The sequence below is a fragment of the Aegilops tauschii genome, chromosome 3, assembly GCF_002575655.3.
Source record: "Aegilops tauschii subsp. strangulata cultivar AL8/78 chromosome 3, Aet v6.0, whole genome shotgun sequence".
In the NCBI taxonomy this organism is placed as follows: domain Eukaryota; kingdom Viridiplantae; phylum Streptophyta; class Magnoliopsida; order Poales; family Poaceae; genus Aegilops; species Aegilops tauschii.
The window spans coordinates 103,347,581-103,418,915 of record NC_053037.3 but is presented as its reverse complement, the minus strand read 5'-3'; the positions used below and the strand labels follow the sequence as shown (position 1 = coordinate 103,418,915).

General features: G+C 46.4%; 3 protein-coding genes and 1 pseudogene across 4 annotated transcripts; 2 read left to right on the top strand and 2 right to left on the bottom strand.

The window, feature by feature from the left end:
• The first annotated feature begins 24,050 nt into the window (after positions 1–24,050).
• Positions 24,051–30,454, top strand: LOC109774140 (serine/threonine-protein phosphatase 5). 2 transcript variants are annotated; one of them, XM_020332864.4, is made up of 13 exons: positions 24,051–24,302; positions 25,131–25,256; positions 26,402–26,571; positions 26,650–26,721; positions 26,893–27,043; positions 27,520–27,628; positions 27,730–27,847; positions 28,085–28,232; positions 28,385–28,633; positions 29,100–29,225; positions 29,378–29,478; positions 29,612–29,686; positions 29,947–30,454. In XM_020332864.4, the coding sequence occupies exons 2-13, from the start codon at positions 25,184–25,186 to the stop codon at positions 30,004–30,006; spliced, it is 1,452 nt and encodes a 483-aa protein (XP_020188453.1). In that variant the 5' UTR covers positions 24,051–24,302; positions 25,131–25,183; the 3' UTR covers positions 30,007–30,454. The 2 variants fall into 2 exon arrangements, with proteins under 2 accessions (XP_020188453.1, XP_020188446.1); XM_020332857.3 differs by having other exon boundaries at positions 24,066–24,302; positions 25,134–25,256.
• Positions 30,455–32,813: 2,359 nt separating this feature from the next.
• LOC109774165 (aquaporin NIP1-2) lies at positions 32,814–34,130 on the bottom strand. The gene is made up of 4 exons (XM_020332883.4): positions 33,687–34,130; positions 33,398–33,595; positions 33,255–33,316; positions 32,814–33,159 (listed from the first exon to the last, which is right to left on the bottom strand). Exons 1-4 carry the CDS (start codon positions 33,969–33,971, stop codon positions 32,958–32,960), a joined length of 747 nt encoding a protein of 248 aa, XP_020188472.2. The 5' UTR covers positions 33,972–34,130; the 3' UTR covers positions 32,814–32,957.
• Positions 34,131–37,215: 3,085 nt separating this feature from the next.
• On the top strand, positions 37,216–41,878 carry LOC141042748 (uncharacterized; annotated as a pseudogene).
• A 714-nt stretch (positions 41,879–42,592) lies between these two features.
• Positions 42,593–45,229, bottom strand: LOC109774156 (protein BZR1 homolog 2). Its single transcript, XM_020332873.4, has 2 exons — positions 44,732–45,229; positions 42,593–43,700 (listed from the first exon to the last, which is right to left on the bottom strand). Exons 1-2 carry the CDS (start codon positions 45,002–45,004, stop codon positions 42,897–42,899), a joined length of 1,077 nt encoding a protein of 358 aa, XP_020188462.1. The 5' UTR covers positions 45,005–45,229; the 3' UTR covers positions 42,593–42,896.
• Positions 45,230–71,335: the final 26,106 nt, after the last annotated feature.

The following is a 71,335-nucleotide window of genomic DNA, read 5'->3' as shown; positions in this document are numbered from 1 at the left end:
CCGCAGACGGTACGCTCCACCGGTCAGAACTTTGTCAATAATGAAGGGGCCTTCCCATTTGGGCTTGAGCTTGTTCTTTTTCTTCTCTGGTAGGTGTAGAACTAGTTCGCCAACGTTATAAGTTTTGGCCCGTACTTCTCTGCTTTGATACCGTTGAGCCTGTTGCTGATAGAATGCGGAGCGGGCTTTTGCCACGTCACGTTCCTCCTCCAGGGCGTCCAAACTGTCCTGCCGATCAAGCTCGGCTTCTTTCTCTTCGTACATGCGCACTCTAGGTGAGTCATGAATGATGTCGCAGGGCAGTACCGCCTCTGCGTCGTACACCATAAAAAAGGTGTGTATCCGGTAGCGCGATTCGGCGTGGTCCGCAGCCCCCATAGTACGGAGTCGAGCTCCTCAACCCAGTGCGTATCTGATTCCTTCAAGGATCGCACTAATCTTGGTTTAATGCCGCTCATAATGAGACCATTTGCTCGCTCGACCTGACCGTTTGTTTGGGGGTGATAGACGGAGGCATAATCGAGCTTAATGCCCATGTTGCCGCACCAAATTTTTAACTCGTCGGCTGTAAAGTTCGAGCCGTTATCGGTGATGATGCTATGGGGGACGCCGTAACGGTGTACAACCCCGGATATGAAGTCTATCACTGGTCCGGACTCAGCCGTTTTAACTGGTTTGGCTTCTATCCATTTGGTGAATTTATCCACCATGACCAATAGGTATTTTTTCTTATGGCTTCCCCCTTTAAGGGGTCCGACCATATCAAGCCGCCAGACCGCAAAGCGCCAAGTAATGGGGATTGTTTGGAGAGCGGTAGGTGGCATATGGCTTTGGTTTGCAAAAAGCTGGCAACCGACGCAACGTTGGACGAGGTCCTGTGCGTTTGCTCGGGCCGTCGGCCAGTAAAAACCTGTACGGAAGGCCTTGCTTACAAGGGCCCGAGCTGCGGCGTGGTGGCCGCCAAGTCCAACGTGAATTTCTGCCAAAAGTTTCCGTCCTTCCTCTTCGGAGATGCACCTTTGAAGTATTCTGGTAATGCTTTTCTTATAAAGCTCTCCCTCGTGGACCTTGTAGTCTTTAGACCGCCGCACAATGCAACGTGCCTCGCTTGGGTCCTCAGGGAGTTCTTCCCTAGTTAGGTAGGCCAAGAAGGGTTCTGTCCATGGGGCGATGACAGCCATAATCACGTGGGCGGAAGGTGTTATTTCGGTGGCAGAGCCTCCGATTACGTCAGAGTGTTCGGTATCTGGCGTTGTGGCCGGGTCCGGACTGTTGTTGCCGGTCTCTCCTTACCATACCACGGATGGCTTAAACAGCCTTTCCAAGAAGATATTAGGTGGGACAGGGTCGCGCTTAGCGCCGATGCGGGCGAGGATATCCGCCGCTTGATTGTTTTCTCGGACCACATGGTGGAATTCGAGCCCCTCGAACCGAGCTGACATTTTGAGGATGGCGTTGCGGTAAGCCGCCATTTTCGGATCCTTGGCATTGAAGTCTCCATTTATTTGAGATATTGCGAGGTTCGAATCCCCACGCACCTCTAGGCGTTGAATCCCCATGGAGACTACCATCCGGAGACCATGTAATAGGGCCTCATATTCTGCTGCGTTGTTGGAGTTTGTGTATAATATTTGGAGTACGTATTGGACTGTATCTCCGGTGGGGGATGTCAGAACGACGCCTGCCCCCAGACCAGCCAGCATTTTAGAGCCGTCAAAGTGCATGATCCAATTGGAATACGTGCCGTACTCTTTAGGGAGTTCGGCTTCTGTCCATTCGGCGACGAAATCAGCCAGTACTTGTGACTTAATGGCTCGCCGTGGTTTGTATGTTATGTCGAACGGGAGGAGCTCAATAGCCCATTTAGCAATCTAGCCCGTGGCATCGCGGTTATTTATTATTTCGTTGAGTGGTACTTCAGAGGCCACCGTAATCGAACACTCTTGAAAGTAGTGTCGTAGTTTCCGGGATGCCATGAAGACCGCGTATGCTATCTTTTGATAATGTGGGTACCGTGATTTGCATGGAGTGAGGACAGTGGATACGTAGTATACCGGCTTTTGAAGCGGGAACTTATGTCCGTTCGTCTCTCGTTCGACGACGAGCACAGCGCTTACAACTTGGTGTGTTGCCGCTATATATAACAGCATTGGTTCGCCAATATTTGGTGCGGCCAAGATTGGGTTGCTAGCCAAGACGGCCTTTATTTCTTCCAACCTGGCCGTGGCCGCATCCGTCCACTCAAAGTGTTCGGTGCGTCGAAGAAGGCGATAAAGAGGTAGTGCCTTTTCTCCTAATCGGGAGATAAAGCGGCTTAAGGCAGCCACACATCCAGTTAATTTCTGGATTTGCTTGAGGTCTGTTGGGATAGCCAACTGTGACAGAGCTCGGATTTTAGCCGGATTTGCTTCAATTCCTCTATTGGAAACGATGAAGCCCAAGAGCTTTCCGGCGGGCACGCCGAAAACGCATTTTTCCGGGTTGAGCTTGATGTCATATGTTCGGAGATTGTCGAACGTGAGCCTCAAGTCGTCTATTAAGGATTCGACGTGTCTAGTTTTAATGACCACATCGTCTACATATGCCTCCACTGTTTTGCCAATTTGTGTTTCCAGGCATGTCTGAATCATGCGTTGATAGGTTGCACCGGCGTTTTTGAGCCCGAAAGGCATGGTGTTAAAACAAAAGGGGCCGTATGGAGTGATAAATGCCGTTGCGGCTTGATCGGACTCCGCCATCTTAATTTGATGGTATCCGGAGTATGTGTCGAAGAAACACAATGAGTCGTGTCCTGCGGTAGCGTCGATAATTTGATCGATGCGGGGGAGGGGGAAGGGATCCTTGGGGCAAGCCTTGTTAAGGTCCTTGAAATCGACACACAGGCGCCAGGATTTGTCCTTCTTTGGTACCATCACCAGGTTTGCTAGCCAGTCCGGATGTTTTATCTCTCTAATGAATCCGGCCTCAAGTAACTTGGCTAGCTCTTCTCCCATGGCTTGTCGCTTAGGCTCAGAGAAACGCCGGAGAGTCTGCTTGACCGGCTTGAACCCCTTTAGGATATTAAGGTTGTGCTCGGCCAGCCTGCGTCTGGCATGTCTGAAGGATGCCAGGCGAATATGTCCCAATTCTCGCGCAAGAACTCCCGCAGTGCGGCATCTGTTGTGGGGTTCAACTGTGCCCCGATGGATGTTGTTTTTGTAGGGTCCGTTGGGTGGACCTGGAATTTGACTATTTCGTCCGCTGGTTTAAAAGAGGTGGACTTGGGTCTTTTGTCGAGTATCACGTCATCCCTGTCCACTGTGGAGCGTAGCGCAGTTAGTTCTTCGGCTGCAAGGGCTTCGGATAACGCCTCGAGGGCTAGTGCGGCGGTTTTATTTTCGGCACGGAGTGCTATGTCCGGATCACTAGCTAGAGTGATGATTCCATTGGGCCCAGGCATTTTGAGCTTCATGTACCCGTAATGGGGTATAGCTTGGAAGATCGTGAATGCCTCCCGCCCTAGAAGGGCGTCGTATCCGCTACTGAACGGGGCCACTTGGAATGTGATTTCTTCTGACCTATAATTCTCCGGCGTGCCGAATACCACATCTAGTGTGATTTTTCCCGCGCAGCGTGCCTCCCGACTAGGGATGATTCCTCTGAAGGTCGTGCTGCTTTGCTCAATGTGTCTTCTGTCTATTTCCATTTTGCTAAGAGTTTCTTCGTAGATGAGGTTTAATCCGCTGCCGCCGTCCATGAGCACTTTAGTAAGCCGGAAGCCGTCCACGATTGGACTAAGGACCAAAGCGGCTGGTGCTCGGGCTGTTCAGAATTGAGGTTCGTCACTGGCATTGAAGGTTATGGCCGTGTCGTTCCATGGATTTATTGCTGCAACGTGGCATACTTCGGCAAGGCTGCGGAGTGCTCGCTTGCGCCTATTATTTGAGGCGAAGGTCTCGAAGACTGTCAATACTGTATTGTTATTTTCCATGGGATGGTGCTCTGTGATATTGTTGATGAGGAGATCCTCACCGCTCTTGGCCACCTGCCGGAGTATCCAACATGCTCTAAGGCTGTGTGTTGGCATGGTATCCGGTGTACTTTGAATTTTGCATGGCCCATTAAGCCATCCCTCCAATATAGTTCCACGCCCTGTGTTGGGCTTTGGTTTCTTTGTAATTGGATCGGGTGACTTACGAGAGTACACCCTTTAAGTTCGGACGGGGGGTCTAGTGAGAGCCGGGGGATCCCAGAATTTTGTTTGGGTTTTCCAGGCGCTTTCCATCGCACAGTACTTCTGTACTATGGCCGCCAAGTCAGCAAAGTGTGCTATGTTACGGCGACTTATGGCGTTGAGGATTCCCTTGTCCATGCAATTTTTGCAAAAGAATGAAATTGCATCTTCCTCGCGACAGTCCCTGACCTTGTTCATTACAAGGAGGAATCTGGCCCAATAGTGATGTACTGTCTCTTCGAGCTCTTGTCTAATGTGGGAAAGATCACTTATGTCTGGGCGGGTGGGTAGATTTAGGTCCAAACCCTGACCCGATCTGAGACCCAGGGGCGGGGGAGTTTCCGAGTTTGGCAGTTCGGACTCCGAGATGTTGCCCAATAGTTCTGGCCCATTGTCTGATTCTAGGTTCGAAGCTTGGGCCATGTCCTCCCGTAGGCGGGTATCCGGCTCGGAGAGCTCGGGAATCCGGACATAGTTTGTCCTCAAAATAGAGGAAGAATCGCTACATCGCTCCTCCACCACCGCTATCTGATGGGTGACCGGCGGAGAGTTAATCTCCCTTTGGTCGGGTTTAAGCCCGATCCGATCATAGTCCGTAGCGACTCCCAGGGTGGCGATGCGATCCAAGAGCTCGTTCAAGGAAGAGAGCTCCATTGGATCCATCTGCTCGGCGAATCCCGAGCCGACGTGGAGGTTGTTTTTGATGACCCTAGAAGTCATCGTCGGCATGACGGCCGAACGGGCGGTCATGACGAAGCCGCCTAGTCAGAGAGTTTGGCCTACAGCCAGGGCTCCCCTAGAGGTAATGCTGTTCTTGACAACAAGAGGAGCCATCAAGCCTTATCGTGGCGGCACAACGGAACTCTCAATGAAAGCACCAATGCCGGTGTCAAAACTGGCGGATCTCGGGTAGGGGGTCCCGAACTGTGCGTCTAAGGCAGATGGTAACAGGAGGCGGGGGACACAATGTTTACCCAGGTTCAGGCCCTCTCGATGGAGGTAATACCCTACTTCCTGCTTGATTGATCTTGATGATATGAGTATTACAAGAATTGATCTACCACGAGATCGTAGAGGCTAAACCCTAGAAGCTAGCCTATGATTATGATTGTTCTTGTCCTACGGACTAAACCCTCCGGTTTATATAGACACCAGAGGGGGCTAGGGTTACACATAGTCGGTTACAAGGGAGGAGATCTACATACCCGAACTGCCAAGCTTGCCTTCCATGCAAAGGAGAGTCCCACCCGGACACGGGACGAAGTCTTCAATCTTGTATCTTCATAGTCCAACAGTCCGGCCAAAGTACATAGTTCGGCTGTCCGAGGACCCCCTAATCCAGGACTCCCTCAGGGACGGCGGCTCCGTTGGTACTAGGCATCAGGGAAGGAGCCGGGAAGGTGCGGCGCATCGAGGGGGCCCGAATGGTGGTGGCGGAGGTCCTAGGGGCTCGCGACGGTGCTCCGGTGCTCCGGCAAAGCTCAGCGCTGATCGTGCGACCGTTCCGACGATTCCTAGCAGTCAAGAACATGTCAAGGAGATGTGCATGGGCATGGGGATCTATTTGACGAAGAATGGAGGGCTCGGGTTGCTCACCGGCGACGAATTTCTCCAGCGGACTCGACTCGGCCGGCGAGATTCAAAACGAGTGACTACGAGCAGCGTGGGGTGAAGCGAGATGGCGAGGTTGAGAGAAGAGGCTCTAGGGCTCTTATAGGCGAGCACTACTAGGGAAAACCCTAGCAGTAGCGCGGGTATTTTGCCTATCAGTAGCGCGGGATGCCACGCTACTGATAAGGCGCTACAGCTAACATGTAGCAGTAGCGCGTGTCATCCAACGCTACTGCTATACATGGATAGCAATAGGGTGCTTTAGTTCAAAGTGTTGCTGCTAATATCTGCAGCGCTTTTTAGCAGGAAGCGCTACTGGTAAGGGAGCGCTACTGCTAACTTTATTCCCCTCGCTACTGCTAGTTTTATTAGTTTATGTTTTTTTTCTGCATATTTGTTTTGTATTTAAACAGGCTTTACAATAATCTTTATCATATCATACACATACAAATGTAATCTTGGCATGTACATACAAATAGTCTCATCAAATCATGTCATCATCATAATCATCATCCAACGCAAAGTGGTCTCTGGTCATCATCTCGAAAATAGCGATACAAGTCTCGATTACTTGCACTACATCGTCATCCATCTAAACAATGATATACGCGAGAAGAGCTATCACTATGAGTGAGAGCGGAACTATGCAGTACATGAGTTCATATCCCTCTCTCGCATTAGCGTGAACCTAAACTAACTACTGGCTGTCGCTCGGAAACCGGTACACCTGGGCCTGACACTCCGGCCACTCGTCGTATACTCCTAGCGTAGCACTTCTTCGCCATCGATGATCTATGCACCTGCATCGTCACATGAGTCGATGATATGGAACATATATAGTTGAGCAACAGAAAAGAGACAGACTTGCAAAAATAGAAGCAACATATCATAAGCATAAACAACGAAGTTCATCGTACCCAAAATGCCCTAACTAGAGTGATCTTCGCTAGTCGAGGAGGACGGTTTAATTACATCACAAATAAAGTTTCGTCGTGCATAACTCAAAGTTTCGTCATACAGAAAGTATGGACTAAATGGACACATTGTCATATATCGACAATCACTCCAACATGTCGTGCCATCCATCCAAGTCAGGGAGATAGTCCCCGAGCCTAGTGAAAGGCTTCAGATCGAGATGCCGAACGGCTACGCGTGTTCGGACGTCTTCCCGCGACATTTGTCCTTCTTCGTAGAACATCCCTGTTTTTTCGACAACCTCCTTCATGATGATTTGGGCAAGTTCGCGCCGAATGTGATAGAACTCAGCTCGAAGTTGATGATCCTCGATATCTCCTAAGTTCTTTGCCCATTGCAGAATATGGGCATCGCCGGATGTAGGTGACATGGGAAGGTTCTGGTGATCCTGTCTGTACTCCAGCATGTGGTGTAGGACATAGAATCCATCATTAAGAGAATCACTCAGTTGCTGGATGCAGCAGAAGTCGGTCTTATGGCCGAAGGCGGGCCTGCCGTCCCTTTTCTTCTTGTCCTTGACCTCTCCACCCTGTGCGCCGTAGTAAAACATAGCACTGTCGAGAACAGACTTGATGTGGGTGTAATCCTTTTTGTTAATGTTCTTCGACGAGTCCAAGTAAAGAGCGTGGGAGTATCGGGGGTAGAGGATGATGAGGACGGCGCGCCCGCCGCTGCGCAAAATAAGTACACCTCAAATTAATTAGCCTCCATCGTGCAAATGAATGATTGAAATCGAAGGAAGGATATCTGTGCGGATGACTTACATGGGATGATAAGGCACGAAAATCGCCTCCTTGTCCTTATTGGCGAGCATGAAATTGACGATGTATTCCCTCGCGTATTCATGGTGCTTTGCGCAGACTCCCAAGAAGCCCTCGTGCATGAAGTACGGGTCAGCGACACAGATATGAGGTATCTGCTCAACCCTGATGAGGTAGTTCATGTGCACGGCATAAAGGCGGACAAACGTAAAATCCAGCTTCTTCAAGTGAAACATGCTACCTCTTGAGCATGTGTTGGTTTTCCCTTGAAGAGGAAAGGGTGATGCAGCAAAGTAGCGTAAGTATTTCCCTCAGTTTTTGAGAACCCAGGTATCAATCCAGTAGGAGGCCACACGCAAGTCCCTCGTACCTCCACAAACAAATAAGAACCTTGCAACCAACGCGATAAAGGGGTTGTCAATCCCTTCATGGCCATTTGCAAAAGTGAGATCTGATAGAGATGATGAGATAAGTTTTTGGTATTTTTATGATAAAGATTGAAAGTAAATAATGCAAAATAAACGGCGCCAGAAATAGCTAGTTGACGGGAGATTAATATGATGGAAAATAGAACCGGGGGCCATAGGTTTCACTAGTGGCTTCTCTCAAGATAGCATAAGTATTACGGTGGGTGAACAAATTACTGTCGAGCAATTGATAGAAAAGTGCATAGTTATGAGAATATCTAGGCATGATCATGTATATAGGCATCACGTCTGCGACAAGTAGACCGACTCCAGCCTGCATCTACTACTATTACTCCACACATCGACCGCTATCCAGCATGCATCTAGAGTATTAAGTTCATAAGAATAGAGTAACGCATAAGGCAAGATGACATGATGTAGAGGGATAAACTCAAGCAATATGATATAAACCCCATCTTTTTATCCTCGATGGCAACAATACAATACGTGTCGTTTCCCTTTCTGTCACTGGGATCGAGCAACACAATATTGAACCCAAAGCTAAGCACTTCTCCCATTGCAAGAAAGATCAATCTGGTAGGCCAAACCAAACTGATAATTCGAAGAGACTTGCAAAGATAACCAATCATACATAAAAGAATTCAGAGAAGTTTCAAATATTGTTCATAGATAATCTTGATCATAAACCCACAATTCATCGGATCTCGACAAACACACCGCAAAAAGAGTTACATCGAATAGATCTCCAAGAAGATCAAGGAGAACTTTGTATTGAGATCCAAAGAGAGAGAAGAAGCCATCTAGCTAATAACTATGGACGCGGAGGTCTGTGGTAAACTACTCACACATCATCGGAGAGGCTATGGTGTTGATGTAGAAGCCTCCGTGATCGATGCCCCCTCCGACGGAGCGCCGGAAAAGGCCCCAAGATGGGATCTCACGGGTACAGAAGGTTGCGGCAGTGGAAATAGGGTTTCGTCGTGCTCCTAGTTGGTTTCGGGGTACGTAGGTATATATAGGAGGAAGAAGTAGGTCTGTGGAGCCACGAGGGGCCCACGAGGGTGGGGGTGCGCCCAGGGGGCAGGCGCGCCTCCATGCCTCGTGGCCTCCTCGTTCGTTTCTTGACGTCCACTCCAAGTCCTCTGGATCACGTTTGTTCCAAAAATAACTCTCCCGAAGGTTTCATTCCGTTTGGACTCCGTTTGATATTCCTTTTATGCGAAACACTGAAATAGGCAAAAAAACAGCAATTGCACTGGGCCTTGGGTTAGTAGGTTAGTCCCAAAAATAATATAAAAGTGTAAATAATGCCCATTAAACATCCAAAACAGAATATATAATAGCATGGAACAATCAAAAATTATAGATACGTTGGAGACGTATCAAGCAACCCCAAGCTTAATTCCTGCTCGTCCTCGAGTAGGTAAATGATAAAAACAGAATTTTTGATGTGGAATGCTACCTATCATATTTCTCAATGTAATTTTCTTTATTGTGGCATGAATGTTCAGATCTGAAAGATTCAAGACAAAAGTTTAATATTGACATGAAAATAATAATACTTCAAGCATACTAACAAAGCAATCATTTCTTCTCAAAATAACATGGCCAAAGAAAGTTATCCCTACAAAATCATATAGTCTGGCTATGCTCTACTTCATCACACAAAGTATTTAATCATGCACAACCCCGATGACAAGCCAAGCAATTGTTTCATACTTTTGATGTTCTCAAAAAATTTCAATCTTCACGCAATACATGAGCGTGAGCCATGGATATAGCACTATATGTGGAATAGAATGGTGGTTGTGGAGAAGACAAAAAAGGAGAAGATAGTCTCACATCAACTAGGCATATCAATGGGCTATGGAGATGCCCATCAATAGATATCAATGTGAGTGAGTAGGGATTGCCATGCAAAAGATGCACTAGAGCTATAAGTGTATGAAAGCTCAACAAAAGAAACTAAGTGGCTGTGCATCCAACTCGCTTGCTCACGAAAACCTAGGGCATTTTTGAGGAAGCCCATCATTGGAATATACAAGCCAAGTTCTATAATGTAAAATTCCCACTAGTATATGAAAGTGACAAAATAAGAGACTCTCTATCATGAAGATCATGGTGCTACTTTGAAGCACAAGTGTGGAAAAAGGATAGTAACATTGTCCCTTCTCTCTTTTTCTCTCATTTTTTTATTTGGGCCTTCTCTTTTTTTTTTCTTTTGGCCTCTTTTTTTTCTTCCTTTTTTTCGCCCGGAGTCTCATCCCGACTTATGGGGGAATCATAGTCTCCATCATCCTTTCCTCACATGGGACAATGCTCTAATGATGATCATGACACTTTTATTTACTTACAACTCAAGAATTACAACTCGATACTTAGAACAAAATATGACTCTATGTGAATGCCTCCGGCGGTGTACCGGGATATGCAATGAATCAAGAGTGACATGTATGAAAGAATTATAAAGGTGGCTTTGCCACAAATACGATGTCAACTACATGATCATGCAAAGCAATATGACAATGATGAAGCGTGTCATAATAAATGGAACGGTGGTAAGTTGCATGGCAATATATCTCGGAATGGCTATGGAAATGCCATAATATGTAGGTATGGTGGCTGTTTTGAGGAAGGTATATGGTGAGTATATGATACCGGTGAAAGGTGCGCGGTATTAGAGAGGCTAGCAATGGTGGAAGGGTGAGAGTGCGTATAATCCATGGACTCAACATTAGTCATAAAGAACTCACATACTTATTGCAAAAATCTATTAGTTATCAAAACAAAGTACTACGCGCATGCTCCTAGGGGGATAGATTGTTAGGAAAAGACCATCGCTCGTCCCCGACCGCCACTCATAAGGAAGACAATCAATAAATAAATCATGCTCCGACTTCATCACATAACGGTTCACCAAACGTGCATGCTACGGGAATCACAAACTTTAGAACAAGTATTTCTAAAATTCACAACTACTCAACTAGCATGACTCTAATATCACCATCTTCATATCTCAAACAATTATCAAGTATCAAACTTCTCTTAGTATTCAATGCACTTATATGGAAGTTTTTATTACATCCATCTTGGATGCCTATCATATTAGGACTAATTTTATAACCAAAGCAAATTACCATGCTGTTCTAAAGGACTCTCAAAATAATATAAGTGAAGCATGAGAGATCAATAATTTCTATAAAACAAAACCACCACCGTGCTCTAAAAGATATAAGTGAAGCACTAGAGCAAAATTATTTAGCTCAAAAGATATAAGTGAAGCACATAGAGTATTCTAATAAATTCTGATTAATGTGTGTCTCTCTCAAAAGGTGTGTACAGCAAAGATGATTGTGGTGAACTAAAAAGTAAAGACTCAAATCATACAAGATGCTCCAAGCAAAACACATATCATGTGGTGAATAAAAATATAGCTCCAAGTAAAGTTACCGATGGACGAAGACAAAAGAGGGGATGCCTTCCGGGGCATCCCCAAGCTTAGGCTTTTTGGTTGTCCTTATATTTTACTTTGGGGTGCCTTGGGCATCCCCAAGCTTAGGCTCTTGCCACTCCTTGTTCCATAATCCATCAAATCTTTACCCAAAACTTGAAAACTTCACAACACAAAACTTAACAGAAAATCTCGTGAGCTCCGTTAGCGAAAGAAAACAAAACACCACTTCAAGGTACTGTAATGAACTCATTATTTATTTATAGTGGTGTTAAACCTACTGTATTCCAACTTCTCTATGGTTCATAACCTCCGATACTAGCCATAGATTCATCAAAATAAGCAAACAACACACGAAAAACAGAATCTGTCAAAAACAGAACAGTCTGTAGTAATCTGTATCTAACGCAAACTTATGGAACTACAAAAATTCTAAAATAAATTTCTAGACGTGAGGAATTTATCTATTAATCATCTGCAAAAAGAATCAACTAAATATCACTCTCCAGTAAAAAGTTTTAGCTAATCTCGTGAGCGCTAAAGTTTCTGTTTTTTACAGCAATATCAAAAAGACTCCACCCAAGTCTTCCCAAAGGTTCTACTTGGCACAAACACTAATTAAAACATAAAACCACATATAAACAGAATCTAGATGGATTATTTATTACTAAACAGAACCAAAAAGCAAGAAACAAAAATAAAATTGGGTTGCCTCCCAATAAGCGCTATCGTTTAACGCCCTAGCTAGGCATAAAGGCAAGGATAGATCTAGGTATTGTCATCTTTGGCATGCAATCCATAAGTGGCTCTCATAATAGATTCATAAGGTAATTTTATTTTCTTTCTAGGAAAGTGTTCCATGCCTTTCCTTAACGGAAATTGGAATCTAATATTCCCTTCCTTCATATCAATAACTGCACCAATCGTTCTAAGGAAAGGTCTACCAAGAATAATAGGACATGAAGGATTGCAATCTATATCAAGGACAATGAAATCTACGGGCACATAATTCCTATTTGCAACAATAAGAACATCATTAATTCTTCCCATAGGTTTCTTAATGGTGGAATCCGCAAGGTGCAAGTTTAAAGAACAATCATCAAATTCACGGAAACCCAACATATCACACAAAGCTAGTTTTTGGAATCGTGGAAACACTAGCACCCAAATCACACAAAGCATAGAATTCATGATCTTTAATTTTAATTTTAATAGTAGGTTCCCACTCATCATAAAGTTTTCTAGGGATAGAAACTTCCAATTCAAGCTTTTCTTCATAAGATTGCATTAAAGCATCAACGATATGTTTGGTAAAAGCCTTATTTTGACTATAAGCATGTGGAGAATTTAGCACGGATTGCAACAAGGAAATACAATCTATTAAAGAACAATTATCATAATTAAATTCCTTGAAATCCAAAATAGTGGGTTCATTGCTATCTAAAGTTTTGACCTCTTCCATCCCACTTTTACCAAATTTTGCATCAAGATCTAAAAACTCCGAATCGTTGGGATGCCTTTTAACTAAAGTTGACTCATCTCTAGTCCCATCATTATCAAGATTCATATTGCAAAACAAAGATTTAATAGGGGACACATCAATCACTTTTAGATCTTCATCCTTATTATCATGAAAACTAGAAGAACACGCTTTCATAAAGCAATCTTTTTTAGCACGCATCCTAGCGGTTCTTTCTTTGCACTCATCAATGGAAATTCTCATAGCCTTGAGAGACTCATTGATATCATGCTTAGGTGGAATAGATCTAAGTTTCAAAGAATCAACATCAAGAGAAATTCTATCCACGTTCCTAGCCAACTCATCAATCTTGGGCAATTTTTCTTCAAGCAAAGCAGTGAAATTCTTTTGAGAAATCATAAATTCTTTAACACTAGTCTCAAAATCAGAGGGCATCTTATTAAAATTTCCATAAGAGTTTTTGTAGGAATTACCATAATTATTAGAGGAATTACTAGGATGCGGCCTAGGATTAAATTTTCCTCTATAAGCGTTGTTACCAAAATTGTTCCTACCAACAAAATTCACATCCATAGATTCATTATTATTCTCAATCAAATTAGACAAAGGCATATCATTGGGATCAGAAGAAACACTCTTATTAGCAAACAATTTCATAAGTTCATCCATCTTTCCACTCAAAACATTAATCTCTTCAATTGCATGCACCTTTTTACTAGTAGATCTTTCAGTGTGCCATTGAGAATAATTAACCATAATATTATCTAGGAGTTTAGTAGCTTCTCCTAAAGTGATTTCCATAAAAGTGCCTCCCACGGCCGAATCTAAAAGATTTCTAGAAGCAAAATTCAATCCGGCATAAAAAATTTGTATAATCATCCATAAGTTCAAACCATGTGTAGGGCAATTACGTATCATTAATTTCATCCTCTCCCAAGCTTGTGCAACATGTTCATGATCAAGTTGCTTAAAATTCATAATATCGTTTCTAAGAGAGATGATCTTAGCGGGAGGAAAATACTTAGAGATAAAAGCATCTTTGCACTTATTCCAAGAATCAATACTATTTTTAGGCAAAGACGAAAACAAAGTTTTAGCACGATCTCTAAGCGAAAACGGAAATAGCTTCAATTTGACAATATCATTGTCCACATCTTTCTTCTTTTGCATATCACACAAATCAACAAAGCTATTTAGATGGGTAGCGGCATCTTCACTAGGAAGGTCGGCGAATTGATCTTTCATGACAAGATTCAGCAAAGCAGCATTAATTTCACAAGATTCTGCATCGGTAAGAGGAGCAATCGGAGTGCTAAGAAAATCATTGTTGTTGGTATTGGCAAAGTCACACAATTTAGTATTATCTTGAGCCATCGTGACAAGCAAGCAATCCAACACACAAGCAAACAAGAAGCAAGCGAAAGAAAAAGCGAACGAAAAAAGAGGGCGAATAAAATGGCAAGGGTGAAGTGGGGGAGAGGAAAACGAGAGGCAACTGGCAAATAATGTAATGTGAGGGATAAGAGTTTGTGATGGGTACTTGGTATGTCTTGACTTGTGCGTAGATTCCCCGGCAACGGCGTCAGAAATCCTTCTTGCTACCTCTTGAGCATGCGTTGGTTTTCCCTTGAAGAGGAAAGGGTGATGCAGCAAAGTAGCATAAGTATTTCCCTCAGTTTTTGAGAACCAAGGTATCAATCCAGTAGGAGGCCACACGCAAGTCCCTCGTACCTACACAAACAAATAAGAACCTTGCAACCAACGCGATAAAGGGGTTGTCAATCCCTTCACGGCCACTTGCAAAAGTGAGATCTGATAGAGATGATAAGATAATATTTTTGGTATTTTTATGATAAAGATTGAAAGTAAATAATGCAAAATAAACGGCGCCAGAAATAGCTAGTTGACGGGAGATTAATATGATGGAAAATAGACCCGGGGGCGATAGGTTTCACTAGTGGCTTCTCTCAAGATAGCATAAGTATTACGGTGGGTGAACAAATTACTGTCGAGCAATTGATAGAAAAGTGCATAGTTATGAGAATATCTAGGCATGATCATGTATATAGGCATCACGTCCGCGACAAGTAGACCGACTCCTGCCTGCATCTACTACTATTACTCCACACATCAACCGCTATCCAGCATGCATCTAGAGTATTAAGTTCATAAGAACAGAGTAACGCATTAGGCAAGATGACATGATGTAGAGGGATAAACTCAAGCAATATGATATAAACCCCATCTTTTTATCCTCGATGGCAACAATACAATACGTGTCGTTTCCCTTTCTGTCACTGGGATCGAGCAACGGAAGATTGAACCCAAAGCTAAGCACTTTTCCCATTGCAAGAAAGATCAATCTGGTAGGCCAAACCAAACTGATAATTCGAAGAGACTTGCAAAGATAACCAATCATACATAAAAGAATTCAGAGAAGATTCAAATATTGTTCATAGATAATCTTGATCATAAACCCACAATTCATCGGATCTCGACAAACACACCGCAAAAAGAGTTACATCGAATAGATCTCCAAGAAGATCGAGGAGAACTTTGTATTGAGATCCAAAGAGAGAGAAGAAGCCATCTAGCTAATAACTATGGACCCGAAGGTCTGTGGTAAACTACTCACACATCATCGGTGAGGCTATGGTGTTGATGTAGAAGCCCTCCGTGATCGATGCCCCCTCCGGCGGAGCGCCGGAAAAGGCCCCAAGATGGGATCTCACAGGTACAGAAGGTTGCGGCGGTGTAAATAGGGTTTCATCGTGCTCCTGGTTGGTTTCGGGGTACGTAGGTATATATATAGGAGGAAGAAGTAGGTCGGTGGAGCCACGAGGGGCCCACGAGGGTGGCGGGCGCGCCCAGGGGGGCAGGCGCGCCTCCCTGCCTCGTGGCCTCCTTGTTCGTTTCTTGACGTCCACTCCAAGTCCTTTGGATCACGTTTGTTCCAAAAATAACTCTCCCGAAGGTTTAATTCCGTTTGATATTCCTTTTCTGCGAAACACTGAAATAGGCACAAAAAATAGCAATTTGCACTGGGCCTTGGGTTAGTAGGTTAGTCCCAAAAATAATATAAAAGTGTATAATAAAGCCCATTAAACATCCAAAACAGAATATATAATAGCATGGAACAATCAAAAATTATAGATACGTTGGGGACGTATCAAAACATGTCGAAGATGTAATCGAATCGAAGGAAGAACTTCTCCACGGGGAATGTGTCGACGTACGACAATTGTCGTGGCACGTTAACCACGTAGAGTGGGTATCCTGGATTTTTTGAGGCGATGAGGCCTTTCTCTATCCGCAGCACATCATCATGAAGTCTCCTTAGATCGTCGAATCTGGCCCCTAGCGCTGCTTTAGGTAGGATTGGTTGATCGGGGATATGCCATTTTGCCACACCAGGGATATCTATACGGTCTTGAACCCGAGGCTGCTGAGGCGGCTGGATCATAGAAGCAGCTTGATTGCCTTTCCTTGCTCTCTTCCTAGGCTTCTTTGCTACCGGAAGGTCGTCTATAATATGTTCAGCCTCCGGGGGCGGCAATTCAGGCACCGACTCATGACGCTCAAAGCATGATTAGGCGCCAGTATTGAGATACTGTTGAGTGTCATCGTCATCCTCATCCTCATCTATGCCGACGTCACCAGCGACTAATGGAGCCACTTCCTCACCCTGTCCGCTATCACCCAGCACGACAGCCGATGCTAATTGGGTAGGTGGGGTGTTGATGTTCATACCTAACTGCGTGCTCGTGGGTGTGCTCCCGGCCGCCTTCAGACGAAGCAGACTCTTTGGCCACAACAGGACCCACCCATTGCAATCACCAAGCCGCCGTGGGGTCTCATCGTCACCCCCCTAGTACCAGAGGAGCCAAATTTTCGTGGCCCGGTTTGACACTGGCCACGGAAACCTTGAAGACGTCCGGGGGGATCGGCCGGCCGTGGAACAATGGTTCTTTCGGCTTCATTATCGTCGCCTTCCCCACGTCCACCTTCTGGTCGCCGATGGTGTACAATATGGTGCATGGGGTTACGTCGGCCTACAAAGACATGTCTGCGACGTGAGACAGAAAGGCAACGGAAACGAGAGATTATACATTTATTGAAGAGGGCCGGTGTGACAGATACCATGAGGGCGTCGAGCTCAGCCAAAGACGAAGCACCGCCGAGCACGTCCGGTGCGGGAGCCGGTGCCGGAGCAGGTGCGGGAGCCGGTGCGGGAGCAGGTGCAGGTGCTGGTGCAACGCTAGTCGAGCTGCTCCCGAAGAAGTCAGCAAGGGGAAAGTCCGCTGCATTTTTTTCTGGATTTTGCCTGCTCCAATTGAAAATAGTCGGAACCAAGACAGTAGACAGATCTGCAACCACCTGTTTTGCGGCAGCTACCGTTGTTGCGACTGTCTCAAATGATTTCTTCTCAACTGCAATCTCAACCTTCTTGTCAATGTTTTCTTCAGTTAACCTCTGTCTTTCCTTTCTCTCCTTCGTGGTCTCACGGTAGTACTTCTTCCACGTGGCGCTGTCTCCGACACCGTGCACGCATCCATACGACGGCCGAGTCTCCAACGGGAGTCCTTTCAATATGTTCAACGCCCGGTTGAATGGATTTCCCACTTGGGCCTCGCCGACGCCTCAGACGGCGAGTCGCTTTTGGCCACAGTCCTGTGATGCTCTCTCTGCAAAAGGAACAAGGATCGTTTACAAATATGATTAACGTGCAGTCGAATTGATCAGAAACTAAAATTACTAGCAGTCTCATGAACTCCGTCGTGACCGGGTCCGTCTCGAAAACCTTCTTGACTGAGTCCCAATGGTGACGTGCCCTGAGGATGTCACGCTCCTGCGGGACGGTGAAGTCCGCCAAGGGGTCTGGGATGCCCAGACTCTCGCGTTCTGCGTCCTCCTTGGCCCATATGGACCTCTTCTCGCTGTAACCATGGCTTCCGAGGTGGTGGCACCCCATGTTCCTCTGTTGAAGCCCCTTCATGTACTTTGACCTTTTTTTGGCAGCTTCGGCCTCGCAAGCCGCCTTGAATATTTCAAAGTGCTCTTCCTTGATTGTTGGATTATCCTTTACAATCTCGGAGTAGGGTTCCTTTTTGTTGACGATCCGATGTTTCACCCTAGTTTTCCAGGCGGCCAACGCGTCGCTAAACTTGGTCATGGCGTGTTTGTTTATCTTCTTCATTGTCGGGTCCTTATCTGGATCTTTATAATCCTTTTCATTCCGGCCCGGGAACAAGAATATCTGGTGCAGCTTCGTTAGGAGGGAGGGCCTCATATTATCTATCTTCTGTAGTTTCTCATCGTTGATGGTGGCGATTGTCCGTACGATGCAGCCTATTTGATTGTCGTAGCACGATCGCGCTTCCTCGGGCGCTATTGGCTCAAAAATGCCGTCGTGCATCTCCGTGACCACCAGTCTAGTAGTCATGAGCTGGTTTGGGCGCCGTGGCCTCTTTGCTTTCAGTTCTAGACCAACTCCGCTAGTCTCGGCACCGGTGTCGGTGCCGGTCTCATCGCCGGTCTCAGTCTCATCGCCGGTCTGCATGTCGGTATCAGTCCCCGATGCGACAGGTGGGCCCAGCAACAACATCCATTGATCGTCGGCAAGGCTCAAAAATTCGGCTGCCGCCAGGTAGACGTCGTTGCAATCACCAAAACCCTGTCCTTCATCGTTGCTAGCCATGTTTCCTACGATTAAATCTAGCCAATTAATTCTAGACCTAATAAAATGAATAATGACATAAAAAAGGCCTATGTTTTGCAGTAACGTTAACTCCTTTCCGGTGCGGCAAATCCCGGGCACTCGATATGTCCTAGTTTGTAGCACAAGTCATGCCGAAATTCACGGAAAGTTTCGGCATGACCTTTGCTAAAAAGTGGACAAATCGAGCACCTGAAATTTGCCGGAACGGAAATGAATCAACATTCTGGAAAAACATAGGCCACTCGGCTTCATTCCCTGGAAATAGTGTTCAAATATCCATCTTCGACACCGCAACACATGTCCAAATATACACGAGCAACCAGATGTCCAAATATACATGTCCAAATTTCACAAGCTAATTCAAAAACTAAGTGTAGAAGAAAATTCATTTAACTACTAATAGAACAAAATTCAGTTAACTTTAGTGCTCTATAATGATGAAAGGAAAAAATTCAATTAACTACTAATTTCATTCATTTAGGTTATTCATTTAACTTCACCTAATTAACCTACTGTACCACTACTACTAGCAGCACTACTAACCTAATTAACCTAGCAAAACCCTACTGCCCTAACTAAAAAATCTAATTAACATCTATTAGTACCACTACTGCCCTAACCTAATTAACATCTACTAGTATCACTATATACTACAAGCAGCACTGCTACAACATTTTCTTCATTTTTTCTTTAAAAAAACATTTATGAAAAGGAAAACCCTAATTAAACCCTACCGCCCTAACTAACTTTTGCTGTAAACCAATTTTTTTGCTCTAAACTAATTTTTGCTCTAACATCTACTACTTAACATCTTTTGCTCTAAACTAATTTTTTTGCTATAAACTAACTTTTGCTCTACTAATTTTTGCTCTAAAATGCAGAGAGAGAGGAGTGGTGGGGGGAGGGGTGGGGGGCTTACAGAGAGGGGAGAGACGGTGGCGGGGAGGTGCTCGGCGACGGAGGCAGGGGCGGGGAGGGCGGGCTCGGGCTCGGGCAGCGGCGGTCCTGGGCGGGCTCGGGCGGCGGTGAGGTCGAGGGCGGCGACGGTGAGGTCGAGGGCGGCCTCGGGCGGCGGCGGTGAGGCTGAGGACGGCCTCGGGCGGCAGTGGTGAGGATGAGGGCGGCCTCGGGGGGAGACGGTGAGGTTGCAGTCCACGCCGGCAGGAGACGACGGCGAAGTGGGGCGACGGCGGCGAAGTGGGGCGAGGTATTTGGGGGAGAAGTGGTGGTCGGGGGAGGGAAACCGCTGGTTAAGTGAAACATAACGGTAGCGCGTTTCTGAAAACGCGCTATAGTTAAGTTAGCTACAGCGCGTTTTCCGAAACGCGCTACTGCTATGCCTTTCTCCCTTTTTCCTTTTTTCATTTATTTTTCTTTACATTTTATTTTTTTTCCCTTTCTCCTTTTTCTATTTCTTTCGTTTTCATTTACTTTTCTACTTGCTTTTCATTTTATTTTATTTTCGTTAGCAGTAGCGCCTTACACTTTAACGCGCTGCTACAACAATATTAGCGCTAGCGCTGTTTCTAAAAGACCGCTACTACTATGTGTAGCCTATCGGCTTAGTGGTGGGAATTTTAGTAGTAGCGCTTTTACCATGGGACGCGCTGCTGCTACATATGTATCTGCAGCGCGGTTATTCTGCACGCGCTACTGCTGTGTAGCAGTAGCGCATACGCTTTTTTAACAAGCGCTACTGCTAAAGTTCTGTATATAAGGTTTTCCCTAGTAGTGGAGGAGGGGAGAGCTCTGGAGCTGCAGGATAAGCTCTATCCCGTGAGGTTCGCACGACAGATGCGGGAGCGTGGCGCGGCGAGAGGTTGAGGGATATGGGGATCGGGCCCCAATAGTCAGCGGAAGCGGCGGATGAGAGAGAGAGGGGGGCAGGCGGCAGGCGCGAAAGCGTTTCGGCGCCTAGACGGGTTGTGGGCCGAAAGGCAGAGCACGTCGGCACGGGGCGCCTGGGCCTGTGTGTGTTTTTTTACTATTTATAGAAAACATTTTGAGGCCCAAATCCAAACCAATTTATAAAAATACCATAGTAATTTATAATATCACTATTGATAATATAGAGCATAATGAACATTTTTGTTCTGCTCACATAATATTGAAAATATTTGTTTTATGCAATAATGCACTTTTCCCCAATAAAATGTTTATCAGATAAACTTCAAAACTCCAAATAATATTCTAATACTTTTCCAACTCTTTTTTATATTTGTGGAAGTCATTTTATCCTCTCTCTTTTATTTTTCATGAGTGAAAAAAATATTTGAACATTTCCTAAAACTCCAAAATGCAATAAAACATGATATGCATAAATGATTATGTTAACATCCAAATTTATTTAAAATTGGGATGTTACAGAGGTCGTGCTTTCGGTCTTCGATTCAAGGGACAGTTCGTAGGCGGTTTGTGGGATCGTTCATTGATGGTTCGAGGGACTCAATCTACACCGGCACAATATTCTTCCGCTGCAACTCAGTGACGGTAACGATCGTGATCACAACCTGTTATGCATCTTGACATTGATTCTGGTTGTGCGCATGTGCGATTTTTTTTTCAACTATGTTTCCTAACACTTTGTACTACCATAATTGATTATGAATACATCGGATGTTTCTTTCAGAAAAGCACATTGTACAGTGCACAATGTACGAACATGAATATACAAGTATTTTAAGAAACAGCTCTCGGGGCATTAGGAGGGGACCTCCTATTTCGGGAATAGAGAGAGGAAACCGTGCCCCCCCCCCCCCCCCCCGCCCGCCCGCTATATATATGGACCGACCCATGTGTTGGGCGGGGCACCTTTGTCTTTTTATTTTTTGTTTTTGTTTTGTTTGCTTCTTTAAAAATTGTTTGGTATTTAAAAAAGTTATAAATTTCATTTCCTAGAATTTAAAAATGTCACAATTTAGGAAAATATTCCCGTATTTTAAAAAAATATTCATGAATTTGGGAATGTTCACAATTTTAAAAAGTGAAGTATTTGAAAAAATGTTATGAATCACAAAAAATATTCATGAATTTCAAAATTATTGCCGAATTTCAAAAATGGCACCAATCTAAAGAAATGTTTCCTAATTTTTTAAAAATCATTAATTTCAAAAAATATTTCTGAATTTCAAAAAATATTCACAAATTTTTAAAAGTTTATTAATTTGGAAAAGGTTGACAAATGTGAAATGAAGTGTTTTCCAATTTGCAATTTGTTCATGAAGTTGAAAAAAAAATCATAGATTTCAAAAAAGTTTGCAAATTTTACAAAAGTTCATGAATTAAATAAAATGATCACGAAATTTAAAAGAGTTTACTTTTTGTGGATTAGAAAAATACAAAAATGAATAAAAATAAAAATAAACATAAAACAAAGAGAAAAATACGGAGAAAACCGGTAGAAAAACTTAAAAATCGGTGGAGAAAGACACAACAAACATATGGAGAAAAAACGTAAATGAGCCGGCCTATCTGCTTTGTAGCGCGCACTGGGGGGTACGCGTAGGGTTACGTGCCTATCTACCGCACGGGGAATAGGATTCCCACACTTGGAGGTCTCGCTCTCCTTGGCGTAGTAACACTTGCTCGAAAGGACCGGTCAACCAAACATGGCCCATTAGGGATTCCGGTTTCCCGTTTCTCTCCACCATAACCATAACGCAAGAGCTATATCTCGTTTATAGCGAGATACATGCTCCCCTCGCCCGAAGCTTCTCTCCCACATGCAGATATTGGGCAGACTCGTTTCCCTTTTTTATTCATTCACTGACGACTCGCTCCTTCACTCGCTCGATCGAGTTTCACTTAGGTTCGCTCGTTGGTTTTCTGTGGTATAGTTTTTTCTTTTGGATTTTTCCTTTGTTTCTCTTTGACTTTTCTAAGTGTTTCTCGTTTTTCTTTGTTTCTTTCTTGTTTGTACTACTTACGATGTTTTTGCATTGGTTTTATTTGGTTTTTCTTTTTCTTCGGGTTTCTTTGTCTCTGTCTTGATTTTCATTTGTTTTATTCATTTTTCTCTGGTTTTTCCTTTCTTTTTTGATTTTCTTATATATTTTTTTCTTTGTTTCTTTTTTTTCACTGGTATTTCGTCGGTTTTCTTTTTATCTTTGTTTCCTTATTTCATTTTTGGCCTTCATTGATTTCTTTGTTCTCTTTGTTTCTTAGTTTGTTTTCATATTTTTCTTGTTTTTCAACACATATCTACCTTTTTCAATACAATGCACATTTTTACTGTACACGTGAAACATTTTTGTTGACACATGTTGAACATTTTTCAAGTACAAACTTCATTTTCTTAAATACAATTTTTGAACACTTCTTTTTAAGACATAGTCAACATTTTTTTCAATACATGATACAAAAAGCATGGCAATAAACATTTTTTTGACACACAATGTAGTTTTTTGTATACAACAGGAACGTTTTTATATACATGGTCAACATTTGTTTCCTATTTTCTTCATTGTTCATTGGTTTTCTTTGTTTCTTTATTGGTTTTCATTAGTTTTCTTCGTTTCTCTTTGTATCCTTCCCGGTTTTCACTTTTCCATTCTTTTTATTGGTTTTCTTCGGTTTTTGTTCTCTTTTTTGGTTTTATTAGATTTCTTTGTTTATTTGTTGATTTGCATCGGTTTCTTCTTTGCTCAACATCTGTCAAATTTTTTCAGTACATATTATACATTTTTCATATATGTCGGAAACATATTATATATACACATTAACATTTTTTAAATATATGATTAACATTTTTTGAAACTTTTCCATACACATTGGTATACATCTAATACAGTTTTTATATAGACATTTAACATTTCTCAAATATAAGATTAACATTTTTTGAATACATGGTTGATATTTTTAAGTGCATGGTTATTTTTTTAATGACAATTAGCATTTACACACAATATACACACCAAAAACATTTTTTCACATGTTTATCATTTTGAAATACATGAGAAACATTTGTTTGCTTTTAAACATTTTTCGTATACATGAAAAACATTTTGATACGCATTTAACATTTTCAAATGCTTGATTAACATTGTAAAATATTTTATTAACAGTTTTTAATGCTTGTTTAATATTTTTTAAATTTAAATGCATGGTCAACTTTTTTTAATAGACATTATATAATTTTTGTATATATTTTTCGTATACATAAGAAAAATTTCCTCTATACAAATTTAACATTTTTCAAAATTTTATGTAAAAAAAATAAACTTTGTATATGTTTGGAAGTTTAAAATAAAATAGGAAAATAAAGAAAAAACAAAAACAAAAAACGTGAAAAAATAGAAAGAAAACAAGGCAGTGGTTGGCTCCCCGCGCGCTGGGCTGGCCCATTGAGGCAGGTGCCTGACGCGAGCGCAACCTATGTCTCGCTTTAGGGGAGAGATAGGCGCGGCCTAACCCATAGCTCCTCCTCTTGACCTATATCGTGCTCGGTCGGTCTTGACCTACCCAAAGCTCCAACCCGACCCAATAAAATCTCTCCTACACCCTGCCGCCGCCGTAGCTTAGCGCGCGTCGCCGCCTCACGTCTCTCGCCTCTCGAACGCGTCGCGGCCGCCGCCGCCGCTCCCGTTCTGCCCCGTCGCGCGCCGCTGCCCTGCCCTGCCCCAGCCGTTTACACCCCGTCCGCAACCTTGGACGGCGGCTTTCGAGGTACGAGCTCTTTAGCCACCCAGTGATTGGTTACCTGAACCCTAGCCAATCAAACCCCCACGAGATTTGGCCTAGATCCGCAGCCAAAGCCGTTAGAGAGATTGGGCCGAAGCTAGTTGATTAACTTTTTCAAAGTTCGTTTTTTTTCTCCGTCAAATCAACTGCGGTCTGCGGAGACGACCGATTCGTAGAGGTACCCGAGTTCGTGGATTTTAGGTTGCAATCCTGTTGGGAACATTTTGGGTAACTTGCTGGCTGTAGTGAAGAACCTAGTCAGCGGATGGGACGAGTCATTGTTCCGATCTGTTCTTTCCTTTTATGTTTATATCTTGTGCAAATTGGAGTGATGCAATTGCACACAAAGCCAGGCCTTGCCGGGATGTTTTTTATCAATACCTTTCATTGGACCTAGTTCGTTCATTGTATAGCTGACTAAAGTGCTCAGAGGAACATAGGCAGAAGCACCACTCCATGTGCGTGAACAAAGCCGTGTGGAATATTGACCAAAATGTTGTCTGTCTTGGTTGATTGGTTCGTTCACTCATCAATAGTTTTTCATAGGCAGATTGTATATGGCATATCTGTATTCACAGCTGTCAAACCAAAAGTGGAATAAGAGTACGATGGAATGCGGGAACATACCAGAATGTGGTATAATAGTTAGTAATTGAATTGCTGTCTGTTAGTAGCTCGGGCACAAACATAACATGTTAACAGTCCTTGCTTTCTGGTCTCTTAAACATGCATGCTTTGGTGTGTTTGAAATTTTGGATTCTTCAAACCTCTGGCAAGACTGATGCTTTTTTGTTAATTTCCTTTATGATGTAGTAGGTGAATAAGGAGCTTTGAAGTCTGTGTATGAACTAGACACAACAGATATCATGGGTGATAGTTCAAATTCAAATGTGCAGAAGGCTGAGGAACTCAAACTTAGGGCAAACGATGCCTTCAAGGGTAAGGATATGTGTTATCTTCCTGTCGTATGTCTAGAGTGTACAACATTATTTTATCGTCTCATTGTTGTTAATGGGGCCTTACCATTGTACTCCCTCCGGTCCTTTTTACTCTGCGTGTAACTCCAGACCCAGATATCAAGGAGGGCAGTGTTCTCGTTTTTTGGACTAATTTGCAATGTTCAAAAAAGTGGAAAGCGTAAGTGAAGCGAGGGGCCACAACTTAGAGCAATGGCCGCAGCTTAAGCGCTTTAGCGTTTTTTTAAATTGGCCAGAATCTGAAGGAAATAGTTCTGGAACAGACCCTAATAATAAGGTAAATGACATATTGCTATTATTGCGCAAGCAGCCAAGCATAAGTAGCTCAAAACAGCCAAATTATTAAAAAACACTTAATCTATGCTTAGGGCCAAAGTGAAGCGTTTTGCCATCGCTCAGCACTTGAGCGTTGCAAAACACTTTCTTGAACACTGCTAATTTGCCCTTCATTAGAGTATGCTGCATGTACCAGGAGAGCTGGGCCGTTATAAATGGAGATAAATGTGCATGCCGTGATTGGGTAGTCCTCCTTGATTGCCTATTTGGTCTCTTGGTTTCTCCCCCCATTAGCACAACATAAGGCGAATAGGAAGGAGAGCAGTTAATGCATGCATGCATTTGGTTGGATGGGAGGCAGATGATGTGGCGCTCAGAGAAAAAGGGACTGCACAGAGTACTACGGGAAGAATAGAAAAAACTTAGACGCGTCCTAAGAAGGACCAAAGGGATTACCATTACACTAGAAACATGAAGTCCTTCAAGTTTGCAGTTCCACTCTATGTTCTACTTTTCCCTTCAAAGTGAAACATGGAGTCCAGTGTATAGATGTTTGTTACCTTGTAGCCCATTCACTTAATTTAAGGACCCAATCTGTTGGATTGCTTGTTGTATTTTATTTAATAGCTAAACTTGAGACACTAATTAATTAGTAAATGAAGTTAAGAGGCATATGCAGTTTTAGATGTGCTTTTGTGGCAATAAACTGAACTTGAATGACTATCTTTCACGGCATTATGTTAATATCCAAATGAAGCATACAGGGTCCCTTAGTGTTAGGATTTCCTTGATGATTGTTGTTGCCTAACTATTACTATGTTTTCCCTCCAGCAAACAAGTTTTCTCAGGCTGTAGAGCTCTATGACCAGGCTATTGATCTAAATGGTTCAAATGCGGTTTATTGGGCAAATCGTGCATTTGCACATACAAAGCTTGAGGAATATGGAAGTGCTGTCCAGGATGCTACAAAGGCTATTGAGATTGATCCTAAATATTCGAAAGTGAGTATCTATGACCTGGACCTGCTGCTGGCAAAACATTTGTAGGTTCTCACCTTTTGCAAAACTTTGTGCCTGTAGGGTTATTATAGACGAGGTGCGGCATATCTTGCTATGGGAAAATTCAAGGAAGCCCTGAAAGATTTTCAACAGGTATGTGTCATATTGTTTAATAAATCCACTTAATCATATGTCTACTGGATATTGGTGTTCATTTGTGTTTAGTCTGCTCCGGTTACATTTACTTTTTAGACAATGAGATTCCATATTGGCATTTGCTTTCCCTGCAACTAAGTAATATATGCAATTATATTTTCTTATTAGGTGAAAAGAATCTGTCCTAATGATCCAGATGCTACAAGAAAGTTGAAAGAGTGTGAGAAAGCTGTCCAAAAAATCCGCTTCGAAGAAGCAATTTCTGTAGGGGATACAGAAAGGCGCTCAATAGCAGATTCTCTTGATTATCATATAATAGGTATCTGGTCTTTGAATTTCCATATTTTCTGGCACTTCACTATCTCCAGGTTCGATATATATGTTAATGTGGCCACAGATGGGACACTAGTATTCTTTCCTTGTGCTATTAGTATGTTCTTTCATGATAAATCTATTTGCTTGTATTCATGAGCTTTTATATGGTTTTAGAGTGCCTTCCATATTCAGCTCTTGGGTGCTTCTATTGTTTTTTTTACTTTCAGTCTTTTAATGCTCGGCATATTATGCACACAATCTAAGTGAAGCAACATGCTCCCTCTGTAAACTAATATAAGACGTTTTAGGTCACTACTTTAGTGAGTAGTTCTTAGTGCGAAACATCATATGCTGTCAGTGTTGGTATATTGCTAACATTACATGTTCTATTAGTGAAATTGAGCTTTAGTTATTAAAATAGCTGATAGGTATTTTGATCTCAGCTATAGTGGAGTTAAACAAACATTGTTGATATTACAGAAGTTGAACCACAGTATACTGGAGCAAGAATTGATGGGGATACAATAACATTAGATTTTGTCAAGCAGATGCTGGAGGATTTCAAGAAGCAAAGATGTATACATAAAAGGTACAGTTTGTAATTGTCATGGCAATCATGAATCATTTTGTTTTCCTTGTACAAGTTTTCTTGGATGTTTTGATAAGCTATAAGTTGGCAACATGGTATAGGTATGCATTACAGATTGTGTTGCAAGCACGGGACTTGCTGCGAGCAGTGCCTTCCCTTGTCGATGTGAATGTTCCGAATGGTTGTCACTTTACGGTCTGCGGTGATGTTCATGGCCAGGTATTTGCCTTAACAAGTGAAGTCTTTCTCTAGACATAGCTCTCCTTAACCATTTGGCGTATGCATTTTGAAATGCTTTAATCTTGTGAAGTGGTAACAGAACCCTTTATATTCACACATATAGTTAGAATGAGGTCGAAATCACTAGTCTTGATGACATTCTAATTTTGATTGTGATTTCTTTTGTTGTTACCTATTGGGGGGCTTAACGCCCTGCCGTTCTATTTCTGTTTACAGTACTTCGATCTGCTAAATATATTTGAGCTCAATGGACTTCCCTCTGAAGACAACCCTTACCTCTTCAATGGAGACTTTGTGGACAGAGGATCGTTTTCACTTGAAGTCATACTTACTCTCTTTGCATTCAAGTGCCTCTATCCAACTGGTAATTATCTTCAATTATTATTTTGTTCATGGTCATAAATTGAACTAGTCGGGTCTGCTGTAGTATGTATTCTACTGCTACATCCTCCTACCAGTTCAGCTTTAGTTAAGTGGAACTATGAGTTAAGCATGGCTAGAATTCTCTATAATCAGGTATGTATCTAGCAAGAGGAAACCATGAAAGCAAGAGCATGAACAAAATATACGGTTTTGAGGGAGAAGTGAAGTCCAAGTTGAGTGATACGTTTGTCGAGCTGTTTGCTGAAGTATTTTGTTGCTTACCTCTGGCTCATGTAATCAACAAGAAGGTCTTTGTAGTTCATGGGGGTCTGTTTAGTGTTGATGGAGTAAAGTTATCAGACATTAAGGCCATTGACCGTTTCTGTGAGCCTCCCGAAGAAGGTATTTCTCACTTCACTATTTACAGTTGTCCATTCTTGAGTGGATATATGATTTCCTTCATTCCTTTTTAATGAACTGCTTTTATAAACACCTGAGTTATGGTATGATTGCATTTTCCCTTGCTTCTCATCTGAAGCTCGAACATATCACCTACTCATTGTTGACGTCAAAGATGTCAAAGTACCTTTTCTTTATTCTGTTTTTAGAAACTGAAAAAAAGTCACCATAGCAACCTCGATTTTGTTCATTTTGTGCAAGATATGCCGATGGGATTACAACCATTGCATTTCTGTTGGCTATATGCTATCATTGTTGATTCTGTTGTGAATTCACTACAATGTTCTGCAAAAACATTTACTTGTCAACAAAACTTGCAATGGAAGTAATATATTTTGCATTTATGTGTGTGTACGTATATGTGTGTTTCTGCTATTTGGCAAAATTAACTCTGCTTTTTTGTTGACAGGTTTGATGTGTGAAATTCTATGGAGTGACCCTCAGCCTCAGCCTGGGAGAGGTCCAAGCAAACGAGGTGTAGGGCTTTCCTTTGGTGGAGATGTGACGAAGCGGTTTTTAGAAGATAACAACCTGGGTAGGCCCCATAACAAATTGTCGTTCACTCGTTCTTATATTGTTTTAACATGCCAGATATATTTAGTTTACGCTTGTTGGAGCATGTTTCTCGTTTCTATATAACATTCTTTTCTTGCATGTTTTCTTCTAATTTGGTTGATTGCCTGGCAGACCTTGTTGTCCGATCCCATGAAGTGAAGGATGAAGGGTATGAAACTATGCATGACGGAAAGCTTATTACTGTCTTCTCTGCTCCTAACTATTGCGACCAGGTATGCTAAATCACGGGGAAAAAACTACACTGCTTGCATTCGTTGAAATTTTCTCTTGAGAAGTTGAGATATAGTTTTGGCAAGACATCTGTTCTCAGTTTCATGTTATGGATGCTGACTTTTTCCGATGCAGATGGGCAACAAAGGTGCATTTATTCGATTCAATGCTCCAGATTTAAAGCCAGATATTGTTAGTTTCTCAGCAGTGGTATGTCCTTATTGGCCTTTTGCATCTAAGCTTCTCGCAAATAGTTTGGTTTGTATGACATCTAAGCTTCTCGCCAAGTGCGTTGATTCTTGTTGAACTTGACTGGCACAGTAGTTTGAAAGTTGCAGATATCTATTTCAAGCACCTCTTAACTGCTTATGCCCTAGTCATTCATTTGATGAATTATGCTGAACTTTTCCCTACCAAAATATGGTTACTTCATGTGCTAATTAAGGCTGATCACACTTCTATTATTGCAGCCGCACCCTGATGTCAAGCCGATGGCCTATGCAAACAATTTCCTCCGGATGTTCCAATAGCAGCAGCTGGAACCTGTCTGGCCAATTTTGATATGCAAAACTTTTCTGCGCCCAGCTCATTTTCGTACCAAGTCCAAGTCATGCGTTGAGCAGCAAATATTTTGCTACAACAATTTAGATGCTGCTGTGACCCCTCCCGCCCTTTGTTAAATTATTGGTTCTAGCACAGTGATTTAGGTGTCTGTAGTTGTACATTTGCTATATCTTTCTGCCCTCGTCAGTTCAGTGGGATTGATGCCTTTTCGCTCTTGATTGCTTGTGTGGATTGTTGTAATACATTTCATACACAAAATGCTACCTGCAGCATGTAGCGGACTATGATTATTTTGTACCGGAGGGTGAGCACAGGATTGTGCAATATAGTGTTGTGTCAACGCCACAATGCGGCCTTGTAACACTATTGTTTAGTTTGCTTGCCATTTTTTATGTTAATTTTCTTTCTAATGTCTATTTAAGTGTCTGGCCAATTATATGCGTATATCTGCATTGCACTTGATTTTCAGCCCAGTCAATTCATTCGAGTATCAACCGGGCGTCAACCAGTTGTCAAACTCCAAATATTTCGTTCTTTGGTTGACTCATCAGGCTCACCACCTTTTGGAGCTCATCCAACAGTCGCCGCTGCTCTTTCCATTAAATTCTAGGATCTCTTCGATCCTATGCGCAAAAGCAAGTAGGATGATTGGGCGGACACATGTTTTTCAAAAAAAAAAGATAATAGGCGATGCTTTCAAGTTGGTAATTTGCTGTTTTTGAATTTGAACATCTGGCTGGACTGTTGAAGTAATCTCACCATCTGAGTTAAGTCTTTGTAATGCGAATTAGGTTCTTAGAGCATCTCTAGCCGCGCCCCTAGAAAGGCCTTTCCAGGCGATTTTTTCGTGCCGGCGCCAAAAAAAGGCCCAGTCGCGCCCCCAGGAGCCCGATTTTCGCCGGCCTGGGCCGAAATTAGCGCCGGCGGACCCAGGCCGAACCTGGCGCGCTCGGGGGGCCGGGGCGATCGGTTTTGACGCGAAAGAGCCGCGGGGCAGCCGCGTCAGCGACACCGCACCTCGTCTTCCCCCAACGCCTCGGTTTCCTGCGGGGAATCAATGGCAAGGCTGTCGCCGGTCAGCCTTACCATTGGTTCCTCACGGGCGGCGCGTCATGGGGCGGCGCGCCGACGCCTCCCCTCCCTCGCATGCGTACACACGGGAGGCGCATCACGGGGCGGCGCGCCGACGCCTCCCCTCCCTCGCACGCGTACACACGGGAGCGGCGCAGCTATATAAGCCGGTAGCCTCCCTCGCCTCTGGCCACACCAGCCCTAGCCGTCGAGCTCCACCTCTCCTGTGCGCCGCCGCCGAGCCCTCCCTCTCCATCTCCCGTGCGCCGCCGCCGAGCCCTCCCTCTCCCTCTCCCGATGGCCGAACGGTTCCCCGGAGACGAGGCGGCGCCCAACGGCTTCGGCCGCCGCTCGCTCCGCGAACATGAGTCGTGGCTCCTGTTCGAGGCCAACATCCGGCGCCGCCGGACATGCGCCGGGCCGACGGGGTGGAGGCTCAGCAACGGCGGAGTGCCCATTCCCCCGTTGCCCGACGCCGTGGCGCGCCCCTCCTACTTCGCCACCGAGGTAGAGATGGTGCGCGCCTCCCTCACCGACGACCAGCTCGCCCTCCCCCAGTACGCCGCCGACAACCACGCGGCGTGGGCGGCGTACTTCGAGCGCCGTCAGCAGCAGGCTAGCGTCCACCAACGGGGCGCCAGTGGTGGGCGGCCTGAAGAACAGCGAGGGGCGCCACATGTGGTGGGGCGTCCCCGGCCGCACGCTCGAGGGCGTGCTGACGCACCTCGAAGGCGGCAACAACCCGCCGTTGGCATACCCTCGGCGAGGGCGGCCGCCCCGGCCCACCGCCGACGTGACAGGCAATGGATGCCCAGGAGGTTCGGCTCCTCCTCTTCTTCCTCCTCGCGCTCTTCTTCCCACTCCTCCGGCTCTCCGGCGCTGCTCGGCGTCAAGACCGAGCCCGCGGCGGAGACGCCGCTCGGCCGACGCACTCGCAGCGCCGGCATCGTCATCAACGAGGGCGGCCGGCGCGCCTCCTCGTCGGCTCCTCCGCGCTTCGTCAAGCCAAAAACGGACCCGGGGCTCGCGCCGGTGAAGACGGAGCCGGGTCTCCCCGCCGTGAAGACGAAGCACGACGACGTGGAGCACGAGACGACGCGGCTCTGGAATGGGCGCGCAAGGATTCCCTGAAGATGGCGAGGGAGCGCCAGTGCGCCGTCCTGTGGCGGTTCGAGCAGCGCCGCCGGGGCCGCGACGAAGGAGGAGTCGTCGTCATCGAGGACAGCGACGACGACGATGCGCCGCCGCCCCCGGTCCGCGTTGGCGACGCCGGTCAGGGGTCCACCAGGGACGGCCGCGTCAAGAAGGAGGAGAAGGCCGCCGACGACGACGGCGGCGAGGATGGCGGCGACGACGGCGACTACTCGGCGTTCATTGATTTCTTTTATTAGTTATATTTGCTATGTACCGCCGAACATGTCAATATATGTCAAAGTTTGCCGAAATTTAGCCGTGTTTAACCGAACTTCACAGAACGTTTTTTTAAATAAATTATACGCATCTGGGGGCGGCCCTGGGGCCCGCAACTGGGGACCAACTCGCCCCCAGGCCCTTTTTTGCGCCAGCTCGCCCCCAGGCGGCGATTTTAGGCGCTCCCTGGGGGCCAACGGCTGGAGATGCTCTTAGTTGTGATAACAAGGCATGGAAAAACTTGTCCAGATTGATTTATATTTTGATGCCAGATACTAATTTCATGGGCAAATTGGAAACAAAGGAGCATTTATTGGAACCGGGATTATCGGTAGAAAGACCCATGCGGATGTACATTTTTCACCATGTAACATCACAATATGATTGCCACTGGGGTCAAATTAAAGCAAAATTTCCATCTCCTAATTTTAATCCCTTACAGCGGTCTGAGGAACGACGCAGTCGACCCGCTCCTGGCGATGGGCTTGTACGGGAGCCAGATGAGGTTGTAGGTCCAGGCTCCCGCCACCGTCCCGCACACCGGGCCGACGACGTACACCCACACGCCGCCGTACCGGCAGGCGACGATCGCCGGCCCTAGGCTCCTCGCAGGGTTCATCGACGCCCCCGTGATCGGCCTGCACATCCACGAAGAAGAATGCAACGTCGACATGTCATGTCAGGAGTTTGAGGTAAGATCAAGACCACGTCTATGCTTAAGATCGGCTTGTACCCGGCAAAGAGCACGTTGAGCACGACGGTGGCACCAACTGCGAGACCAGCCAAGTCACCAACCTGCAAGAGCTATCACATATCAGCAGAAGTTCGTCGTTTCCGATCTCCAAGTGCTGGGTGGCGTGAAGCGGTGGTCTTTACTGCTCTGTCGTCCGTGGCCACGCCCGAGACGACGAACATGAGGTAGAAGGAGATGATGAACTCGAGCGCCACCCCCTGCGTGCTCGAACCGGACGGCGTCATCCCGGACAAGTGCCCGTGCGCGCCGCCGAACGTCAGCCGCAGCGTCAGGCTCGCCAGCGTGGACCCCAGCACCTGAGCCAGCACATAGGACGGCACCTGCAACACATCCAGACATTTTTCGGATAATCTACAGTGCTTCTGATCGCATCACATTTCATCCCAATGAAGATCCCTGTGTTGAAACTACCTGCTTCCACGGGAAGCGTCGGCAGGCGGCGAAGGCGATGGTGACGGCGGGGTTGAAGTGCGCCCCGGAGACGTGGCCGACGGAGTAGACCATGACCATGACGACGAGCCCCCACACGACGCAGATCCGTGCCCCGGTCCTCTGAACTCTCAGACTTGGCCTCCTTCCCGTCCCGCCCTTCTTCCATGGCTCCGGTGTCGTCAGGTTAGTGGTGCACTGTCCTATCCGTTGAGCTCGGTAGCGCCCTACTTCTCCCTCCTGCTCTGGCTCTGTACTTGATAGCATCGATGTCGTTCAAGAGTATGTATATCTCCTAAGGAATCGTATCATATATTCTTCTTGGACTGATTACCTACTCTACTTGACTGGATGTGGCTTAATGCAACCACTGAAGTAGGCGTGTGCAAAAACGTAACCAACTCAACCACCCAGGGCTAACCATGACAAAATTAGTGTCTGTCTAGTCTTGGCACAACTTTTCACGCCTAACTGAATTCATCTTCAGTAAAAAAAATACGGAATAGCTTTTTCAATTTCTTATATGCATCCACACAAAGTTTTATGATCTTCATGATTGTACTATCCTAAAATTTTGAAAGGAAAAAAGTTTGCACCTGTTGGTTTGCTCATGAACTGGAGACGAACTATTGTCTGACGAAGATGGATCAACTGTTAAAACCCTGATCATTGTTTTACGTGGTATTTATTTTGGAGACCAAATATACAACCGATTACAATTTGTTGACTAGCAGTCATGCACGTGTGATCCACGTGCATCACGTGTCAATAAAATGGGATAACTGGTCTCATAAAAAAGGGAATAATAGGCAGCTCTTTTTTTAGCTCTAAGGAAATAGAGAGAAAGTGTAACTTTAAACACCAAATTTTGGTTGTGTGGTAGAAACTGAAATGTGAGTTAGCAATTTAGAAACTAATTTTCTGTACATAAAACTTATAAACGACTTCAATATGTGTGGGCAAAACGCCGCATGTTTACAATACATTATGTTTCATATCTTATACTTTTACAACTTACTCCCTCCGTTCCTAAATATAAGGCTTTTTAAAGATTCTAATATGGACTGCATACAAAGCAAAGTGAGTGAATCTACACTCTAAAATATGTCTATATACAACCGTATGTAATCTGTATGGAAATATCTAAAAAGTCTTATATTTAGAAACTGAAGGAGTACTTTAGATGTCACATTATTACCTCACACCCCATAAGACCCCTAGTCGTCATATCACCGCGGAATGGATGGTTCCTTATCCCGTGGAGCACCCTACAGTTTCTCTTTTCTAAAGTGTTGACTATTCAGGGCCTCTCTGAACTGAATGAACTTTGTAGACTATCAACATGATTTTTGGTAGAACTCAAGTTTATGAGGGCCCTTTGGATCAAAGTCTTCTTCGTGCACATGTCCCTAAGGACCAAGCGATAGTAGTTTTCACTGTCGTTCACGTACGGCGAGTAATCCTAACCTCACCGCTCCAAATAGATGACATGAATCTCACGAAAATTTGATTTCGGGTTTTGCATGAAGTTTCTCCTCTCTCGAAGTTCCAATAGCAACCCAATAATTTGGTGCCCTAAAATTGGTTTTAGCTGTAGAGAGAGAGAGAGAGAGAGAGAGAGAGAGAGAGAGAGAGAGAGAGAGAGAGAGAAGGTTTTAGGTTTTCGGAATGTTTTATGCTTTTCTAGCAGCCCTACAACTGGTGCCCCAAAATTTAGTCTTCTTCTTCTCTATTCCATAATTGCATACATATTCAAACAGACTATGACATGGTAATTAAAATTTGCAACATCACAACACACATAATCAACAACATTTCAAATTCAAGTTTGTATCCATAATATTTGAAATTCAAGTTTGAATATAAGGCTAAAATAAAAAAACATTGAGCATCACAAACACAAACACAAACAAAAGTGTATAGCACATGAATGCATAGAGCCGTAAGATGTCATTACCTCCATTGCCATCACTAGTGCATGCATTATCTCCATTGGCGCCATTGTTTGTTTACATTGCCACCTATGCCACCCATGTCACTCATGCCTCCTCCCATGCCACCCATGCCTCTACACCCTCCCATGAAGCCTCTCATAGACCTCATCATCAACACTTGATCACAGCAAAGCTCCAAGTATGTCTTGGCCTTCTCATCGAGGGTACTTAGGTCCATAAACATGAGCTCTTGCTCATTTTGCATGCTCTTGATTCTTTCTTCGTAGGCTACCTTCCTCTGCTCAACCTCTTCTCCTCGAATGTTGCTCTCCTTTCCTTGATCGCCTCCCTCCTCTCCTCGGTCGTCTTTATCCTCTCTTCGGTCTCCCTCCTCTCCTCCATTTATTTGGCCTTCAAGTTCTTCCTTTCCATGGCCGCCCCTTCCTTATTGCCATGATGTTGGCCATTGATTCCTTTACGGCATTGCCTCCTCATTTCTTCAACTTGTCCTTGCCGCTCTTGCTTCCATCGAGCGTCTTCTTATTAGTAACTAAGTTGGGAGTGGGACTTCTTTTTCCATCCTCGACACTTGATGCACCATCGATGTCAACATGTGTTGCATCTCCAACCGAACTGTTGGACCTGTTCTTATTAGGAATTTCATTGTACTCGCGCTTCTTCTAGTTCTTCTCATTTACAATCTCCACTCAAAATGGTGCCAATTGAATCCCTTGCCTCTCTTTGAACCTTTTTTTCCTTGGCCCTTAAACAATTCACTACAATGTTGAGCTACATACCAAAGGTGAGAAAAGAAGTTAGCCCACAATCCATACAGTGAACTTGTGCCAAGCATGCCAACCACTTTTGACCCTCTAACGATATATAGTTTGCCATCGATGTCGGAGCAAAATTTGTGAATGATAGATTCCACTAGCGTTGCATGCCCTCAAGTACTCATATATACGCTCCTAGTAAGTTGGCATTGGTTGATCAGATCAAGACCAATTTTCTTCCATGCTTCACACAACAACTTGACTTCTTTTGTAGTGTAGTTTGCACTTCTCCCTTTGGAGATGCATCAGCACACGCTCCTCTTCCATGTCAAGAAGGTGCTCTTCTTGCGTTTCATGTTCTTGAGATACAAAATCTTGAGATGCAACTCAAATATATTGCCAAAAAAATCATCATACACACTACATACATCCACTTTGACTTGTGCTCAAATCAGGCCAGAAAATGGCTTTTGCTGGATAGCATGAGTCAGTCTAGGCTAATCAAAGCTCGCCGATGTTAGATAGATAGGTAGAGATATAATGTTGTATTCAAACTTCTATCTCTTCTCCCTCTCGTGTTATCTTCTGTCTCTCTCTCGTGTAATTCTGGAGAGTCCTAGTGATCTCCCAAACTTGTAACCCACAACAGATTCTCAATATATACAGCGGCCCGAGATCAAAGGGTTCAACGCTTCCTCCAATCTTTACATGGTCATCAGAGCCTATCCTCATCGCATCTAGCAAACCTACGAGAAAGCCTTCAGCCCCGAGAGGAAAACAGCCTAGCCGCCGTAGATCACAGCCATGGCAGGAACCGATGCATCCACCGCCGCCGCTACCATCTCCACGCTTACCACATCCACCATGAGCGCCCTGACTACCCAGTTCGCCGGTTCCTCCTACGCTTCTTCTTCCACCTCCAGCACCGGCGCTAGCTCCCTCGGATCGCCTCCGTCAGAGAAACTGACGAGGACGAACTTTCTTCTCTGGAAGGCCGTCGTGCTACCCCAGATCAAGGGGGCACAGATGGAGCACTTCCTGGACGCCACAAACATGGCGCCCCCTGCCACCATCACCATCACGAAGGATGGGAAGGAAGAGCAGGTCTTCAACTATGCCAGGACGATCTGGTACGCCCAGCAGCAGCAGGTACAAGGTTACCTTATGGGATCTCTGTCACGTGAGGTTCTTGCGCAGGTCGTAACTCTCCAGACGCCGGCTGAGGTGTGGAGCGCCATCCACGCCTTCTTCGCTGCGCAAACCCAGTCGCAGCTCGTCAATACTCGCATCGCCCTTGCAAATCTCCAGAAGGGAAACATGGGGATGCCAGAGTACCTCGCCAAGATAAAGGCCCTGACGGATGAGATCGCCTGCACCGGATCTCCACTCGGCAATGGCGAGATCGTCTCCTTCGTCCTGAAGGGCCTGGACATGGAGTATAACTCGGTTGTCTCGGCCCTCTCTGCCCGCGTCGAGCCAGTCACCGTCACCGAGCTCTACAACCAGCTTCTTAGCTTTGAAGCCCGCATCAATCTGCTCCAGCAAGGGAATCTGCGCCAATCTTCGGTGAACGCCTTGACCCGTGGCCGTGGCCATGGTGGCCGGGGCCGTGGTCACCAAGGCCAGCAAGGGCGTGGCCGAGGCGGCAACAACAACTATGGGCGTGGACGCTCAAACAGCAACATCAATAATGGTGCACGCTCCTTCAACAACAACAATGGCGGCCGATCTGGTGGACGGCCTCGACCCCGGTGCCAGCTCTGCAAGAAGCCTGGTCATGAAGTACTTGAGTGCTGGCATAGGTATGATGAGGACTATGTGCCTGAAGAGCGCCATGTCCTTGCTGCATTGAGAGAACAAGCCGGAGAAGGAGAAACCGTATGGTACGCTGACTCTGGTGCAACCGACCACATCACGGGTGAACTTGAGAAGCTTGCAACTCGTGAAAGATATTATGGCAACGATCAAGTGAACACTGCTGCAACCGGTGGAGGTATGGACATACATCATATTGGTCGTGCTTTCATTAATCCCCCTACTTCTAAACGTGATCTCGTTCTTGAAGATGTCCTTCATGTTCCTCAAGCTAACAAAAATCTTGCATCAATGTCTCGTTTATCAGCTGATAATAATGTCTTTTTTGGAACTCATCCAAAATAATTTTTCATCAAGGATCGGGCAACGAGGGAACTTCTTCATCACGGTAGATGCATCGGTGGTCTCTACCCTATTACATCAAGGTTTCTTAGCCGCAAGCATCGTCGTCAAGTTTATTCCGTCGTCAAGCCCTCCTTGGCAAGATGGCATCAAAGATTAGGACATCCGTCTTCTGTTATAGTTGAGCAAGTAGTTAATAAAGACAATCTTCCATTGTCAGGTAGAGAAAATAATGAGTCCGTTTGTGAAGCTTGTCAATGTGCCAAGAGTCACCAACTTCCCTATCCGAAGTCTAGTAGTGTTTCTCATGCTCCTTTAGAGATTATTTTTAGTGATGTGTGGGGTCATGCAAGATATTCTTTTGGAAGAAAGAAGTATTATGTTAGTTTCATCGATGATTATAGCAAGTTTACTTGGATATATCTTCTTAAACACAAATCTGAAGTTTTTGCTGTTTTTCAAGAATTTCAAAAGCTTGTTGAACGTCACTTTGACAGAAAAATTCTTGCCGTCCAAAGTGATTGGGGCGGGGAGTATGAAAAACTCAACTCCTTCTTCGCAGTATAGGCATTGAACATCATGTCTCTTGTCCTCATGCTCATCAACAGAACGGTTCTGCCGAGCGCAAACACCGTCACATTGTCGAAGTAGGGTTGTCACTACTTGCTCATGCTTCTATGCCTCTCAAATATTGGGATGAGGCTTTTATTGCTGCCACATATCTCATAAATAGGCTTCCTAGTAGAGTCATTGGAAATTCAACTCCTTTAGAGCGCATGTATCATAAAAAACCTGATTACAACTCCCTCAAAATATTTGGGTGTGCTTGTTACCCCAATCTTCGGCCATACAATCGTCACAAACTTGATTTTCGGTCAACTCAGTGTGTTTTCATTGGCTATAGCAATCTTCACAAAGGCTACAAGTGTCTTGAAGTTTCCACAGGACGAGTCTATATCTCTCGTGATGTTGTTTTTGATGAGATTCTTTTTCCGTTTGCTCAACTTCATCCAAATGCAGGTGCTCTCCTTCGTCAAGAAATCTCCCTTCTTTCTGATCCTTTGACTTCTCCTGATCACGGGGGTGAATTAATTGAAACTGATCATGAGATTAATCCAACCAGAAAAGATTCAGATGAAAACAATGCATCTAATGGCAGCAATGCAGTTCCTAGACATGATTTTATGTGTGCAGATCAGGACAAAAACGACGCTGGATCCTATGACGATTTGGCGCAGCGCAACAGCTTCCAGAACGCGCGATCCGAGGAGGATCCTGCAGCAGCGTCAGCGCCAACAGCAGGTGGCCCCGCTAGCCCAGGCGCGGGCCTAGATGCGGGCGGCCTCCGCGAGTCTCCAGCCGCCACGCATGGGCTGGCCAGGCCCACAGGAGACAGGCCAACCGAGGCGGGGCCCGCGCACGAGGCGGCCTGCCGCACACCCGAGTGGGCAGTCACAGCGGATGCCATGCGGAGTTCTCCTGTTGGGTCACCCGGTACGAGGATGACGCCCGATTCGATGCTGATTCCCTCTGTCGATTTGGTTTTCTCGGATCTGGAGCGCCAGGGCGGTCGATCCCCTCTGTGTAATGTGCCTGGATCTTCTGTGGCTCACCCTGCTGTCTCAGGATCTGCTACATCAGAGGCATGTGGTTCCGAAAATAATAATTCTGCTGCTACAATTGCTGTACCTCAGGTGTCTCAGCGAACCACCAGGTCTCAATCTGGGATATTCAAGCCAAAGGAATACAAAGATGGCACCATAAGGTATGACAAACGCAAGTATGCTTTTCTTACTAGTGTTGGTGAACCAGAAAATCTTAGTGATGCATTAGCACATAAAGAGTGGAAAGAAGCTATGGACGGAAAATATCTAGCACTCATGAAAAATAAAACTTGGCACTTAGTTCCACCAGGGAAAGGTAAAAATGTTATTGATTGCAAATGGGTTTACAAGATCAAAAGAAAGGCAGATGGAAGCATAGACAGATACAAGGCTAGACTAGTTGCAAAGGGTTTTAAGCAGAGATTTGGGATTGATTATGAGGATACATTCAGTCCTGTTATTAAATCAGCTACCATCAGACTTGTACTGTCTATTGCTATTTCTAGAGGTTGGAGTTTACGACAGCTAGATGTACAGAACGCGTTTCTTCATGGTGTTCTTGAGGAAGAAGTGTTCATGCGGCAACCACCAGGGTATGAAAACAAAAACACACCACATTATGTTTGCAAGCTAGATAAAGCCTTGTATGGATTGAAACAGGCACCTAGAGCCTGGTACTCAAGATTAAGTACTCAGTTACAACGACTTGGGTTTACTCCATCAAAGGCAGATACCTCACTATTCTTCTATAACAAAGGCAGTATAACAATATTTGTTCTTGTTTATGTTGATGACATTATTGTTGCTAGTTCCAATCCAGATGCTACTACAAGTCTTCTTCATGATCTTAATATGGAGTTTGCATTGAAGGATTTGGGCAATCTTCACTATTTTCTTGGTATTGAAGTAAAACAGGTGAAAGATGGAATACTTTTGACACAAGAAAAATATACTGCTGATATTATAAAAAGGATTGGACTGGAATATTGTAAGCCTGTAAGTACACCACTCTCAACTTCAGAAAAACTCTCAGTTGAGGGAGGAGAGGTACTTGGTCCAGAGGATGCAAGTATTTGACTTTAACTCGTCCAGATATTTCATATTCTGTGAACAAGGTATGTCAGTATTTGCATGCTCCAAGTACAGTTCATTGGACAGCTGTTAAGCGGATTGTGAGGTATCTCAAGTATACAATGGGACTTGGAGTTAAAATTACTAAGTCACCATCTATGCTAGTGAGTGCATATTCTGATGCAGATTAGGCAGGATGTGTTGATGATAGAAGGTCCACAGGTGGATTTGCTGTATTCTTGGTATCAAATCTTATATCGTGGAGTGCAAGAAAACAGGCTACTGTCTCTAGATCCAGTACTGAAGCAGAGTATAAAGCACTGGCAAATGCAACTGCTGAAGTCATGTGGATTCAGACTTTGTTATGTGAACTTGGGATAAAAGTTCCACAGGCTGCAAGGCTATGGTGTGACAATATTGGTGCAACCTACCTTTCAGCAAATCCTCTTTTCCATGCACGAACAAAACATATAGAAATTGATTTTCATTTTGTCAGAGAACGAGTGGCTCGGAAGCTACTTGATATCAGGTTTATTCCAACAGGAGATCAACTTGCTGATGGGTTTACTAAGCCACTTTCTACGAGGAGGATGAACGAGTTCATATACAATCTAAATCTTGACAGAGTTTCATAGGTTTAGATTGAGGGAGGATGTTAGATAGATATGTAGAGATATAATGTTGTATTCAAACTTCTATCTCTTCTCCCTCTCGTGTTATCTTCTGTCTCTCTCTCTCTCGTGTAATTCTGGAGAGTCCTAGCGATCTCCCAAACTTGTAACCCACGATAGATTCTCAATATACAACGGCCCGAGATTAAAGGGTTCAACGCTTCCTCCAATCTTTACAGCCGATGGACATTTGCTTCCAAACGATGCTACTCCTACGTCCTAAAGCTCGGTTCACTTGAAATAATAGCCCCGCAAGTAGCGGTGCCCGCAGCAGCAGGCGGCGGCGACTCTGCAGCCTACGACAAGGCGTGGCGTACTCACGCGCTACTACGGAGAACTTGGAAGTAGATATTTTTCTGCGGTGGTGAGGTGAAGAAGATCCTTCCGCATTGTCCGGCTTCTGGAGGGCAGCATTTGCGGGCGGCACAGCTGAGCTGCGTTTTTCTTTGACTCGGCGCGGCACGCTCAGGTAAAGGGAGAAAGCGACGGCAGTGCGGCGCGGGCACGAGGTCAAGGCACAATCACGCCCGCCGGCTCCGGACAAGACACGGCCGCGACGCCGTCCGCTCCTCGACCAGGAAACCGTGTTGACCCCCCGGCACCGAGGACTTTGCGGCCACCGCCCTGCCGACTCCATCCACCAGCGCGCTACCACGGCATGGAACAAGCATCATCGTATGAGCAGTGGAGGTCGACAATCTTCATGATTTCTAACATCAATTTACATCTGTCGCAACAACAGCACAATGAGCTTACATCACGGCCAAAGCGAGGTCGCCAGCTGGTTTTGGCCGCCCTCTCTAGCTCTTGTAATTCGCACAAATAAATAACACAATTTACCACCACATCAAGTGAAAGCTATCTGAAGGAACCACACGCTTGGTCTCTCTTTCAGAAACTAATGGAACACCAATAAGAAGAAGAAGAAGAAGAAATAAGCTACAACAAGAAAGAATCCCGCCCGAGTTAGGTGTTGTTAGCATCAGCTCCTCGTCCTGGAGCTTCCGAGAGTGAGCTCCAGCTCGTCCGATCCGGAGTCCTCGTGGATCCTCTCGCCCTCCCACGCCCTCACCAATCCGGCGGTGGCCTGCTGAGCGCCGCCGTTGGTGCTGCTTCCAAACGCAAACTCGTCAGAAACCACGTCCATCATGTGAACGTCCGGGTGCCGCGCCATGCCGGGGATCACCGGCGAGCAGGTGCCGCTCTGCCCTGGCGTGCACATCCTCGACGAACCACCGCCCGGAATCGCTTCTTTGAAGACGCTGAATGGGTTTGACGACATGAGACTGAAGGTGGGCGATGAAGGGCTCGTTGACGAGATCTGGATACCGGCCAGCCATGCCGGGTCAGGAACCATCTGACGCCCGGGGCTCGGCGGGGTGGAGTTCACCACGCAGGGACTGTTTGAACCATGCCATGGTGGCTGGATCACCGACTCGTCCCAGTCCGTCTTCATGCGAGGGGTGCGAGCAGTCGGTGAGCTCAGTGGAGGAGTCACCGGGGCGCTAATGGAGCCACCGTGAATCAGCAGCGGGGGAAGATGCGGCCGCTTATTCGACGCCGTCGAATTGGAGAACGTCTGGAGCCATGGTAGGATGGGAGTTGCATCGACGCCATTTACCATGTTGTTGGAATGCGGGAGGAAGGGCGACGATGCGCCGCTGGGGAATGAAGAGGAAGTAGGGCTTGCATTGTATGATGCCCGCGGACTCGGCTGATAGGAGGAGCATGGGCTTGGTGACACTGAGCACCCAATCCCATCCATGCGCTCTGCGGGTCTGCATCCCTGTGAACAAAAATAAACGAACACTTTATTAGTTTGTGCTCCATGTCTTCTCCGACTAGCTGAAAGTAAATCAGATGTGGTGTTTCTGCAGCAAAATTGCTACCTACTCAACAATATTTTATCATGGTATACACGGCGCCCTATTTCACACCAAGCTTTGAAGAACCGAGAGAGAGAGAGAGAGGGGGAGAATCTCTGATTACTAGTTAGCACTACATTGCAAGCCTCAGAGCTACTGTATTTGCCAAGATTCGACTTGTGTGTAGCAAAGATCAGGCAAACAGAAGATGGTCAAACATCATCATGCCAACAGTGAATTTCAGCATGTGACTCTGTGGGATTGTTTGAAGCATTGGTGCAACTTCGGCATGAACACGCAGCAGGCAATAATTCAGGAGCATATTAGAGCTTGCTTCAGCGTGTTTCTCGCCCACAGATCTTACGAGCCGAACAGGAATCCTGATCCACCAAATGCAAGCATCGCGATAGGATTTGCAGCAGGGGAGCAGCACGGCACCGATACAACAAGATGCTCAATTCGTCGCCGCGCTAGGAGAATCTAGCTTTTCTTTTCCCCAGCGGCAGCAGCTCCCCGATGCCCCGAAATTCCACGAACGCGCCTACCGCCCGCCCACCCACCCACCCCGCACTCCAGTCCGGCACACCCGTGCACGGACCAGACTGGCGTCTCCCACCACACCACCCTTTGCTCATCGCGCCACCCACGTGCGACCCACCCCCAAGGAAATGGAAGAAAATTAAAATAGGAAAGGTACGACTGGACGCCACACGGTTCACACCGCGCAGGCACCAGCTGGCCCTCGCCGAGATCCACTGCGCGCGCCGCCTGCTCCGCCGCAAGCCTGCGCGCGCTCGACGGGGTAGCTCGCTAGCCGGCTGAACCACGGCGCCGCTGGCTGACCTCCCGTGGGGGAGCGAGGCGAAGGGATCGATCAATCGGCTGTACTGGTGGAGATCCAGCGTTGCGGCCGGGGGAGAGAGCGGGGAAGGCGTGGTGGTACGATACGAACCTTGCGGTAGGTGGTGCCGTCGGGCTCGACGACCCAGCCGGCCTCGTTGCAGAGGGCCTTGAGGACCTCGTTGTTGTCGCAGTGCTTGGGCAGCTTGTACCCGCCGTGCGCCCGCAGGCCGGAGAATATCTTGGCAGCGATCGCGCGCCGCCGCCGCTCCCTGCGCTTGTTGTTCTCCCTCTCCCTCCACGTCGGCATCCTGCCGCCCGCTCCCCCCGCCGCCCCGAAGTCCGCCCCTCCTCCTCCTCCTCCTCCTCCTCCCCCCGTCGCCATGCCCGGTCAACCCTCCGCGGCACGCACAGCTCGGCTCCGCTGCCGAGCTCGAAGGAAGGGTCCCTGCCGAGCTCGAAGGAAGGAAGGAGGGAGAAGAGGTCGCCCTCTCGAGTGGGCGAAGGAGCGAGAGCAGATCACACGGAAGAGGAGAGAGAGAGAGACAGAGAGGGTGGGTGGGGGAGCAGTGGCGTGAGCTTTGAAAAGCCCCGGCTCGCGACGCGGCCCGCACCGCCCCTCGATTTCCTCCTATTTACGCCCCTGCCACCGCGGGAGGGCGGTCAACACGGCAGCGCGGGGAGGGGCAGAGCGGTAACTGCAGCACACCGCACAGGGGCGAGGCAGCGAAGTGTGGTGTGGGGTGGGGGGGCAGGCGGAGGGCAGCCCACGAAGCGTGTTGCTCCGGCGCGGCGCGGTCCACGTCAAACGAGCTCTGCACGTGGGCGCCCACGGGCCGAGGGGCCCGCGGTCCGGGCGGGCGGGCAGCCCGTGGAGGAGGTGGGGCACGTGACGAGCCTGTTGCTTTTCGGGGCCACGCACTCGTTCCCTTTATTTTCTTTCCTTTGCTCGCACCGCCCGTTCCGGAGATAAATTGATTGGTTTGTTTATTTCGCGGCGTGTTTGTGAGTATTTTTGGCCCCGCCTCGGCGTGCGGGGGAGGAAAGTAGACGGGCTCGGAGCGCGGGCGCGGGTGTCTGCGATTGCGCGCGAACAGCAGGCGCCGGGGGATGGGACGCACGGGGGGGGAGCACGAGTGGGGCTCGGAGGGGTCGAAACGTCGCGCCCCAGGCTCGACGGGCATCTTTCTTTGCCCGCGTGCGTCGCAGGGGGAGGCGGGGGACGGAACGGCCTACTAGTATAGTTTGGAGTCAAACTACACGATTTTTGCATTATTATAAGTCTAGGCTTTTTTTTGTTCGAAAAAACGCAGCAATATATACCAATAAATATGATTCCCAAACAGTGAAGATCTCTTGGAGGAATTTTATAGGAATTCGATATAATAGGATTTTCTTAGGAAAATTTACTTCAGAGCCATTTGGTTTTTAGGAAAAATCCTATTTCTATAAAGGAGTTTTTCTTGTCCTCCACATTTCGTAGGAAAAAAATATTAGCCTAGACTCAAAGAAACAATCATATGGTGTGAGCAAAACGACATTTATTTTCATATTTCTGTTTCTAGGATTTGAGCAGGGACGGAGCCAGGATTCAACGATTTGTGGGCGCGGGCCGGTCTTCTATGATAGGAATGGGGTATTTGGAAAACATAGTTGCTGCATTTAGTTTTCGATAGTCGAAACACATTCTCCAGGTTCCATCTTTCTTCAACACCAGAGCTGCTTTGGGGCTTGTACTGGGCCTGATTACAGCATTTTGCAAACAGCTCCTCTACTATCCTTTCAATCTCTGTTTTCTGGGTGATAGCATTTCGTCGGAATACAAATGGTGGCCCACGTTTAGAAAACTTTTTTAGGGTATTCTATTTCAACAGAATAGATCAAACTTTTTATAAAATTGCACTTCACGGCACGGCAAAAAAAAAAGAGCTTCGCTCGGTTGGCCCTCCTAGGCTTCCGCCTACTTTCTCTTCTCTTACGTCTACAACAAGTGGGAGAGGCAGGATTCAAACCTACGTACCTGTAATAACACAATGAACTTATCCTACTTAGGGAACAGGCTGGCATAAAGGGCAAAAGAGAAAGAGTTACACCCGGTCTAAAACCAGATGGTGTTACTTTCTTGCTTCCACCTGAACCTGCTTGCAGACCTTATAGAAAAGTCTTGTATAAGATAACTAGCTTTAGTGTTGAGACTCATAAGAAGATCATGCAGAGACACAGTAGCCTAGGTTTTTTTTAGCGGGACAATAGTCTAGTTTGATGAATTATATCCTAATCAAGCGAAGAAAATTGGCGTAAGCTATGAACAATTCAACTTAAATTAGAAGTTTCCATAAACAGTTTCGAAAAGCAATTCAGATATAACTAAATTGTACTAAATCAAAGACAGCTATTTCGGGGTGGATGGAGTAGTTTATAAATATCAAATCTTGTAGTTCTAAAGGCACAAGTTAATCTAATCTCAAAACATTGGTCATTGATTCGCAAAAAACATGAGTCATCGACTAAGTAATTGAGAGCAAGAGACAAGAGTAACCTAACCATTATTTATGTCTCGTTGGCCCTCGTGTTGGCTATGCGGCTGCTCGATCGGGACTTAGATTGGAAGCTCCACGTCGATGGATCAGGAACCGCTCTAGGCGGTGCTTGTGTAACAGTAGAAGAGGCGGCGGGCGATCGGGCATCAGGCGTCAATGTCGTAGCAGTCACGAACCTAGCGATGACCCCACGTATGTGTGCGTCCTGGCCTTATTATCTCCTGCAATGCGCTTTCCCTTCTTTTGCTGGAATTTAGGTACATGTGGTTGGATGGTTAGAAGGACAGTGGTATCCCCAGTCCACTAGAGTTCAAATCCCGGTTGTCGGTGTCAAAACCGGCAGACCTCGGGGTAGGGGTCCCGAGCTGTGGATCTGAGATCGATGGGGAACAAGGGACGATGAACACTGTGTTTACCCGGGTTCGGGCCCTCTCGAAGAGGTAATACCATACGTCCTGCTTGATTGTATTGGATGTATTTTACGGTTAGAGAGTAGATCTACCTCGAGATCAGCATGAGCTAAACCCTAAGGTGATGAGATGACGTATGTAGCTCTACCCCTGAAAACTACAACCCTCAGTTTATATAGACACCGATAGGGTTAGGGCTACCGGAGATAGATTACAACATGAAGTAAAAAGATCCTACCTACCCTTGACTTGGAGGGCACACCACGACTTCATAGATCTCCTGTCGTTATGCGGCTTCACCAGTCCGGCCCATATTCGATGGGCCGACGCCCCGAGGACCCCTTAATCCATAACTCCCTCAGTAGCCCCCGAACTTGCCTTCAATGTCGAGGCTTGTGTCCGGCATCCGATGTCCCAACAGTATTCGGCTTGCAAGGCGAGTTCTCCGGTGTGCTTTGTTCATGTTCGGCGTCAAGTGATATCCAAAATCTGAAACAACCATTTTACTTAGCCACGAAGGCCAAAAATCGTTCAAGTGTAAACAGTGCCTTCATCTGACAACTTTTTCTCTTTCAACGAAGAGTCGCCTCCAGCCATAACGTCGAGCTGTTAGTATATCTCGAAGCGCGGCTCGAGGCCGACGCCACGTTTAGCACGTATCATCAAGGTGGAGACCGTGCTCCGCCTTTCAGGGGATATGATCAATGATCTCGATTCCCCGCCCCGCACATAACGTTGCGAGCGTATCGGGAAGTGGAGGAGCCAATGGCGTGGAAACAGGAACTCCTGGCTTATCAACAGCCTATAAAGGGGGAGCTACAACAGTCGGCATCCCACGCCTTCTTCCACCTTCCGCTTACGCAGATCTTCAGAGCTCCAGCCACCCCTTTTCTCTGCTTCCACAACAAATCCCACCTCGTCTCCTTCAGCCATGGCCGGATCCGGAGCCAACGGGAAGTGGGAGGCCTCCATCATCACCGATAGCGACATCCTGAAGCTGAAGCAGGCCGGCTATTTGTCGGCCGACATCGCCCATCGGGCCCTTGAGGCAGGCCAGATTATTCCCACGCCCAAGCCTGGCGAAAGGGTGGTATTCCTCCCCCATTTCCTTAGGGGGCTTGGATTTCCTCTGCACCACTTTGTGAGGGGGTTGATGTTCTTTTACGGGCTAGATTTTCATGATCTAGCCCCCAACTCCCTCCTACACATCTCGTCCTTTATTATCTTCTGCGAGGCTCTCCTCCCAGTCCGACCACACTTCGGCCTATGGCTAAAGGTGTTCAACATCAAGCCCAAGGTGGTTAGCGACGAACATGCGGACTGCGGCAGGGCCATGATCAGCAAACTGGCACGGGTCCCATGGCCGAAGGGCAAGTTTATCGACACCATTAAGGTGTGGAAAAAGGAATGGTTCTACATCACCGAGCCAAGGGGAGTCGACTGGGCGGCAGCTCCCGCATTCAGATCCGGACCCCCTACCAGGCTGGCCTCGTGGACCACCAAGAGCCCGGACTGGGGGTCCGCTGACGATTTGAAGGCGCTGCAGAAGCGCGTCGTCAGTGTAATGGGGACCGATGCGAAGCTGGTGAATGTGATCCAGATCATGCTCTAGCGCCGACTTCTCTCTGTCAGGAGAGTGCCAAGCTAATGTGGGAGTGTGACCCCGAAGATCCGGCCACCGTGAAACATCTCTTCGACACGACCCACAAGAAAGTGTGGGGTCTGCTATTCAAGCCGCAGAAGGATTGGCCAGTCGAGGGGGAGGACATCGGCCCCGACGCTGCGAACCCTCCGAAGAAGGTGAGCGGCATTTGTCTTATCATGAGTTCGAATATCCGCACCCTACGATTTGATCCGAACCTCTTTATGTGGATTCTGCAGGGCTGGCTTGCCAAGGCTGAGAAGATCAGTGGCCCGGTGCCGCTGCCATAAGAGCCCCGATTCGAGCAGCTAGAGAAGTTGTTGGTCGTGGTGCCTTACAAGGCTCCCGACAAGAAGGGCAAGAAGACGGAGTACCGGAGGCCAGGGAGGGCCTCCGTCGCAGAGCCCGTCCGGACAGCCGGTTTGGAGACACTGCTGCCCCGTCCACACAGGAGGGGGACGAGGATGAGGATGAGGTGGAGAGCGCCTCCTCGCATTCCAAGAAGAGGGCGGCGTCTAGCGACGTCGAGGAGGTTCAACCTCCTCAGGCCCCGAAGAGGCAGTGTCGGCCTAAGTTGGCCCTGCCTGACAGCTCTTCGACGAGCAGTCTAAAGCATCCAAAAAGGTTCCAGAGAAGGAACTCAGGGTCAAGCCCCCTACGACCACGTACATATCCCAGCATTTTCAATCGCCTTATTCTTTAGTAGTCCCCGGTAGAACGTAGATTGATTTTTTTGGTGGTGCAGCCCTCCGCGTGGCCACCCTGCCGAGGAAACCTCAGAGGGGAGATCTCCGCCAGCCGAACTGGTGGACAACGGCTCATGTTCTGCACCTCCTTTAATCCCCGAAGAGGTTGGGGAGGTGCTGTCGCGAAAGACCCCCCCTCCTCCGAACTCGGGGGAGGAGGTCGACGCTACCATGGCCGAGGCCAACGCCTTGACTGTTGAAGACCAGGGGATGCATCCCTCCTGGCTAACGCAGGGAGGGGATCCGGATCATCCGAACCCCTACAGCATCCGGATCCCGAGCCCCCGAGGCCCTCGAGGGGGCCGATTCCTCCTTTCGGTGGGGAAGGTGCCGAGGGCCCGACGCCCGCGTCGAACACCTCCATTCGGGCGGCGGCAGGCTGGCCGGACGTGCTGGCGGAGTTGGCGAGCAACTCTTATGGGTGCAGTTATACAGGGTGTTTGGTCCATTCATTCCGGACTGAACGATGTTTTTCAAGGCCTGCTAACGGGCTTTGAGGTAAGTCAAGTAATGCTCTTATCCTGTAAAAGCGGTTGTAGTTTTTAGTTTGGATAGGCCCTGTACATAGCAGCCGCCCGGACTCTGCAAGGACTTCGGAGAAGCTTTGCAGAGGATCAAACTCTATAGGTCGGCCAATAATATTGACGTCTTTTTTGTGACGCAGGCGTCTTCCTTGGCTGCGGCTACTAATGCGGCGACGCTGAAGGAGATGAACCAAAAGCTCGAGCGCTCCAACGGGGAGCTTGACCTTGTCAACAAACGGCTTGACCAGGCGCAAGGTAAGCTTTTCGTTAATGTGTGTGATCGCTCGTTACCAAGTAAGTATACACCGGAATGTGTGTTGATCATTCAATGTGCGGATTTTGCAGCTGCTGCCGCTGAGCTTGAGGGCTTGAAGGAGGCCCTAAAGAAAGCTGAGACTGAGGCGGCCGCCAAGAAATTGGTCACCAAAAAGGCGATGGCCGAGCTTGTTCGTCAAGCTTTCCATCCAAAAGCACGAGGCTCGGGTGGACGAAGTGTATGTGGAGCTCAAGGATGCTGCCGAGAAGCTGGAGGCCCTTGAGAGGGAGAAGGGGGAGCAGTCCTTTGCTGTCCACGGTGGAGAAAATGCTCCAGGAGGCGAGGACAGAAGTGCGAGGTGTCCGGGAGGAGCTCCGCCAAGCGGGGCAAATTGCTAATGGTAAGAAATACTTACTACAGAATGTGTTCGGAGGGAACAGGTTCGCCTTGCTGACGCGAGTCTGGCGCTCCGCACGCGTCTTCACCGAACTCCCGAGGAATGCGGCGGCCGCAGCGGAGCACTATGCCACTCGCGAGGAGGACTCGCTACAAAAAAAATACACTTCCATGATGATACGTGTTTGTCACAGTAGGTCACGTTTTCTGTCATGCATGTACATCCATGACGATTTTATGACAGAATCAAGATAGTCATACATGTGCTGTCGTAGAAGTGTTCCACGACATTACCAAAATTATCATCACGGAAGTGTCCACTTCCATGACGATAAATCGCGCGTCATAGAAGTGCTTTTGTCAAGGGTGACCGACACGTGGCATCGACCGTAACGGGTCACCGTTAAGCTATCGGGTCTGGTTTTGGATCCGATAACCCATTAACAGCCCGGACCAATGGGGATTTTCCACGTGTAAAATACTCATTGGCCGGAGGAAACACGTGTTTGGTCATCGTTGGGACAGATGTCATCCACTCATTGGACAGGAGGCGCCTATGATACGTCGACACGTGGTACAGCCCAACAGAGGCCCATTCCGGTGAAAAGGCCGGCCAGCTAAAGGCCCGCCATGTTATTTCAGACACTAGTGGGCTGGCCCGTTAACAGCCTGCCATGTTTTGGGCCAAATTGAGGCCCATACCAGATTAGGCCCGTTCACAGCCTGCCGTGTTTCGGGCCAAATTACGGCCCATATCAGATCAGGCCCGTTAACAGGCCACTGTTCTTTTGGGCCCATTCTAAGACAGGTTTGTATTTCAGCCCGTTAAATGCCCCGTTTACCAGTTCAGCCCGATAATAGTTTCGGCCTGTTAGCGGCCCGTGGTGCATCGGGGACGTTGTCGGCCCGGTTTAACTTTAGGCCATTTAACGGCCCATGCAGACACTGGGCTATTTCTTGTCCGAAGTAACTTTAGGCCTCTTAACGGTCCGTAGTCTTCGTGGATAAATTTCAGCCCAACTGGCCTACCGGCCTGTTAATGGCACGTGTAACAGTTGGGCCTAATTACAGCCGGCATTGAATCCGGCCTGCTTACAGCCCATCTGAGTGGCCCGTGACACTTTTAGGCATACGGCCTGCGTAGATACCGGCCTGCTTAAAGCCCATAATTTTATTGGGCCAAACGGGCCCGAGATATATTTTGGCCGGTTAACTGCTCGTCCTATTTGGGCCAGACATGGGCCTTAGGCAGTTTCGGCCTGTATTGGCCCATGAATTTTTTGGCTCAATGCTAGCCCAATCTAGGTTTTAGCCTGTTAAAAGCCCATGGTATTCTCTGGCCCAGCTGGCCAGAACTTTACTCGGTCTGTTAAAGGCGGGAAACAACTATAAGGTTTAGACCTGCTAATGGCCCAAGATGATTATAGGCCCACGTTTTGGCCCATATGAGTAACGGGCCAGCCTGAAGGCCGACAACACTGATCCACTGAACCTTCCGGCCTAAATTATAACATACCGACCAAGAATAAACCTAGACTATACAACAAAGAAATTACTGCATATTACATCCCCTCGTCATCAAAGTTCGCCGCCAGTGATAATAAAGGGCAACCAGACAGCAGATTACATAACTGGGCAGGTCGCCACCAGTGGAAGTTAACAGGCGGACAAAATAATAGACAGAACCGACAACACTTCAACACAGTTCAAGAAAGGTTAGCCCGGCCCAGAAGCTGCAGCGAAAGCAGCTTAGCAACCTGATGAGACTGCGCTTCTTTAACGCTCATATCCACCAACTTAAGCTACATAGCTTCAATAAACGTCATGTACTTACGGTTAATCTTGCATAGAGATTGGAGTTCCAGTCGTATTTGAGCGGAAGCATGTATTTCTGCTTGAATTTCAGACTGAAGAAGTCAAACAGATTAAGGCGGCGAGTTCATCGAGCTTGCGTCACCGAGTAAGTTTGACACTACATCAAGATGTGACTTCGTGGTTGTATCCCTACCCTCAATATGTGTTGCCTTCTCCTCTGGAATATGTGTTAGAGGGACAAACAATGGGTTCGTCTCACTATCATTGGGGTAGTTCTTCCTAGCAGTAGTGTTGTCACCCTGAAAGAGAAACAAGTAGGTAGATAACAGGTTTTGCACGTATAAGCATCAGCGCTGTCAATTCATCTCATTTCTTTGTCAGAAATAAAGAGACACGGTTTAAAGTAGCATTAACATAATAGGCATTGTTCATAGTTAAGACGACAGGAAATGGCATTGTGCAGGAGCGGCCAGCTTCACGAGACCACTAGATTACATATCAAGAACACAAGCATAGATGTAGTTCTAAACAACGTATAAGCATGAATGGTGAGTGTACTGTCAATTTATACCATTTTAGATTGGTAAATAAAGAGACACGATTTAAATAACATTAATATAATATGGCATTGTACATAGTTGAGACATAGCGGGATATGACATTGTGCTGTTGTTGGTAGTCTCACCACACCACTGGATTACAGATCAAGAACACAAGCATACACATAGTGCTAAAGAAGATAACTTCCTATCTTTAGTTTAATTTACATGGTACGAATAAGGAACTAGATTGTACAACTAAAGACTGAAATTGAGAAGGACAAACTTATGTTTATGTACTTCTACTTTATAAACTTTGAACAAGCAATTTGATGCAGACGACAAAAATAAACAGCATTTGCACTCATAGCTATCCAAATATACACACCAAAGTTTGAAGGCTCGAGGAGGACAAACTTACATTAGTTGTGAAGACAGGCTCTATAAAGGCCTTGTCCATATTGATGGGGGGGATTCAAGAAGTTTACTGCACACTCTTCTTCAAGAGTATTGCCTTTATTCTACATTTTGTTAAGAGTAAATATAGATGTGAAAATATAGGAACAAATGGCGATTATTTAACTTAAGATGTAGAGTACAAATGTAAATACAACATACAGGCAGAAGGCACTGACAAGAGCAATGCGGAGCTACACTTCTTCAGTAACACTGGTTTTATTCAATATTTTGGCAAGAGTAAATGTAGATCTGATGTGTAGAAAAATGGAGGACAAGGGAAAATAAGCTGAAAAGTGTACATGAAGAACTAGCTGACAAATATAAGTACAATGATGAAGGACAACAGATACTTACAAGAACAATGCAGAACTAAATTTCTTCATAGGCATTGGGTTTATTCTACGTTAATTTAAGTATTAATATAGATCTGATAATTTCGAGCTATAATGCACAATGATGTCACATAATCCACCAGGTATGAATGTAAGGATAGCGATAGGACAATAGGTACTCACAAGAGTAAAGCAGCGACCAGCATAGTCGCGATATCCTAGGTTTTGCAGCGCTGGTTCTATCGCCAATATACGTCGGGTGCTATGTGATTTCTCCGGTAGCACCACCTTTTTCAAGGACTTTGCTTGTACTCCTTCAGGTTATGCAATCACCCTCTTCCTTTTGGATGTCTAAAACACAAGAACATCATTTGAATGGAAAAACATGGTATGCCGACAAATGGAATAGGTGTTGATAATGGATGGGCATGACATCTTCACATATATCATGAGTAAACTAAGCAGATGGTAGTGCAACGAAGCAAAAGAAATGGAAAACACCTTATGCAAGATATGTGCAACCAATAAAACCTTGCCAAATTAGAGCAGGCACCTTATTGGGTGAACAGGATATGCCATCTACCTTTGACTCCTTGAGCTCAGATTAGTCATTAGGATCATATTCTGAATACGAATCTATAGGTCGGGAGCATGTGGGTTTCATTGCATCCACAATGGACCTCAATCCCTTGATGCCAAGTTTGTTACCCATTGAACTGTTCCGCAATATTCTTCTGATGTGCGCATTCTTATATTCATTGTGATTACGTACAATATCTGTAAATCATGAAAACATAAATAGTAGTGAGATTATGTTTGTAATGCAGAGGATATTGTAGTACAATAGAGGCTCCCTGTAAACCCTTGTGTGCTATCACTATATTCTGATGAGAGAGCCCATGTGTGCTGTAATATGGTGAGTAGATTAATATAATCTAGCACAACTACATAAAAAAATAGGCTCCCTGTTGGGGGGCCCCAGATGTAAGGATAGTTGGCAGATGATAGGTTCATAATATACCGTATAGAAAGTTTATTGCCAAACCCTGATAACGAGAGCGCAGAGCTAGTAGGAAGATCATAGTGTAGATAATAGGGGTACACCATAACCACCATAAATAAATCGGGAAAGCACAACTGGCTGGAAAACATAGGGTTTTGCCACTACTAATATGCAACCTATCGATCACCTACAGGCCAGCTCTATTTATCTGAAAGTGCACAGCTGTTACTATCAGTTTAGTCTACCAAAGACCGCAAGGCTCCCACTATTTCCAGGGTATTATGGCAGACCAAATCAAAGTGCAAAATCATTTAGCAGAACCGGCCCAATAGAGGTGTCGACTGCAGATGTCCCTGCTCCCCTTCCTGACAAGGAACATACTGTGCTTACTAAAGAAGAACAGAAGAGGAACATGTTAAAGAACAGAAGAGGAAGCATATTATTGAGATTCCCCTTCTTTCTATACAGTGTTGGTTGCTCACCCATGATGAATCAGAGCACCCAAAGAAATGCAATTCCATGATGTCTCTCTATATGTGGACACATGCATTTGGAAACACAATTGGGAGCATTAGCTAACCAATTAAATGTGTGTCTGTTAGCTAATGTCAGTATCATATCACAATTCGTATTTGAAGAAGTAAGCTTTGGACTTATGATTGGTGTGTTGTTTAGCTTCAAGAGTGGACTACTGCTAGTGCGATACAAAGCAACTACACAGATCATAGTGTAGATGTAACAGGAAAAACGTAAGCATCAGGAGTAAAATCAGCAAAGTGGAACTTGCTAGAATATATGTGCTAGTATTGCCGGTATGGCTAGAAAGGCTTCAGATACCAGCTCTCTTCCACTGAAGGTGCGGTACTCTTAATATCTGTGTAACTCTCAAAGGCGACACAACTCCCCACATTTCCTTGCTAATCTTATAGGATTCAAGTGGGTAGGCCACTATAATTCCTATTCCTATGTTTACAAAATCCTACGAATCAAAGAGGCCCGAAGAGTTCAAAGTGTCCATCACAACCGACCGTATAGACCTCTACACAGTAAATTTGCATGTGCCAAACTCTAAACCTTCAAATAATAATCTGTTTTGTATGCCCGAATCGCTCATGTAGCGACTAGGGGCTGTCAGTATCTTCCATGCTAGGTGAGTTATTCTCACAATGAGTGACTCCGCTCATCATTCACGAGAAAATGGCTGGTAACTGGGATGCCCAGTCCTATGATCAAAAGATCAAAAACAAATTCGCAAATAATTTAAACAAAACTCCCCCAGGAATGTTGATAGTTGGATGGCACCCGTTGTTCCGGACAAGCCGTGGAGTGTGAATGTTGGTGGAGGGGGAGTAAAATTTTTACCTTTCTGCGTGGGAACCGCCTATAATGTATCTAGTATGGAAGATATTGGGAACTCTTGGTCGTTATGTTGTCAATGAAAGCATACATCTCAAAATTATTTTCATCTCTATTTTGACGTCGAGCTCTGGCACCTCTGCAAATCCCTACTTCCCTCTGCGAAGGGCCTATCTTTTACTTTTATGCAAGAGTCAGTAGTATTCCTTCTCATTCCAACCTACTCTTTAGTTGGCAAGCATCATGTGATGGAAAGATCTAAGCATATATGGCCATTCAAATATATTTGAGCATGAATTATTATTGTTGACATTACCCTTGATGTAAAAGGTTGGGATGCGAAACATTAAGCCCCTATCTTTCTCTGTGTTCGATGAATACTATTTGTTCTAAAAATATGCTTTGAGTGGTAGCAATCATGGAAGACTAAATGATAGTTGAGTATGTGAAGTTTGCGGAATCAAAGCTCTGACATAGACTCTTCCTGAAAATAAGATGAATTGTAATTGTTTGATGACTAATAACACGGTTTGTTAGTTTTCAAGAAAGTTTATGATCTATACTTTAACATGTGAATAGTTTGTTACTTGATCATGCAAAGTTCTATGAGTTGAGCTACTGTTATGACATATAATGATGCTAGAAAAGGTGATTGAAATTATCATTGATCAAACTTATGCACCTACTAGCAGTCACACTTCATAAATTCTTTCTTTTATCATTTACCTACTCGAGGACGAGCATGAGTTAAGCTTGGGGATGCTGATACGTCTCCAACGTATCTATAATTTATGAAGTATTCATGCTATTATATTATCCATCTTGGATGTTTAATGGGCTATACTATGCACTTTTATATTATTTTTGGGACTAACTTATTAACCCAGAGCCCAGTGCCAGTTTCTGTTTTTCTCCTTGTTTCAGTGTTTCGCAGAAAAGGAATATCAAATGGAGTCCAAACGGAATGAAACCTTCGGGAGAGTTATTTTTGGAACGGAAGCAATCCAGAAAACTTGGAGTGTACGTAAGGGAAGCAACAAGGAAGGCACGAGGTAGGGGGGCGCGCCCACCCCCTGGGCGCGCCCTCCACCCTCGTGGGCCCCTTGTGGCTCCCCTTACCGACTTCTTTCGCCTATATATATCCATATACCCTAAAAACATCGGAGAACAGAATAGATCGGGAGTTCCGCCGCCGCAAGCCACTTTAGCCACCAAAAACCAATTGACACCCTGTTCCGGCACCCTGCCGGAGCGGGGATCCCTCACCGGTGGCCATCTTCATCATCCCGGCGCTCTCCATGACGAGGAGGGAGTAGTTCACCCTCGGGGCTGAGGGTATGTACCAGTAGCTATGTGTTTGATCTCTCTCTCTCTCTCTCGTGTTCTTGAGGTGATACGATCTTGATGTATCGCGAGTTTTGCTATTATAGTTGGATCTTATGATGTTTCTCCCCTCTACTCTCTTGTAATGGATTGAGTTTTCCCTTTGAAGTTATCTTATCGGATTGAGTCTTCAAGGATTTGAGAAAACTTGATGTACATCTTGCCGTGCTTATCTGTGGTGACAATGGGATATCACGTGATCCACTTGATGTATGTTTTGGTGATCAACTTGCGGGTTCCGCCCACGAACCTACGCATAGGGGTTGGCACACGTTTTCGTCTTGACTCTCCGGTAGAAACTTTGGGGCACTCTTTGAAGTACTTTGTGTTGGTTTGAATAGATGAATCTGAGATTTTGTGATGCATATCATATAATCATACCCACGGATACTTGAGGTGACATTGGAGTATCTAGGTGACATTAGGGTTTTGGTTGATTTGTGTCTTAAGGTGTTATTCTAGTACGAACTCTATGATAGATTGATCAGAAAGAATAACTTTGAGGTGGTTTCGTACCCTACCATAATCTCTTCGTTTGTTCTCCGCTATTACTGACTTTGGAGTGACTCTTTGTTGCATGTTGAGGGATATTTATATGATCCAATTATGTTATTATTGTTGAGAGAACTTGCACTAGTGAAAGTATGAACCCTAGGCCTTGTTTCCTAGCATTGAAATACCGTTTATGCTCACTTTTACCACTTGCTACCTTGCTGTTTTTATATTTTCAGATTACAAATACCCATATCTATCATCCATATTGCACTTGTATTAGCATCTCTTCGCCGAACTAGTGCACCTATACAATTTACCATTGTATTGGGTGTGTTGGGGACACAAGAGACTCTTTGTTATTTGGTTGCAAGGTTGTTTGAGAGAGACCATCTTCATCCTACGCCTCCCACGGATTGATAAACCTTAGGTCATCCACTTGAGGGAAATTTGCTACTGTCCTACAAACCTCTACACTTGGAGGCCCAACAACGTCTACAAGAAGAAGGTTGTGTAGTAGACATCAAGCTCTTTTCTGGTGCCGTTGCCGGGGAGGTGAGTGCTTGAAGGTATATCTTTAGATCTTGCAATCAAATCTTTTAGTTTCTTGTTTTATCACTAGTTTAGTCTATACAAGAAAACTACAAAAAATGGAATTAAGGGTACCTCATATGCTTCATCTTTTTAATGTCTTTCGTGAAAATGATGGGAAGGAAAATTGTGCTCAAGTACTAGAAGAAGAATTACATAGAATGCTTGGCATAAAATATGTGAATGATGAGCATGATTGCAATGTTGTTAGTATGAATTCTTTGAATACCCATGATGCTAATGATATGCAAAGCCACAAGCTTGGGGATGCTATGTTTGATGAAGATGATATGTTTAGTCCCCCAAGCTTTGATGAGCAAATTTACTATGATGAAAGCATGCCTCCTATCTATGATGATTATTGTGATGACATGTATTCTATAAAGAATAATGATAACCATGGAACTTGTCATCTTGATCTTAATTTTCAATCACATGATAGTTGTTTTGTTGAGTTTGCTCCCACTACTGTTGATGAGAATAAATTTGCTTATGTGAAGAGTAGTAAAATTTCTATGCAAGTAGATAATGAAAAGAATGCTTTATGTGATGGTTATATTGTTGAATTCATTCATGATGCTACTAAAAATTATTATGAGGGGGGAATATATGCTTGTAGGAATTGCAATAATATCAAGTTTCCTCTCTATGTGCTTAAAATCTTGAAGTTATGCTTGTTTTGTCTTCCTATGCTAGTTGATTATTGTTCCCATAAGATGTTTGCTCACAAAATCCCTATGCATAGGAAGTGGGTTAGACTTAAATTTTCTGGTCATATTCTTCATGATGCTCTCTTTATGTTTCAATTCTTATCTTTTATGTGAGCATTATTGAAACCATCATGCCTAGCTATGGGCGTTAAACGTTAGCGCTTGTTGGGAGGCAACCCAATTTTATTTTTGTTCCTTGCTTTTTTCTCCTGTTTAGCAATAAATAAATCATCTAGCCTCTGGTTATATGTGGTTTTATGTTTTAATTAGTGTTTGTGCCGAGTAGAACCTTTGGGAAGACTTGGGTGAAGTCTTTATGATCATGTTGTAAAAAACAGAAACTTTAGCTCTCACAAGATGTGATGCCATTTTTTACTGGAGAGTGCTTTTAGGTTGATTATTTTTGAAGATGATTAATAGATAAATTCCTCACGTCCACCAATTTATTTCATAATTTTTTGAGTTCCATAAGTATACGTTTGATACAGATTACTACAGACTGTTCTGTTTTTGACAGATTCTGTTTTCTATGTATTGTTTGCTTATTTTGATGAATCTATGAGTAGTATCGGAGGGTATGAACCATAAAGAAGTTGGAATACAATATATATTACAGCATTATGAATTTATAATGAGTTCACAACAGTACCTAAGTGGTGATTTATTTTCTTATACTAACGGAGCTTACGAGATCTTCTGTTAAGTTTTGTGTTGTGAAGTTTTCAAGTTTTGGGTAAAGATTCGATGGACTATGGAATAAGGAGTGGCAAGAGCCTAAGCTTGGGGATGCCCAAGGCACCCCAAGGTAATATTCAAGGATAACCAAGAGCTTAAGCTTGGGGATGCCCCGGATGGCATCCCCTCTTTCGTCTTCGTTCATCGGTAACTTTACTTGGAGCTATATTTTTATTCACCACATGATATGTGTTTTGCTTGGAGCATCATTTTATTTTCTTTTGTTTTGCTTTCTGTTATTCAGAATAATGTTTTTCATCTCTATTTTCAATAAAAATGTCAAGGATTGCCTTTACCATGCTTATTTTGCAAGTATACATGTTGCTGTTTCAAAACAGAAAGTTTACCGCTGTTGCAAAAATTCCCTAGAAAAGTCAGAATGTGATAAAATGTTGAAACCTTTTGCATAATAAGATCTGATAAATTTACTACAGTGGGAATTTTCTTTCATAATTTGTGGAGTTAGGGAAGTATGATGAATCTTGCATTCTTTACAGACTGTACTGTTTTGGCAGATTGCTGTTATGTTTGCATTGTTTGCATATGTTTGCTTGTTTAATGATTCTATTTGAGGATAGGACTATTAAATATGCAGAGGCATTTGGTATGCAATGTTGAATAATAATTTTAGTGATTTTCTACAGTAGAGTATGATAAGGTTTTTGCATTGGTTTATACTAACTTATCTCACGAGTTCTTATTGAGTTTGGTGTGGATGAAGCTTTCAAGATTTAGGAAACCGTGATATGAGAGGACTTAAGGAGACACAAAAGCTCAATCTTGGGGATGCCCGAGGCACCCCAAGATAATATTTCAAGAAGTCTCAAGCATCTAAGCTTGGGGATGCCCTGGTTGGCATCCCACCTTTCTTCTTCAACAATTATCGGTTAGTATCGGTTGAGCCTAAGTTTTTGCTTCTTCACATGACGAGTGCTATCCTTGAAATGTCATTTTATTTTGTTTTGCTTGCTGTTCGAATAATATGCTAAGTTCTGAAATTATTAAATGGGAGAGTCTTCACATAGCTACATAATTATTTAACTACTCATTGATCTTCACTTATATCTTTTTGGAGTAGTTTGTCATTTACTCGTGTGCTTCACTTATATCCTATGAGTAAATGGTTGAATGATTTGAATATCATAAATCTGAAATTATATATGTTTCATATGCTTATCCCATGGGGAGTAATGACTTCCCATATAAGAAGTAGTGGTGGTAAATTTATTGAAGGTTAGCAAACATTGTATTGCTCACTTGAACAATTCATGAAAGAATATTGAAGGAAGAGAGATTTCACATATAAATATACTATCTTGGACATCTTCTATGATTGTGAGCCCCATTAATTATTTTCAAACCTGAGCAAATTAGTTGAAGTTGGACAAGAAAGACAACTTAATGAGTTATGCTTGGGTATATTTGTATAAGTTATATTGTTATGGATCCTCTAACATGTGGTGCTTGCTATTTAGAATCCTTTGCTAGCCAAAATATCTGTACTAAGCGGGAATACTGCTTGTGATCCAAATTCCTTGAACCAAGTTTGTTCCATGAGTGTCCACCATATCTACCTATATGCGGTATTTACCTGCCGTTCCAAGTAAATTTGCATGTGCCAAACTCTAAACCTTCAAATAATAATCTGTTTTGTATGCCCGAATCGCTCATGTAGCGACTAGGGGCTGTCAGTATCTTCCATGCTAGGTGAGTTATTCTCACAATGAGTGACTCCGCTCATCATTCACGAGAAAATGGCTGGTAACTGGGATGCCCAGTCCTATGATCAAAAGATCAAAAACAAATTCGCAAATAATTTAAACAAAACTCCCCCAGGAATGTTGATAGTTGGATGGCACCCGTTGTTCCGGACAAGCCGTGGAGTGTGAATGTTGGTGGAGGGGGAGTAAAATTTTTACCTTTCTGCGTGGGAACCGCCTATAATGTATCTAGTATGGAAGATATTGGGAACTCTTGGTCGTTATGTTGTCAATGAAAGCATACATCTCAAAATTATTTTCATCTCTATTTTTGCGTCGAGCTCTGGCACCTCTGCAAATCCCTACTTCCCTCTGCGAAGGGCCTATCTTTTACTTTTATGCAAGAGTCAGTAGTATTCCTTCTCATTCCAACCTACTCTTTAGTTGGCAAGCATCATGTGATGGAAAGATCTAAGCATATATGGCCATTCAAATATATTTGAGCATGAATTATTATTGTTGACATTACCCTTGATGTAAAAGGTTGGGATGCGAAACATTAAGCCCCTATCTTTCTCTGTGTTCGATGAATACTATTTGTTCTAAAAATATGCTTTGAGTGGTAGCAATCATGGAAGACTAAATGATAGTTGAGTATGTGAAGTTTGCGGAATCAAAGCTCTGACATAGACTCTTCCTGAAAATAAGATGAATTGTAATTGTTTGATGACTAATAACACGGTTTGTTAGTTTTCAAGAAAGTTTATGATCTATACTTTAACATGTGAATAGTTTGTTACTTGATCATGCAAAGTTCTATGAGTTGAGCTACTGTTATGACATATAATGATGCTAGAAAAGGTGATTGAAATTATCATTAATCAAACTTATGCACCTACTAGCAGTCACACTTCATAAATTCTTTCTTTTATCATTTACCTACTCGAGGACGAGCATGAGTTAAGCTTGGGGATGCTGATACGTCTCCAACGTATCTATAATTTATGAAGTATTCATGCTATTATATTATCCATCTTGGATGTTTAATGGGCTATACTATGCACTTTTATATTATTTTTGGGACTAACTTATTAACCCAGTGCCAGTTTCTGTTTTTCTCCTTGTTTCAGTGTTTCGCAGAAAAGGAATATCAAATGGAGTCCAAACGGAATGAAACCTTCGGGAGAGTTATTTTTGGAACGGAAGCAATCCAGAAAACTTGGAGTGTACGTAAGGGAAGCAACAAGGAAGGCACGAGGTAGGGGGGCGCGCCCACCCCCTGGGCGCGCCCTCCACCCTCGTGGGCCCCTTGTGGCTCCCCTTACCGACTTCTTTCGCCTATATATATCCATATACCCTAAAAACATCGGAGAACAGAATAGATCGGGAGTTCCGCCGCCGCAAGCCACTTTAGCCACCAAAAACCAATTGACACCCTGTTCCGGCACCCTGCCGGAGCGGGGATCCCTCACCGGTGGCCATCTTCATCATCCCGGCGCTCTCCATGACGAGGAGGGAGTAGTTCACCCTCGGGGCTGAGGGTATGTACCAGTAGCTATGTGTTTCATCTCTCTCTCTCTCTCTCTCTCTCGTGTTCTTGAGGTGATACGATCTTGATGTATCGCGAACTTTGCTATTATAGTTGGATTTTATGATGTTTCTCCCCCTCTACTCTCTTGTAATGGATTGAGTTTTCCCTTTGAAGTTATCTTATCGGATTGAGTCTTTAATTTGAGAACACTTGATGTATGTCTTGCCATGCTTATCTGTGGTGACAATGGGATATCACATGATCCACTTGATGTATGTTTTGGTGATCAACTTGCGAGTTCCGCCCATGAACCTATGCATAGGGGTTGGCACAAGTTTTCTTCTTGACTCTCCGGTAGAAACTTTGGGGCACTCTTTGAAGTACTTTGTGTTGGTTTGAATAGATGAATCTGAGATTTTGTGATGCATATCGTATAATCATACCCACGGATACTTGAGGTGGCATTGGAGTATCTAGGTGACATTAGGGTTTTGGTTGATTTGTGTCTTAAGGTGTTATTATAGTATGAACTCTATGATAGATTGATCAGAAAGAATAACTTTGAGGTGGTTTCGTACCCTACCATAATCTCTTCGTTTGTTCTCCGCTATTAGTGACTTTGGAGTGACTCTTTTTTGCATGTTGAGGGATATTTATATGATCCAATTATGTTATTATTGTTGAGAGAACTTGCACTAGTGAAAGTATGAACCCTAGGCCTTGTTTCCTAGCATTGAAATACCTTTTACGCTCACTTTTACCACTTGCTACCGTGCTGTAAATATATTTTCAGATTACAAATACCCATATCTATCATCCATATTGCACTTGTATCACCATCTCTTCACCGAACTAGTGCACCTATACAATTTACCATTGTATTGGGTGTGTTGGGGACACAAGAGACTCTTTGTTATTTGGTTGCAGGGTTGTTTGAGAGAGACCATCTTCATCCTACGCCTCCCACGGATTGATAAACCTTAGGTCATCCACTTGAGGGAAATTTGCTACTGTCCCACAAACCTCTGCACTTGGAGGCCCAACAACGTCTACAAGAAGAAGGTTGTGTAGTAGACATCAGTGCACGTACTTTTCGAAAGTAAAGTAGGAACATTAGCTGACCAATTAAACGTTATCTGTTTTAGTAATATCAGCATCATATCTGATTCGTATTTGAGCAACAAGTTTGGAATTATGAGTGGCACGTTGTTTAGCTTGATGGATTCAGGAGCAGTGCTAAGCAGCTACGATGATGGTACTGAATATAAAGGCATCTCTTCATGCAAGTCGTGTGACTTTTGTCATTTGGGTCAGTCGACCGTTGCAGGCGGTTGGATGAAGATCCTATGTCTCCTAACCCTTCTTCTTCCTCGTCTCTGATTCTTCCCATACAGAACACCACACGGGCCGCCGGCCGAACCACCGGCCCCGCCCCCCCCCCCCCCCCGCCCTCCCGTAAACCTCCCCCATCCCGTGTGTTCCTCCGCCACCCCCGCCCCCACCCGCGTCGAGTTTTGTTTGTTTGGCGAGGCCCCACCACCGCCCCTCACAACCACCATCCCCACCCGAGCCCCTTCCTTCGCACCGGCGAACTCCGGCGAGCTCTCAAAAATCGACAGACCCAATTTTGAAATTTAGTCTACTGTCATTTAACTAGTGTGGAATATAAAAGGGGAAAACCATAAGCATTGCGAGTATAGTGTTGAGCGTGCCATGGCGGATCTGAAGGTGCAAACCGTTCGCAACCAATGTTTGCTTTCAACTAACAAGTAAGCGATGGACAATAAATCAGAGTAAAGCAGTGGCGATCTATTTTCTTGCTGCGATAAATAACTTGAGCAGATACGAAAGAGTACCGCCTCTTGTGCGGCGCCGTGTATGCATCTGCTGAGAATTTGACGGTGCTGCGGTAGCGATGGCTATCAGCGGCGTGGAAGCAGATCTAGGAGGGTAACGGTGGCAGTGGGACGCGGTGGACGAGATGGTCGTAGGAGCGGCGCCGGCAAGGTGGACGACGGCGGGGATGAAGCAAGAGGACGGGATGCAAGGATCCCGGTCCGAAGCCGTGGATGAGAGAGGTTGATCTCTTGTAATGGAAGACGGTGTCGGGGTATCAGCTCCGACATGGTGGAGGAGGACGGCGGTGGATGGGTTGGCGGACGGAGGAGGCTGGGGTGGAGAGGGTGTTTTGGCGCCCACGGAGTACGAATGGGGAAATGGAGGGAGAGAGAGGAAGGGGGAACCATGTCTTCAGGGCGCGCTTGTCTCAAATCCGAGGAAATTTACAAACTTAGACCCCGTTTAAAATTTCCTACATCACAACAATATTATCGGTTGGGGATAGGACGGTAATCTCGCATACACTGAATATTTGCCGACGAGAGTTTGTTTTGGCGCCCACCGTGTATGAATCGGGGAGGGAGTCAATTTCAGCCGAGGGGACACTGTGTTTTGGCGCCCACCGTTGTCGGCGTTCTAGGAACGGGGGTCCCCAGACTTGCCTGCCTGCGGCCCACAGCGTGGCTAAGCCAGCAGGCCGTACGACCCATCTTCATCGACAAGGCATCCAAGACCCTCGCGAGGTTCCAAGCCTCGCGAGGCGGACGACGCAGACCTCCTCTGGAGTAGCCTAGCCAGGCAGGCTCACGAGGAGCAGAGATATCGAGGCGGGGTAAAACCTCACGAGGCTCTCGTGACGTGAGCCATGAAGCACGACACCAGGCGGGCGCCAGGCGGGCGCCAGCGCGCGCAGCGTCCTTGTTTCCTCTTTGGTGCTAAGGAGGCCAGCGCAGGCGAGGAGTACCGAGTCATCAGGCAAAGGTTGCTATATTGGTGCAACGAGACCAAGACCAGGAGGACGGCGAGACGGAGGTCATCGTGGAGCCCAAGACGGCGTCACCACCAGAGCCTTTCGCAGGCGAAGACCACTTTTGTCAGGATAGCTTGTACTAGCCATCCCCCTTTAAATTTTCCTGCCGTTGTTGGCTCCCTTCCCGCTCGATATTTGGGAAGAGGACCAGGGCCTATATAAGTAGAGCTAGCCACCATAGTAGAGGCATCTCGTCTTAGCTTGATCCAACCCGATCGAGAGCCTAGCCACAAGAACACCTCAACCTCAGGAGGCTATTCTTCCCTTGTACTGTTCATCATCAGCCCAAGAGGCAATCCACCACCACCACACTGGAGTAGGGTATTACACCACAATGGTGGCCCGAACCAGTATAAACCTCGTGTCTTTCTGCGTTGCGAGTTCGTCCAGTTCGTCTGCGAGATCTTAGCGAGCTAGGGCGTAGATCGGTAGGAGGGAAAGACTTCGCGCGCACCCCAGTGTTCGAACCTTAAGGGTTTGCCGAACCCCACATCCGACATTTGGGGCACCAGGTAGGGGTGCGCTGGGGCTCCACTCCACCAACCTGCGCCCCGCGCCTCCGCACTTCGCTCCCATGGCGGGTGCCCCGCCATCCACCACCGCAACCTACGTCGACAGCGGGGCATCTGGGTACCGAGCCCTGGCCCCTGCCCTTCGCCGAGTGCGGTGGCCGACCAAGTTCAAGCCAGAGATGCCGCCGCGTTATGATGGCGCGGCAGACCCGATGCTGTTCCTGCTGGCGTACGAGGAGGCTGTCCTCGAAGCCGGAGGCGACGACAAGATCATGGCCAACTGGTTCCCCATGGTCCTTACCGCCGAGCCGCGCGCCTGGCTGCTCAACCTCCCGGGATCCACAGTGGCTTCCTGGGGGAACTCCGTGACCTCTTCATCGATCGCTACGCAGTGCCGGCGCACTATGCGGTCGTGGCCCTGCTGGGCGGCTCTCAAGCACCGCCTTCATATCGCCACGTCAAACCATTCCTCCGTCAGATCGGGGCTGCCTCCAAGCGCCTGGGGGCTCCGCCAGATTGGGCTGCCCCAGAGGCGACCTCACCTTCGGCTCAGAAGAACACCCCGGCTCCACCGCCGGCTCCGGCATGCTCCCAATGCTCTGCACGCCCACCATCTGCAACCTGGCCGTCACCAAGACCCTCATCGACGGCAGTGCCGGCCTCAACTTGCTCTCCGTAGAAGCCTTCAGCCTTCTGCACGTGCCGCTCGAGCAGCTCGGCCTCAGCAAGCCCTTCTCAGGAGTGGGTGGTGGAGCTGCCCACTCTCTGGGGCAGATGCGCCTCCCTGTCACCTTCGACACGCGCGACAACTACCGCACCGAGCTGGTGGACTTTGACATCGCCTGCATCGGTCTCCCGTACAACGCCATCCTCAGGTACCCGGCCCTCGCTCAGTTCATGGCGGCGACTCACCCGGCCTACAACCTCATTAAGATGCCAGGGAGCAAGGGCGTCCTCACCGTCAAGGGAAACACTGAGGAGGCCGTGACGGTGCTCAGGCTCGCCTTCAAGACCGCGGCAGCAGCGTAGCCAGCCAGCGCTGGTACCCCCGAGGCCAAGGAGACCGCGCCCACCAAGAAGATGCAGCTGTTCGCCCAAGACAAGGCGGAAACCAAGCAGGTGCCAGTCAACGAGGACGGGACTTCAGGAGCCACCTTCACCATAGGAGCCGGCCTTGACCCGGGACAAGAGGAAGCTTTGGTGAGGTTTTTGCGCGCGAACAAGGAGATATTCGCGTGGGAGCCCAATCAGCTAGTAGGGGCCCCGAGAGAGGTGATCCAGCCTCACCTAAGGGTATGCCCCAACGTACGCCCCGTGAAGCAGCGAGCAAGACGGCAGTCCGCGGAGAAGCAGGCCTTCATCATCCAAGAGACACACAAGCTGGAGGCGGCAGGGACCATCCGAGAAGTTCGATACCTCGAATGGCTGGCGAATCCCGTCGTAGTACCGAAGAAAGGCGGGAAGGAACGGATGTGCATCGACTTCACCAACCTTAACAAAGCTTGCCCCCAAGATCCGTTCCCGCTTCCACACATTGATCAGATCGTCGACTCCACCGCCGAGTGCGACTTGCTATGTTTCCTGGATGCATTCTCGGGATACCACCAAATCAAGATGGCGATGGAGGATGTGGAGAAGACAGCCTTCCTGACACCATGCGGGGTGTACTGCTACACCTGCATGCCCTTCGGGCTGCACAACACGGGCGCAACCTTTCAACGGTTGATGCACATCGCCTTGGGGCGGCAGCTCGGCAGAAGCACAGAGGCCTATGTTGATGACATAGTGGTCAAATCTCGCGAGGTGAGGACATTGAGTCAAGACTTGGAGGAGACCTTCGAGAGCTTCCGCCAAGTGAACTTGAGGCTTAACCCGGAGAAGTGCGTGTTTGGCGTCCCCTCCGGCAAGCTACTGGGGTTCCTCGTATCCCACAGAGGGATCGAGGCGAACCCGGAGAAGATCAAGGCCATCGAAGACATGAGCCCACCACAGACCCTCAAGGAGATGCATAAGCTAGCAGGGCGGGTGACCGCATTAGGGCATTTCATCTCCAAGCTAGGCGAGCGCGCCCTACCCTTCTTTAAGCTCATGAAGAAGAAGGGCCCGTTCGAGTGGACCCCGGAGGCCGACCGGGCCTTCCAAGACCTCAAGAAATACCTCACCAGCCCCCCGGTGATGGTGGCAGCACGGCCTCTCGAGCCTCTGGTGCTCTACCTTGCCGCCACCCCGTACTCCGCCAGCGCGGCGCTGGTGGCGGTTCGGGAGGAGTGTCAAGACAAGGGTGCACCACGCCAGGCCAGAGCTGATGCAGCGCGGGGTCAGGAAGGCGGAGCAAGGCCATCAGCAGCGGAAGACCAAGCTCAACAGGGTAACACCGCAGAAGCTCCTGAGGACGGTCAGGTCTCAGCAAACCCACCACCTCAGGGTATGCCACAATCTCCGCAGGACCCGAGCCTCGACAGTGAGCCAGCCCTCATCGAGCACCCGGTGTACTTGGTCAGCACCGTACTGCGGGACGCGAGGGCGCGCTACCCATGCCGTAAAAGCTCCTGCTCGCACTCTTCGTGGCCTCGCGCAAGCTGCGGCACTACTTCCAGGGCCACCCTATCAAGGTCGTCTCAGCCTACCCATTGGAGAGGGTACTCAGGAGCCCTAACTCAGCCGGAAGGGTCGCTGAGTGGGACATCGAGTTGCAGGCATTCCAGTTGGAGTTCAGCACTACCAGGGTTATCAAGGGAGCCGCGCTCGCCGATTTTGTGGCAGAATGGACAGATGCCCCGGCTCTTGAGGAAGGAGAAGACCGGTCCACCTCCCGAGGAAGCGAGGCACCAGACGGCTGGGTCATGTATTTCAATGGCGCCTTCGCGCACCAAGGCGTGGGGGCTGGAGCAGTGCTCATCTCGCCCACTCAGGACAAGCTCTACTACGCCGTGCAACTCTGTTTCTAGCACGGCGAGAAGGTCTCCAACAACATCGCAGAATACGAAGGCCTCATAGCAGGCCTGAAGGCTGCGGCGGCTCTAGGGGTGAAGCGCCTCACCGTCAAAGGCGACTCGCAGCTCCTCGTCAACTTCTCCAACAAGGTGTACGAGCCGAAGGACGAGCACATGGAGGCCTACCTCGCGGAGGTGCGCAAGATGGAAAAGCAGTTCTCGGGCCTAGAGCTGCAGCACGTGCCCCGGGGGACCAACAAGGAAGCCGACGACATCGCCAGGAGAGCATCCAAGCGGCAACCGCAAGAGCCCGGCATCTTCGAAGAGCGGCTCTTCAAGCCATCAGCTACGCCACCTCTTTCAAGCACGACTCAGCCCCGGGAGGATCTCCCACAGCCCTCGGCCACGGGAGCCCCAGCCTGTGGCCCGACCTCAGGAGCTCGGCTGCTCTTGGCGCTCGAGCCCCAGGAGGAGTACTGGACCAAGCAATTCAAAGAGTACCTGATGCACGGGACGCTGCCGGAGAAGGAAGACGACGCGAAGCGCGTGGCCCGGCAAGCTACGACATACTGTATCCAAGACAACGAGTTATACAGAAAACGACCGAACGATGTCACGCTGCGCTGCATCTCCAGCGACCAAGGAACGGAGTTGCTGATTGACATACACGGCGGTGACTGCGGACACCACCCGTCGTCATGGACCCTCGTCGGCAAGGTGTTTCGCAGTGGGTTCTATTGGCCTACATCACTCAACGACGCGGCCGAGCTGGTGAAGTCCTGCGAAGCTTGCCAATTACATGCCAAGCAGATCCATCAGCCTACTCAGGGCCTCCAAACCATCCCGCTCACGTGGCTGTTTGCGGTCTGGGGGCTGGACATCCTAGGCCCGTTCCCCCGGGCGCCAGGGGGCTACCGCTATCTCTACGTCGCCATCGACAAGTTCACCAAGTGGGCGGAAGTGGAAGCCGTGCGTACCATCCCAGCCGGCTCTACCGTCAAGTTCATCAAGGGCCTCGTGAGCCGCTTCAGGGTCCCCAACCGCATCATCACAGATAACGGCTCGCAGTTTACTAGTAACCTGTTCAAAACCTACTGTGCTAACCTTGGAACGCAGATCTGCTAAGCTTCGGTGGCCCACCCCAGGAGCAATGGTCAGGCTGAGCGCGCCAACGCAGAGGTCCTGAGGGGCCTCAAGACCAGGACCTTCAAGAAGAAGCTGGAGGCCTGCGGCAGGGGCTGG

Excerpts from the sequence above, each read along its gene's own strand:
- LOC109774156 (XM_020332873.4), bottom strand. The coding sequence starts at position 45,004 with ATGGCGACGGGGGGAGGAGGAGGAGGAGGAGGAGGAGGGGCGGACTTC. Across the intron at positions 43,701-44,731 it reads ACGGCACCACCTACCGCAAG|GGATGCAGACCCGCAGAGCG; the intron begins GTTCGTATCGTA and ends TTTTGTTCACAG.
- LOC109774165 (XM_020332883.4), bottom strand. The coding sequence starts at position 33,971 with ATGCTATCAAGTACAGAGCCAGAGCAGGAGGGAGAAGTAGGGCGCTAC. Across the intron at positions 33,596-33,686 it reads GACGCTTCCCGTGGAAGCAG|GTGCCGTCCTATGTGCTGGC; the intron begins GTAGTTTCAACA and ends GATGTGTTGCAG. Across the intron at positions 33,317-33,397 it reads TGGCCACGGACGACAGAGCA|GTTGGTGACTTGGCTGGTCT; the intron begins GTAAAGACCACC and ends TAGCTCTTGCAG.
- LOC109774140 (XM_020332864.4), top strand. The coding sequence starts at position 25,184 with ATGGGTGATAGTTCAAATTCAAATGTGCAGAAGGCTGAGGAACTCAAA. Across the intron at positions 27,044-27,519 it reads TCTTGATTATCATATAATAG|AAGTTGAACCACAGTATACT; the intron begins GTATCTGGTCTT and ends TTGATATTACAG. Across the intron at positions 28,634-29,099 it reads CTGTGAGCCTCCCGAAGAAG|GTTTGATGTGTGAAATTCTA; the intron begins GTATTTCTCACT and ends TTTTGTTGACAG.